Source organism: Lactuca virosa, chromosome 4 (assembly GCF_052849685.1).
Source record: "Lactuca virosa cultivar CGN04683 chromosome 4, Lactuca_virosa_CGN04683_v6, whole genome shotgun sequence".
NCBI classification, from domain to species: domain Eukaryota; kingdom Viridiplantae; phylum Streptophyta; class Magnoliopsida; order Asterales; family Asteraceae; genus Lactuca; species Lactuca virosa.
This window is the reverse complement of record NC_136429.1, coordinates 297,200,274-297,272,362: the sequence shown is the minus strand read 5'-3', so window position 1 is coordinate 297,272,362 and position 72,089 is coordinate 297,200,274. Positions and strand designations below refer to the sequence as shown.

Genomic DNA, 72,089 nt, shown 5'->3' with positions numbered 1-72,089 from the left:
ATTCAATTTAAGATATACGACTTTATTTGTTTTAATATGGCGTCGATAACTATGGAAACGAAATTATAAGATCCTATGATTATAGGCAAAAAAATAATTATGTTTTAGTTATTATTAATTAATTAAATTATACAATTACTAATATATCCTTATATATTGATTGGTCCATAATTGTTCTCGCATTCTCAACCTTTTTAGTATTCTCAATTGATCATTTCCCTATATATATATATATATATATATATATATATATATATATATATATATATATATATATATATATATATATATATATATATATATATATATATATATATATAAAAGGAAGGGTTCTTTGGAAAACAAAAAAACCCTAAAAAAAACCCTAAAAATCATAAAAATGCATAAAAAAAATACCTAGACATTACAAAACTTTTTTTTTGAATTTTTTTTTATCAAAAAATCGCAGCCTTTTTGACAATTTTGCTGAAAAAAAAATAAAAAATCAATTTTTTTTTTCAAAAAAATTTTCAACGATTTTATGTTACAAGCTGCGATTTTTTGATAAAAAAATTCAAAAAAAAGTTTTGTGATCTCTAAGTATTTTTTTTATGCATTTTTATGATTTTTGAGGGTTTTTTTAGAGTTTTTGTGTTTTCCATAGAACCTAAACCTATATATATATATATATATATATATATATATATATATATATATATATATAGGTCCTTCCATGCGATCACCACTGTTTGCAAAACACGAACACCCTACACTTACACGTCACTTGAGTGTTTTTCTCTCGACTTGATGGCAGCTCATGCACAAACAACCTATGAGAAACGATTTATACATTTCGAATTTATTCCAAGTAAAAGAGAGTTTCGAATTAGGTTATTTGTGTATATGCACAATGCAAGACTATTATATTTTACTCTATTAAGCACAAATACACAAATGTTATAACATCAACAAACCTATAGATAATCAAGAGTTCTGAAATTGAGCTTTTACCACTTCATACCATGTTTAGGCACTTACTAGCAATATATAACATTTATTCACAAAACTATCAACAATTTTATCTTGTTGCATGAATTTATAAAATATGATAACAAGACTTGTATTTGGTTGTATATATTAATAAGAAATCAACATCGCATAGCTTTGTTGCATAAATAAATCACCATCACCATCACCATTATTATTATTACTATCATTTTATTATTTTGGACTTTTAGCTTTGATTTTGTCATTAAATGTCAAGAAAGTATCATAGATGTTTGCAAATTGTTCTCCAATTTTGAAACAAAATCTTAGGCGTATTTGACACGCAAAGTTTGGAAGCTTCTGGTTTCTGGCTTTTGGCTTCTAGCTTATAAGAAAATGTTTGTAAAAAAAAAAAAAAAAAAAAAACTTTGTTCGATGACAGGAACGTTTAGCTTTTAGCCCAAACAAAACGCTCCAAAATCAAACGCTACCCGCTATCCGCTAACCGATAACTGATACTCGCTACTAGCTAATTTTGCCGAACACGCCTTAAACGTAAAAAGTGTTATAACCAAATCGATCAATCTTAGTTCAACTTTTGTCCAATTTTAGATATTTCTTCTTATATCGTGTTACAACTAAAATTACATTCTAAATAAGTTACAGATTATTTATGATTTTATATACACATTACATAATTTTAATAAATAATGAATCATAATAAACAATAATTAATTTAAACTAACCTATAGAGAATCTGGTTTTCGTTTATGCCGGTTAGACCATTTCATATAAAAATCAAACATAGCTTGATAATAAGATTTAGAACAATGGAAATAACTAAAGTATCCAACAATTAGTAAACTTTTTCATTAGAAGGGCCAAAAGTGCACAAATAAAAACATAGGGTAACAAATGTTGATATAGTAATAGTACAGGGACAATTAGTAAACCTTTTTATTTGAAGGGTCAAAAGTGCACAACTAAAAAGTCAAAGGGTAACAAACGTTGATATAGAAATAGTACAGGGACCATTTTCATTTTGTGGGTCACCTCTTGAATGGCACTGTAATACTGTTGTATTGTCTCCCTCGCATAAAACAGAGAAGATTTTGACTCTCGAATCTCGATTCAATTAAATCCGAATCATACGCCATTGCCATATAACGTAAGGTACGCACAAATATTCTCCAATTCTTTATCATCTTCACCGTCGATTCGATTTGGTACGTACAATTGCTTATCTATGCGTGATTGCTTCATTCGAGGTTGAACAAACTAAAGCTTTTTTGTCTGTGATTTGTTTAGTATACGATGTTAGATCTTATCTGCTTCTTCTTATGTCCAGTTACCTAATTTGTTTACAGAATTATTGTTTGTGTTCTTAGTCCGCTTTCCAATTTCTTCATTTTCCAACTCTAATGAATATCTGATTGTAAAAAACTTCGCTTCATTTTTATCAATCGCTATGTAGAAATTTCATCCCCCGTTGTTATTTTGTGGTTTCTTATAGTTTATTGTTGGACATTTGAGGTAGGCGATTGTACATGAACATGGGAGATAGATACGAGTACATAACAGCTTAGGGTTGATCTATAATTAGCTTTTGGATGATGCGAAAACCTTTTCATATAACTCAAGTTTATAGATCTAAACTAAACTACGTATTTCTTATCTGCTAGTAAATGTAGTGGAGGACCATATTCATTGTAGCTTTTAGACTGAAATTTCAATTGTGATATGTTCATCATGGAGTATCTATCAGTTATTGTCTTATTGCCCAATTTGTGTCGTATGTATGTTTTACTATTTACATATATGTAAATGGATATTTTTTTCTTCAAAATTTGGTATCTTTATATTTATCAGTATAGATTTGAGCATAGAGGGACATTGATGACAAAATTGTAAGCTTTCTTAGTATTTCTATAAGTTGAGATCTCTAATAATTGATAAACAAACATTAAGACTATTTTTGTATGTTGTAGTTTGTGGATGCAAAAAAGGAAGGTATCAAGGTACCTTATTACTAGATACCTTAGTACATGGTTGTATTAACTAGCCTCAACTAACTTTTGGTTGCAATTAATATGAAACTATAAAATTAGGGATATGCATCTGTGAAGGACCACAATTTTTATACAAGTCACAAGTGAAGATTTAGATAGCAAACTAGGAGTCTTTAACCTATTAGTTATTATAAATGGATAATTTTTGAAGTTTGATGACTATGCATATACATATATAGCATACTTTCTGTAGCTTTTACAACTTGCCTGATAAGAACACTTAACCTGTTATATAATCTTTAATTATTTTTCATCAACTGAGACTTTCTCTATCTTTTTTCTTTAACAGAATTAAAAAAGCTCCATCCTTTCACAATGTTGTTATCTTCCAAGATCACCATATAAACCAAGAGCTGCATCCACATAAACACAAAAATGGAATCTTCATCTTCACAAACAAATGGACTAAAACACTACCCTTTAACCCCTCTAAGACTCTTACGTGGTCTAGCATGTTTAATCATTTACCTTTCAACAGCCTTCATGTTTTTAGTCTATTTTACCCCTCCATTTGCAGCTTTCCTACGCCTTTTCAGCATACACTACAGCAGAAAAGCATCATCCTTTCTTTTTGGGCTTTGGTTAGCTTTATGGCCTTTTTTATTTGAAAAGATTAACAAAACAAAAGTGATATTTTCTGGAGAAAGAGTCCCAGAAAAAGAACGTGTTCTTGTTATTGCAAATCATAGAACAGAAGTTGATTGGATGTATCTTTGGGATCTTGCATTGAGAAAAGGGAGTCTTGGATGCATTCGATATGTGCTTAAAAGAAGCTTGATGAAGTTGCCTATTTTTGGTTGGGGGTTTCATGTTTTTGAGTTTATTTCAGTTGAAAGAAAGTGGGAAGTTGATGAAAGTATTATGCATAAAATGCTTTCGACTTTTACTGATCCTTTGGACCCGTTGTGGCTTGCGGTTTTTCCTGAAGGAACCGACTTTACGTAATTACTCTTTTACCCTTTTCTTTTATTTGCTTTTTGGGTTAATGTCGTAAATTCGTAATCAACTAAAAAAGTTGAGGGTTTATTTGGAAGCATTTAGAAGGTTGAGGATTTTTTTTTTGGAAAAAAAAACTACAAAGTTGAGGGTTTTTTTTTGTAAAAAATGAAAAACTACAATGTCTTTTTTAGGGAAAAATAAAATTTGAGGTTTAATCCGGAAAAAACACAAAATATAATGTCTTTTTTTGGATTAACTCTATTTTTTTCTTGAAAAAGACCTTGCATGTTTTTCATTTTTTCCGATTTGGCAATTTTAGTCATTTTTTTTCCAAAAAAAGTTGTAAAATGTGAGGGCTTATTCATGAAAAACTAAAAAAGTTGAGGATTTATTCAGAAAAAGTTAAAAGATTGAGGGTTTTTTTTAGAAAAAAAGACAGTTGAGGTCTTTTATAATATTTAATCCGGAAAAAACACAAAGTATAAAATCTTTTGTAAAATTAACCATTTTTATGCCACAAAAAAAAATTCCAAAAAATATTTGTTAAACCGCCATTTCTTTGTATATTGGTTATGTTACGAACATAAAAGGGAATTATGAAAATTATTTCTTGATAAATTTTTATGTTTTTTTTTTGTTAAATGCAGGGAACAAAAGTCAATAAATGGTCAACGTTTTGCTGTTGAAAATGGATTACCTGTACTCAAGAATGTATTGCTTCCTAAAACCAGAGGTTTTCATGCTTGTGTGGAAATTTTAAGGGGATCTCTAGATGCAGGTTACCCATCTTCATCTTTTTTTAGTCAATATTAAAATGAATAAAACCATTCAAAACTTTATGGAAACCAATTACTTTTTGGATATAAGAAAAAATATTGTTTTTTTTTTTTTTTTTTTTTTTTTTTTTTTTTTTTAATAACTCTAGAGTCAATTTCGGTTTTTGAATGATTTTATACCATTGGTTAATTTTATAAAAATGACCATATCGCCCTTATCTTACACAGTATACGATGTGACAATTGCATACAAGAACCGGTGCCCGACTTTCACAGACAACGTATTCGGAGTCGAGCCATCCGAAGTCCACCTCCACGTCCGTAGAATCCCTTTAGACCAAATCCCATCTTCAGAAACCGAATGCAACACTTGGCTTTTAAACACATTTCAACTCAAAGACCAATTACTTTCGGATTTCATATCCCAAGGTCATTTTCCTAATGAAGGAACCGAAGGAGAACTTTCTACACTAAAGTGCCTTATTAATTGCATAATAGTCTTAGCTATCACTTCAGTATTCACATATCTTGCGTTTTTTTCGTCTGTTTGGGTCAAGGTGTATATTGGTATGTCGTGTGCGTATCTTACGTATGCTACTGCTTATGGATTTCGTCCAACGCCGGTTTTTGAACGTTTTAGAAAAAAGAAATCCTCGTAGGGAAGAGGAGTTGCGATTTTATTTTATTCTGATTGGTAAAAAATAAATTTACGTGTACATTTCTTTTTTTGGTAATTGTAAATTTGGGGTTATTTTGAGTTTAAACTTATATTCTAATGAAGGTCTTGTTTTCTTTATGCAAGTTATGTTTGTGTTTGTGATTGTAAGTTATTTATAATTTGTTGTTATACTAACTAGATTATAGTCCGCGTTAAACACGGGAAACACATAAAAAAACATATAATTGTTTTACAGATATTGCATAATGATTATAAAAAAAATATATGGCTATTGGTATTATTGAAATGTGTAGAAAATACATTGAAAACGATAAATATCTATAATCATTGAAGGGCTTGTTTGTAGACAACATTTTTTGTTTTATTAGTTGAACGATCATCCTCGTCTCATATAGTTATGATATTGTTATATAATTATAAGCATTTTAATTAGACGTTCCTTCCATAATAATGTTACCTAATTTAAACATATATTGACAACCAATATAACGTTTTTTCCACTGCATTAAATATTGACAACTATTTCATTTATTCATTAAAGTCATATAATATAATTTATAGAATGTTAAATGTTATATGGATTTAATTTTAGTATATCATCAATGAAGATTCTTTTCTAAATCATGATTGGTTTATTTTAAATTGATTATGAATATAAGTGCTAGCTTTTATGTTTGTTCTTATTTATTTGGTGTTCGTAAGAACTTTGCATTAGTTTTGGCGCAACAATGAATAATTTTAGTATATCATCAATGTAATTTGATATATCTTTCGATTATATGAAATATCAAATAATGACATTTCATTACTATTGTGATAATTTAGTTTATATATTGTATTTTTACTAATCTTAACGGTCTTATTTTTTTCTAATAACCGTAACGCTTTTACTAATTGTACTTTTTACAAATCTCTTAGGCAGCGTTTGGCAGCCAGTACTGGACTGGACAGAACAGAACTAAAATTTTAAAAAGACGTTTGGCAAACATTGGACTGGAACAAAATGAAATTTTGACAAAGTCAAATGGGACTATTTGTTAAAAAATTAGTCCCACCCAATAGGGTGGATCACAATAGAACACGTCTTCCATTTTCAAGTATGACAAAAATGCCCTGACATATGTTATCTACTCCTTCATTCTGTCGTGCTTATCTAAAGCTTTGATGATGTATATAAACTCCCTACACACTTCCATTTATTATACCTTCTAGATTATGTCTTTCAGCAGTGGCGCAGCGCACAACTCCATCTATTCCTACATCTCTAATCTTCATCGTCTATTCTTTTTTTTTCTTTCTTTTTTCTTTTTGTTGCTTCTCAAATCGTTAATGTTTCTTACCCTAAACCCTATGTGTGTAATATGTTTAATAGTAGAAAAGTTAATGAATATCCCATAAAAGTAACTTCATCCCTGATAAGTTAATTCTTCAATTAGTTAATGTTTCTAAATTAGTTAATTCTTCAATTAGTTATTAGTAGAATCGTTTTTGCTTCAATTAGTTAATTCAATTAATTTAATGCTTCTAGTTATCTATTTCTTTTGTTGCTTCTCAATTACTTAATGCTTCTAGCAAACTTATTCATTCGATTTCCTGATTAATATTTCATGGACTATGTAACTGATGATTTTTGGTAATTGGCAAATTCCTTTGAATTTGGTATATGAATTTTAAATATTATTTTTTTGTTAATTTTGTTAAATGTAGTTTTTACTTTTATTTTGATAGAAGGGCAATATTGTCATTTTAATGTCTTGTTCTTGTTCTGTTCTAACTTTACTAAACAAAATCTAACAACTTGTTATGTTCTCTTCCAGTCCTACCAAACGCTATATAAATAAATTGCCTAGTTCTGTCCAGTCCTGTTCAGTCCAGTTCAGTACAGTCCTGTTCCATCCGGTCCATCTGCCAAACGCTACCTTAATATCTTATAATTTTTATCTTACTTTATAATTTTTCATAACTATGTTATTTTCAAGATTAACTGTCTTAATAGTTTTTTTTCAGTCTATTCAATTTTAAATTTCATTGTACAACATCATCGTTTGTATGTATTCTGAAATTTCACTTTAAAAATGCTTAATGTTTACACATTGATATTAATTTTTTTTAATAAACCCGTGTAATAATTATGGAATATATATCTCGTTTTAATTAACATTTACTTCCTTCATTAAATCAAATTCCTCATTAAACGGATATATTTTTGGAAAGTAATAATCATAATGGGGCAGCATTATCTAAGACGTAAATGTTTGATATACTTTTGGAGGAAAAAAATCAGGATCATTAAAAAATTTTATATATAGAAAATACAAATTTAAATTTGGTGAAATTATGGATGAAATTACTGGCGAAAATTATTTTGGAAGGAGTTGTATTTTGTAAGGTATAATAATATTACAAAATTCGAAGTATTTATATTTGTTGTGTAAATTTATAAATTTTATTGTTACTATATAAAGATAAAAAAAGTAGGTTGGTATGATATACAAAAACATAATAATTTCAATGATATTTTAAAATCATGCCAAAATTAACCTGATTCTTATAACATAAAAATTAAAAAAAAATCATAATCATCTCTAATATATAAAAGTAACATTTTCGTAATTAACTTCAGTTCCCAAGATAGTTAATTTCTATTTTGTTAAAGGTACGTAATATCTTTTCCTGTTTATTTGAAAATTTTCAGAAAAGTAGTTAACTGATTTCATGTAATTTATGACAAAGAAAATCGAAATATATGAATACATATATTTGATATAGGAACAAAAAAATAATCGAAAAAAATATAAAAAGCGAAAGAAGGTACTGACCTTCTAGTGCACAAGAGAGAATGTTTGAAGCAGAGAATGATGATGGAAGTTATAAGCAATAAGAATGATGTTGTGAGAGAAGATTTGAAGAAAAGAAACTATTGAAAATAAGTGTGAGCCGCGGATTCAATGATGAATCATATGTATGTGATAATTTGAATATGATTTTTTGGTATTAATGATTTCCTAATAAAAATAGATTTTATATTAATGGTTTATTAATATAAACGGATTTATATTAATGGTTGATATTAATGCCTTAATTGAAATTGTTTGTTAGTAATATGCTTTTAAAATTGACCATATTAAAATCTTCATAACCGGAAATTAAAGATTTAAAAAATGGAAAACTTTTATTGAAATTAAATATATTCCATTTCAAAGAATGTAAGTTATTGTTTGACGATTGGAAAGCATTTATTGGAATTAAATACATTCCATATGGGGAAGATGATGTCAGCAATTTGATCTAAGGGTGGAAAAAATAAAATTGAAATACAATCAAGGGTCCAGATTATTTAAGATGATGTCATAAGGTTTCTCTTTTAATAATATTTAGAGATTTGTAAATGGCTATATAAATATATTCTAGAAAATAATTAAAGTTATATATATATATATATATATATATATATATATATATATATATATATATATATATATATGACAAAAGAATTCATCAAGAACAAAAAAGAACGAACCAAAAACACACATGACACATGATCTAAAGTGGTTCCTAGTGTTGTAAAACTCGCTATGTTGGACGATTATTCAGCCGAGTACTCCTTACTCGGCCCCCTTACCGAGGCGAGTTACAGTATCCGAGTACTCACTGATTGGCCCCTTACTGAAGCGAACAGTGTTGTAAAACTTGGCCAACTCGATGATTAATATGTATAATATACTTAATGATTTATACACACACATGTGATTATTACTACATATATATCTTAAATATTCAGTAATTATTCATGAAGTGAGACCATTGTGTATTTTTCAGTTTTTGTGTATTCATATGTATCTAATTTTGTTATATATTTCAATTAACTTATGATTTTCAAATATATAATTTCCCTAAAAATATTTCTACGTGAATTACCGGTACTCACCGAGTACTTGCTACTCGGCAGTCGGCCGAACAGCGGTACAGAGTAGCAAGTTTTACAACCTTGGTGGTTCAACCTATAAGATTATGTACATCCATGGGAGAAATGATCATTTGTATATTGCACTAATCAAAATGGGATTACAAAATTTACTAATATACAAACAATGAGCCAAGAGCAAAATAGTTTTAAAATAGTCAAAATGAGAAATAGGCCAAAGAGAATAGACCTAGAAAAGACCAGAGGAACTGATTTATCTCATCAATGTGAAGCATGATAATAGTATGGTTGGGGAAGTCACTACCAAGTCTTCCGCTACCCCCATGCGGTCTATTGAAGCTGATGACAAGTCATGTTCACAAAAACAAAAACCTTCCAAAGTCTTATCTCCACTTATGTGCTATTTGATGTGAGATGAACAAGACTCCGATTATGCCACACTAACCCATGCTCAACTTTTTTCCGGGTTTACCAAATGATTATGATTCTAAAAAAAATTCATTCTACATGATCGAGCCCGTTTATTTTAATCATTTTGACGGAGCTAATTATTTTAATTAATTAGACCGATCCAATGTTTTATTTAACACTAGTTAAAAAAGCAATCAAGCCGACAAATAATACTGTAAATTATATGTCAATTAGTTGCGAATAATAAATTCAAATTTTATTAATTAATTACCAAGTTTCGTCCAGAAATCACTTTGGTCATTCATGATCATATATGATTCTAAGAAAGGGAGAAGGAAGATGTTCCGTTGTCGGATGAATTAAAAGCGATATAAAAACTAAAACCATCATGTGTTCGCTGATCTTTGATCTACCGAAAACTGCACAGAATGACTAATGTTCTTAAAGGTTTTTACGTCGTTCTAGGCTTTAAGCTTCAACGTAAAATCCGTGATTTAATGCATAATATTGTTGCAAATTCGCAGTGGGAGAGAAAGAAGAGTAGAGAGCTGATTTTTTGAGTTGTGGAATAAATGTGCTTAGCCCATCTCTTGTCATCCACTAAATTCATTGAAGGCCTAACAAGAGAAAAAATTTATAAACACACTTTTAGTTCCTCCTCCTATCAATATGGGATAAAGGAAATTTGTCAAGTTGCTTTAATTCCATTAAATTTCCAACAACCCCCATTAAGTTATAAAGTATCATTTCACTCAGATAGATGATGTTACTTGACTTTCATGCATATTAAACCCTCATTTTATCTGGACAAACAAGAGGAGACCGTTTTAATGGTATCCTTATAGATTTAAACGAAGAATCTTGTGAACTCTCTATTTTACCCCCACACATAACCTAACATATTTGCATTCTCACAGGGTGGGAATATTGTCATGCGCTATAAACCATTTTCATGACCATTTAGAAGATAAACCACTGATCTTTATTTGAGGTGATACCACCTCTAGATCATATATGCAAAGTTTTACAACATCTTTGTTCATTAGATGTATCCAAAACTTTGTTAAGATCCTTAACTCATCGTCAATGACGTACTATCCTACCTCACACGGATCTAGCATAATTGATAATACATTTTATCGTTAGTAACTTCGTTGTTACCCTTTAAACTTGAAATTTAAGAGCACTAATGTCAAGTTGGTTTCCATTAGTAAACAATCCTATTTTGGTTTTAGACCCATGACTCTCATGGTAGCTGTAACGAAATCTCTTTTCAGAGGTTTGTTTAGTAGATCTGCTAAGTTCCTACTAGTCTTGACATAGACAACTTTGATGGTACCACTTTCAATTAGTTGTCTCACAAAATTGTGTCACAAACCAACGTGTCCTGACTTCCCATCATACATCGCACTGTATACTTTAGACAATGTGGCCTCATTATCACAATACATGGGAATATATGGCATTACAATATCTGATAGATGGATATCCAAGAGTATATCTCTAATCCACTATGCCTCTTTTACTGATCCTACTAAGGCAATAAGCTTGACCTCCATTGTTGAGTGAATTATAATTGTTTGTTTCTTGCTCACATAAGAAACAATACCACCAGCTAGAGGATAATTCCAACCACTTGTGTATTTTAAATCATTGTATTGTCTATGCAGCTAGCATCATGATAACTTTCTAGTATTTTGGGAGATGACGAGTATATCAACGCAAGAGTACTTATCATTTTCACGCATCCTAATACTCTTTCTATTTCCTTCTAGTGCTCCATCCATGGGTTGACATTATACTTACTCGATTTACTCATAGTGAATGTAATGTCAGGTTGAGTACAATGTGTGGCATACATCATGCTACCGATTGCACTACATATTCTATTCAGCATTGCTTGAACAAATTTCACATTTAGTGTCACAGTTGAATCAAAAGGAGTGTTAAATTCCTTAACATTTAAATGTTGAAACTTCACTAGGATTTCCTCTATGTAATTATATTGACTAAGAGTAATCTAACTACATGTCATTTTCACCTTACCGATAATGGTATCCATTTCTCCTACATCTTTCATCTTAAAGGTCAAGGATAGTGTAACACCTGTTCCAGGTATTATTTAAATTATCTAATTTTTAGGGTTTTGTGCATGGACTCGGCGAGTTGGGGAGCTCCAACTCATCGAGTAAAGATCATTTATGTGGACGCGGGACTTAGAACCTACTCGGCGAGTGGGAAGGCCCTGACTCGATGAGTAGGTGCTGTAGAGGGAAACCCTAATTTTAGGGGTTTGTACCCTATTTAAAGAACTTATGACTCATTTGTAGCCTCTTTCATCGTTCTTACAGTCCAGAAAGAAACCCTAGCCGTATTTTGGTGCTTTCTTGAGTGTGTGTGAGCCTTGGAGAGTGGAACTTGTGCTTTTAAGAAGGAAACTTGGTGGTTGAGGAGATTGAAGAGAGGAGAAGGCTTTGGATCTGGCATCTACTTGTTGTTAGCATTCATTTAGAGGTAAAAAGTTGCTACCTTGATCTCTATTTGCTTAGATCTCATTTTATGGAAGAATATGACCACTTTTGGTGCAAAATGGGGGTCATACTCAGATTTGGACTTATCACAAGGATATGGTTCCAGATATGGACTTCTCTAGGTCCTCAATGACATAAAGTTTCTCACTTTATCCAACTTAGGCCCTTTCCATGCACTAAAACCTTGTAGGAAGCTTAGTTTTGATGTTTTAGCCTTGAGAGGCCTTTCATGCACGTAAAGTTTGCAACTTTACGTGGTATCTACACTAGGGGAGGTTGGATCTGAAGTTTGGGACCTTAGATCTCACTGGAAAGTACTGAACACGAAAAGGACTGGAGGAACTCGTCGAGTCCCTTAGTTGACTCGACGAGTCGGAGTAGGGTTTACCCGTTTTCGAGATTCTTGATGAGTACAGTGAAGGATTAGAGTTTTGGCATGCATGAACTTTTGGTCTTATAGACATTTGATGAACTCGATGCGTCACTTAGGTGACTCGGGATTCAGTGGAATGGACTCGGGAGGAACTCGACGAGTTACATAGGTAAATTGACGAGCTGACGAGTTATTTATTTAACTCGACAAGTTGCTGGATGCACTCGACGAGTTGAGGTCAACATGGACTTTTGAATTTGACCTTGACCAGGGGTTGACCAGGATTGACTTTGAGGATGATTATGGTATTTCGGGATTGTGACAAGTTAATCACATGATGATTATAAGCAGTTGAGTTGGAGCAGTGCGTGGGATATATCTAATCTTAGCTTGTCAGTTCAGGATCCGAGAGGTGAGTCTCCTCACCATACCAATAGGTCTAAGGCACCAAGGCCGACCCATTATTTGTTATGTGACATGCTAGTTGGTTATGAGATATGTGGTATGCTAGTTGTGATTGTAGTACTTTCATGAAAGACTTCGGGTGGTTCCCGAGGCACTTAGGTGTAAGACCTTGGAGGATTTCCATGACATCCTTAGTAAAGACCTCGGGGGGGTTCCCGAGGCACTTGGGTGTAAGACCGTGGAGGGTTTCCATGGCATCCCTGGGCTAAGACCATGTGGGGGTTCTCATGGCTCCCAGAGTAAGACCCTGGAGTGTGTTCAGGGCATCCTGATATGTTTGCATGTCTGGTTTGTATGGTAGTGGGCTAAGACCATGTGGGGGTTCCCATGGCACCCGGAGTAAGACCCTGGAGGGTTTCCAGGGCATCCCTATATGTTGTATGCATGGCTGTTGTGGTATATGTAGCTTTTATAACTAATACGATTATGTGTTTATGTGGATTGTGTGGGGTATGCTCTGGAGAACTCACTAAGCATTAGCTTACAGTTTGTGGATTTGTTTCAGGTACATCTGACCCTAAGGGAAAGGGCAAGTCTTGATGACGCGGTGTGCACTCTCTCTCAGGCGTTTTTTATGGGACACTCTGATGATTTGAAATAAACTTGTAATTGCTATGAATTTTGAAAAAAATTGTATTTGGGATTTCATGGTTTGTGGAAAGTAGTTTGGTTAATCAAAAATGAAAATTTTCTTTTGAAAATTAGGTCGTTACAAGTTGGTATCAGAGCCTTGGTTTGAGGGATTCGGGCACACTCTCGGGTGTGTCAGGACTCAAACTAAGGAAATGGTAAAATTGTTTTCAAAAAAATAAAAGTTCAAAAATTTTTAAGAATGGAAAAGAGGAGAGTGCAACGTGTGTGATCGGCCGAGCCAAGTAAGTAGTTCCCCAATATGTTCGCCATGTTATATATAGATATTTTAGTTATGATAATCGTATGGATCTTGCTATGTGTATGTTATTAAAATTATATACGGTTAGGAGCTTATAGCCTTACAATGATTGATTTGGCCTTATTTCCTGTTCCTTGTCTGGTTGTGGTCCTAGGGTAGAATCTATTATTCGAAAGTCTATTTGATCCTTTTCTGTGTTTAATTTGCATGCATAAAGGCAACTTGTTATGATTGGTCTGATTGATGTGGGTAGAGCAGATCTTAGGTATGCGGTAGTCTGTGGGATATTATTTGTTTTGGGATGAATTGGAGTTATCATGTAGAGCCTTGGGGAAGGTACATGTAGGTGTGGAAGGTAGTATTGGGCATGTACTACTAAAAGCACAGGACCTATACCCGAACCAATGTTAGACTTGGAATCTCTAAGGAGGATCGGTGTGGGAGGATCCCCTAATTATACATCCTGATAATTATGATCTATGACATTTCAGTTCAGCATGGTGGTGACACGATTGGGTACACGGGGATCAGGATCGGGATCTGGATCCGGGTCGGGCAGCGGTACTGAGCCCATTGATGAGAGGATGCGTGAGCTCATTGCAGTCGAGGTGACGAGGGGCATCCTTGACGCTACCCCAGTGATCTTTGGGACGATCAAAGAGGGTATGATGGAGATTATGGAGGATAGGCTCAGGTCATTCAGATCCGAGATTGATGCGGGCTAGGTCGGGGCTCGAACTCCCTCGTTCCGGGAGTTCAAGGCGTGTGGGGCGTCGGAGTTTTTCGGGGTCAGGGACCCCCATTGTTAGCTAATGTTGGGTGGAAGACATAGAGAACGCCCAGCGCACGAGTTCTTGCCTTGATGCGGCAAAGGTGGGTTTTTCTTCTTGTATGCTGAGAGATAGAGCCCGAGACTGGTGGGGAGAGGTGACTAGCCAGGTGGGGACAGCCGGCGTGGCTGAGATGACATGGGCCGAGTTTGTTAGGCGATTTGATTTAGAGTTTGCACCAGCTATTGAGGTGCAGCGGTTGGTGAGGGAGTTCCAGGAGCTCCAGCAGACCACCGAGACTGTGGCGGAGATCACCGCCAAGTTTCGGGAATGAGCATTGTTGATCCCACAGTATGCTACCGATGAGGACATGAGGCGGATGAGGTATCATTCCATGCTGAGGGATGATATCCGGGAGTTTGTGAGCTTTACAGGGTGCAAAACCCTGAATGAGATGGTAGAGAAGGCCCGTTAGCGGGAGATGAAGTTGGACTTCCGCACCAAGCGGAAGCCTGAGTAGGCACAGACCGCAGTAGGTCAGGCTAAAAAGCCTAAGACCTCGGATTCATCCAGTAGGGGCCAGCAGGGCCATGGCCGGTGTGCCAAGTGTGGGAGATCTCATGGAGGGGTTTGCCGGGGGACGGGCTCGATGTGTTATACGGGTGGTCAGTCGGGCCACGTTAGCAAGGATTTCCCCAAGAAGGGCTTGATTTGTTTTCACTGCAACCAGACCGACCATAAGCGGCCCGATTGTCCGAGGTTGCAGGGAGAGGGAGGAGCAGGGCTGTGGCCGGTTTGCTCACGTCTTGTTTGATTCGGGTGCTACCCGATCGTTTGTATCTCTTGTGCTTAGCAAGAAGTTTCGGGATGCGTCGGGAACCATGGAATCCCCACTTGAGGTGGAGATTATGGATGACCGCACTGTGAGTGCTGCGAGGGTGTATCGGGACTGTGTCCTGAATGTGCTTGGGGAGAGATTTTGTGTTGATCTAGTTCCGATACCATTGCGAGGGTTGAAGGTGATTGTCGGGATGGACTGGTTGGGGGCCAACGGGGCCATGATAGATTGCGAGCGCCAGTTGGTGAGGGTTCAAACCCCAAGTGGGGGAGAACTGGTTATTCATGGAGAGAGGGCCTCGCAGGGTCCAACCCTCTGTTCAGCTGCGAGAGATAGGAGATTTCTGCATCAGGGTTGTATGGGATTTCTGGCATATATCTCAGATACGAGGGTTAAGACCATGATGGATGTGGGCAGTGTGCCGGTTGTACAGGAGTTTCGAGATGTCTTTCCCGAGGAGTTACTGGGAGTGCCTCCGGAGAGGCAAGTGGAGTTTCGCATTGATTTGGTGTCGGGTGTCGCTCCGATAGCGAAGGCACCGTACCGACTAGCACCGCCTGAGATGCAGGAGCTATCTATGCAACTTCAGGAGCTGCTAGACCGAGGGTTCATCCGTTCGAGCAGTTCCCTGTGGGGAGCTCCGATCCTGTTCGTGAAAAAGAAGGGCGGGTCCCACATAATGTGCATTGATTATCGAGAGTTGAACAAACTAACGGTGAAAAACCGTTATCCGTTACCCAGGATCGATGATTTGTTCGATCAGTTGCAGGGTGCGTCTTGGTTTTCCAAGATTGATCTTCGGTCGGGGTACCATCAGATGAGGATTCGAGATGAGGATATACTAAAGACAGCTTTCATGACTCGGTATGGGAACTATGAGTTTGTGGTGATGCCATTCGGGCTCACCAATGCCCCAGCAGCGTTCATGGATCTGATGAACAGAGTGTGTAGACCGATGCTGGATCGGTCGGTGATCATTTTTACTGATGATATTTTGGTCTATTCAAAGACCAATGAACAACATGAGCAGCATCTGAGGGAGGTTTTTGAGACACTAAGGGTGGAGAGGCTTCATGCCAAGTTCTCCAAGTGTGATTTCTGGCTGCGAGAGGTACAGTTTTTGGGGTACGTCATCAACCAGGAGGGCATTTCGGTTGATCCAGCCAAGGTTGAGGCAGTGATGTGGTGGGAAGTACCGAAGAATACATCCGAGATCCGTATCTTCTTGGGTTTAGTGGGCTATTATCGGACATTCATCCATGATTTCTCCAAGATTGTTGTGCCTTTGACCCGCTTGACCAAGAAGAATGTGACATTTCGATGGGGCACAGATCAGCAGTTGGCTTTTGAGACCCTGAGACAGAGGTTATGCGAGGCTCTGATTCTAGTACTACGTGAGGGGTTAGATGATTTGGTAGTGTACTGTGATGCATCGATCTCAGGGTTAGGCGCGGTACTGATGCATAGAGGGCATGTGATTGCTTACGCCTCGAGGCAGTTGAAGCCTCACAAAGCAAACTACCCCACCCACGACTTGGAATTGGGGGCAGTGGTGTTTGCCCTCAAGATTTGGAGGCACTACTTGTATGGAGTACGGTGCACTATTTATACTGATCATAAGAGTTTGAAGTATTTGATGGATCAACAGAACCTTAACACGCGGCAGAGGAGGTGGTTGGACGTGCTGAAGGACTATGATTGTGAGATCTTGTACCATCCAGGGAAGGCCAACGTGGTGGCAGATGCTTTGAGCTGTAAGGCGGCAGGTTCCCCGCTTGGGAACATTTGTTTGAGGATGACGGTGATCTCTTCATTGTTGGATATGATCAAGGAGGCTCAGGTCGAGGGTGTGAAGAAGGAGAATTGGAAGATAGAGCGGATTCGGGGTCAGTATCCCTTGTTTGTCTGGGATAGTTGAGGTCTTCTGAAACAGTGTAGCCGGGTGTAGGTACCGGTGACTGGAGGAGTGAGACAGAAGATATTGGAGGAGGCACACAAGTCCAAGTTCTCTATACATCCGGGGGCTACGAAAATGTATAGAGATTTGAGACTGAGTTACTAGTGGCCCTACATGAAGCGGGAGATCGCCTGGTTTGTGGAGCGGTGCTTGACCTGCAGGAAGGTCAAGGCCGAACATCAGCGGCTGCATGGAAAGGTTCAACCGCTACCCATTCCCATGTGGAAGTGGGAAGAGATCACTATGGACTTCATCACGAAGTTACCGAGGACAGCGAGGGGTGTAGACGCCATATGGGTGATTTTGGACAGGTTGACGAAGAGTTCCCACTTTATTCCAATCTCTGAGAGTATATCCGCTAAGAAGTTGGCGGATATTTATATGCGAGAGGTGGTGGCTAGACACGGGGTGCCAGTGTCGGTAGTCTCTGACAGAGATGTTCGATTTACATCTAGATACTGAAAGAAGTACCACGAGGAACTGGGCACTCAGTTTCATTTTAGCACGACGTACCACTCCCAGACAGCCGGCCAGAGTGAGAGGACGATCCAGACACTCGAGGATATGCTTCGGGCATGCATGTTGGATTTTGGAGGTAGTTGGGATACATACCTCCCATTGACAGAGTTTTCATACAACAATAGTTACCATGCCAGTATCGATCGACCTCCGTTTGAGATGTTGTATGGTCGGAGATGTAGGACCCCAGTTTGTTGGGGTGAGGTGGGACACCGAGTCATTGGGAGCACTGAGGTAGTGCTCAAGACTACTAGGCTAATTCAGCAGGTGCACGACCGTTTGCGAGTCGCACAGAGCCGTCAGAAAAGTTATGCTGACCGACGGCGATCGGACCTTGAGTTCCTGGTCGGGGACTTTGTGTTACTAAAAGTGTCGCCATGGAAATGAGTCATCAGGTTTCAGAAAAGGGGCAAGCTAGGGCCCCAATATATTGGACCATTCAGGATTACGGTTCGGGTGGGCAAGGTGGCCTATCGCTTGGATCTGCCAGATGAGCTTAGCCAGATTCACAACACCTTCCATGTGTCACAGCTTCGGAAGTGTGTCACTAACGAGGCCGCGGTCGTTTCTCTGGACGACATTCAGGTGGACAAGAGCCTGAACTACAATGAGAGGCCTGTTGTGATTCTAGATAGGAAGACCAAGGTTCTTCGGCACAAGGAAATGAAGTTGGTAAAGGTGCAATGGCAGCACCAAAGGCGCTCCGAATGGACGTGGGAGCCGAAAGATGAGATGCGAGATCACTATCCGGACTTGTTCGCGTCAGCAGACTTCAAGGACGAAGTCTAGTTCAAGTGGGGGAGATTTGTAACACCTGTTCCAGTTATTATATAAATTATCTAATTTTTAGGGTTTTGTGCATGGACTCGGCGAGTTGGGGAGCTCCAACTCGTCGAGTAGAGATCATTTATGTGGACGCGGGACTTAGAACCTACTCGCGATTCGGAAGGCCCCGACTCGACGAGTAGGCGCTGTAGAGGGAAACCCTAATTTTAGGGGTTTTTACCCTATTTAAAGAACTTATCGCTCATTTGTAGCCTCTTTCATCGTTCTTACAGTCCAGAAAGAAACCCTAGCCGCATTTTGGTTCTTTCTTGAGTGTGTGTGAGCCTTGGAGAGTGGAACTTGTGCTTTTGAGAAGGAAACTTGGAGATTGAGGAGATTGAAGAGAGGAGAAGGCTTTGGATCCGGCATCTACTTGTTGTTCGCATTCATTTAGGGGTAAAAAGTTGCTACCTTGATCTCTATTTGCTTAGATCTCATTTTATGGAAGAATATGGTCACTTTTAGTGCAAAATGGGGTCATACTCGGATTTGGACTTATCACAAAGATATGGTTCCAGATCTGGACTTCTCTAGGTCCTCAATGACATAGAGTTTCTCACTTTATCCAACTTAGGCCCTTTCCATGCACTAAAACCTTGTAGGAAGCTTAGTTTTGATGTTGTAGCCTTGAGAGGCCTTACATGCACGTAAAGTTTGCAACTTTACGTGGTGTCTACACTAGGGGAGGTTGGATCTGAAGTTTGGGACCTTAGATCCCACTGGAAAGGACTGAACACGAAAAGGACTGGAGGAACTCGTCGAGTCCCTTAGTTGATTCGACGAGACGGAGTAGGGTTTACCCGTTTTCGAGATTCTGGATGAGTGCAGTCAAGGATTAGAGTTTTGGCATGCATGAAATTTTGCTCTTCTGGACATTTGATGAACTCGATGAGTCACTTAGGTGCCTCGGCAAGTTGACTCGAGATTCAGTGGAACGGACTCGGGAGGAACTTGACGAGTTACATAGGTAACTCGGCGAGTTGACGAGTTATTTAGTTAACTCGACGAGTTGCTGGATGCACTCGACGAGTTGAGGTCAACATGGACTGTTGACCTTGACTAGGATTGACTTTGAGGATGATTATGGTATTTCGGGATTGTGACAAGTTAATCACATGATGAGTATAATAAGCAGTTGAGTTGGAGCATTTTCTGGGATATATCTGATCTTAGCTTTTCAATTCAGCATTCGAGAGGTGAGTCTCCTCACCATACCAATGGGTCTAAGTGTTAGGTAAAATATGAAAGGTTGAAAACATGCGGCTTTCACATTTGAGTACTATTGTTACGACGACTCAACATTTGCGGCTTTCACATTTGAGTACTATTGTTACGACGACTCAACATTTGCGGCTTTCACATTTGAGTACTATTGTTACGACGACTCAATTTCATGTGCAAATTGCGGCTCTCTCACCTATATATATGCATGTATGTTTTGCATATTTTGTGTGCAAAAACTTGAGAGAACATCAAGTGTAGAGTGTCAAGCCAATTGTAATCTTGTGAGTTTTAATAAAATTCTCTAGTTGCAGCCCGTGGATGTAGGATTTGCACCGAATCCGAACCACGTAAAATCCTTGTGTTCTTCTTGCTTTATTTTCGTGAGTTTGTGTGTGTGTGATAGTGTGTTTCCGCTGCGTGTACCCGGTCCGGTTCCTAACAACTGGTATCAGAGCCAGATTAGCGAGGTTTGGAGGGTACAATCATTTTTTTATCACGCACGAGTGTACCTGATTTGTATCTTGTTTGTCGTAATGGCTGAAGACAAGGTTGTAATCGAAAAGTTCAACGGTTCTGATTTTAGCTGGTGGAAAATGCAACTAGAAGCATTGCTATGTCAGAAAGACTTGGACGTGGTACTCGGAGACAAACCGGAGAAAATGGAAAAAGCTGCTGAAGATGCGTGGAACTCAAAGGACAAGAAAGCCAAGGCGGTTATTACATTGTCGTTGACGAAGAGCGTTGCTTTCAACATCATGAATGAAACCACGGCACGTGGTATGATGGAGGCTCTGTCAAATATGTATGAGAAACCATCGGCGGCTAACAAGGTGTTCTTGATGAAGGAGCTGTTCACTACAAGGATGAATGAGGAAGGCTCAGTTACGGTTCACATTAACAATCTAAATTCAATTCTGTCCAGATTATCATCTGTGGGAATTAAATTTGATAACGAGACTCAAGCATCACTGCTACTAGCTTCTCTACCTGATAGCTGGTCCGGAACAGTTACTGCTGTTACGAGTTCCGTGGGGACCAGTGGTATGACTTTTGAAGGGGTTAGAGATTTGGTTCTAGGCGAGGATATCAGACGCAAGAATCAAGGTGGATCTTCCTCTTCTGATTTATTAAATGTCGGAAGAGGTAGAGGGAATAGCAGGAATAGTGGAAGCAGTGGGAGTCGGGGAAGAAGTTCATCTAGAACTAAGAAGAATGTGAAGTGCTGGAACTGCCAGGAGGTGGGACATATTAAGAGTCAATGTCCAAAGAAAGAATTGAACATTGCCGGTGCTGAGAGTGTGTCTGAGGATGATGCATTGATACTCAGTATGGAAAGTTCTGTGGACTCTTGGGTCATGGATTCAGGGGCTTCGTTTCACGCCATGGACAACGGGGAAACGATGGTGAATCTAAAAGAAGGAGATTTTGGAAAGGTACGTTTGGCAAATGACGAGATGCTTCAGGTAACGGGCATGGGAGATATTGATTTGGTTACTTCATTGGGAACTACATGGAGCCTGAAGGATGTCAGGGTGATTCCGGAGCTGAAGAAGAAATTGATTTCTGTTGGTCAGCTGGATAAACAAGGACTGGAAGTAAGGTTTGGTGGTGGTAAATGGAGGGTGATCAATGATAATCTAGTGATTGCTCATGGTATGAAGTGTGGGTCATTGTATATGGTTGAGGTATCTGCTGAGGGAAGTATGAGCGTCCCTGTTAAGCAAGACAAAATCTGGTTCGCTAAATCTACGGCTAAGAGAGTTCATTTTGCAAACATGAATTCTGGAGCCAAGGGGATGTTAGCTGAACGAGTCAGAAATTCTAAACCATTCAGGGGATTCTGTGACAGTGGGAGCACGGGGTGTGTTTCGGGTACAGTTACAAAGAGCCGTTGGGTTTTGAAGACTAAGACTGAAAAAGTCTCTCCTGTTGAAAGTTTGCAAAGTTGGGAGAGTGTTAGTGGTCCTCGGTGTATCTCTGGATCTGGTGGAGTGTCCAAACCGGTTGAGACAGAGGATGAGTCGGTGGTGGGATTAGCCACGACTGAGTTGGAGCTAGTGGGAGCTTCAACTGTCCCTTCTAGTACTTGAAGATGAGGGGCGGCTGCAATTAGAGAAATGGGACTAAGTTTAGCTTGTTCTTAGGAACTGGAGGCTTGGAAGACTTGGTTGTTTTAAGATTACTGGAGTTGGATGACAGAGACGGACCATGTTGTTCAAACTTTCAAGTGGGAGATTGTTAGGTAAAATATGAAAGGTTGAAAACATGCGGCTTTCACATTTGAGTACTATTGTTACGACGACTCAACATTTGCGGCTTTCACATTTGAGTACTATTGTTACGACGACTCAACATTTGCGGCTTTCACATTTGAGTACTATTGTTACGACGACTCAATTTCATGTGCAAATTGCGGCTCTCTCACCTATATATATGCATGTATGTTTTGCATATTTTGTGTGCAAAAACTTGAGAGAACATCAAGTGTAGAGTGTCAAGCCAATTGTAATCTTGTGAGTTTTAATAAAATTCTCTAGTTGCAGCCCGTGGATGTAGGATTTGCACCGAATCCGAACCACGTAAAATCCTTGTGTTCTTCTTGCTTTATTTTCGTGAGTTTGTGTGTGTGTGATAGTGTGTTTCCGCTGCGTGTACCCGGTCCGGTTCCTAACACTAAGGCACCAAGGCCAGCCCATTATTTGTTATGTGATATGCTAGTTGGTTATGAGATATGTGGTATGCTAGTTGTGATTGTAGAACTTGCATGAAAGACCTGAGGGGGTTCCCGAGGCACTTGGGTGTAAGACCTTAGAGGGTTTCCATGGAATCCTTATCAAAGACCTCAGGGAGTTCCTGAGGCACTTGGGTGTAAGACCGTGGAGGGTTTCCATGGCATCCTTGGGCTAAGACCATGTGGGGGTTCCCATGGCTCCCGGAGTAAGATCCTGGAGGGTTTTCAGGGAATCCTGATATGTTTGCATGTCTGGTTTGTATGGTAGTGGGCTAAGACCATGTGGGGGTTCCCATGGCACCCGGAGTAAGACCCTGGAGGGTTTCCAGGGTATCCCTATACGTTGTATGCATGGCTGTTGTGGTATATGTAGCTTTTATAGCTAATACGATTATGTGTTTATGTGGATTGTATGGGGTATGCTCTGGGGAACTCACTAAGCATTAGCTTATAGTTTGTGGATTTGTTTCAGGTACATTTGACCCTAAGGGCAAGGGCAAGGCTTGATGACGCGGCGTGCACTCTCTCTTAGGCGTTTTTTATGGGACACTCTGATGATTTTAAATAAAATTGTAATTGCTATGAATTTTGAAAATAATTGTATTTGGGATTTAATGGTTTGTGGAAAGTATTTTGGTTAATCAAAATAGAAAATTTTCTTTTGAAAATTGGGTCGTTATAGATAGGTATTTCTTTGTATCAATAATACCTTCCAAGTGAGTACCAATGATCAACATAAAGACAATAATGACTATGTATTCAGATGTACATTTGGAATAAGTACACCTACCAACACTATTGTGTTGAAGTCTGAAATCAGTCACAATGGTGTCAAATCTCTAATACCATTGTTTTGGATCTTGCTTCAAACCGTAAATGGATTTAACAAGTCTACACACTTTGTTTTCCTTTCTGATATAGAAAAACTTTCAGGTTGCTCCAAATAAATCTCCTCATTAAGATAACCATTTTGAAAGGCTTTCTTCACATCTATTTGATCAATGTACAATCATTCCAAGGTCGAGATTGCTATAATAGTTTTAATAGAACTAATCCTAGCAACTGGGGCATATGTGTCGAAGTAGTTGATAGCTTGTAATAGAGTCCATTTCATTATCTACAACTTCCTTCCATAAAGGAGCATCCCTAGACATAATGGCTTCATTAAAGCTCTGATCTCATCATCCAAGTTAATGGAGAAAATAAACTCTCTCTTCACTTTCTTTTAAGTTTCTCTAACCCAATAAGAGAATAAAAATCATTTCCTAGATTTTTCTCTTTTCTATCCCTTGTACTTCTCCGTGGTTCTTCTATAACTTGAGAAGGTCATACATTTTCTCGAGTAGTACTTGGAGCTATTATAAGATTTAAATTTTCACAATTTCAAGAAAACTTATTCACGAAAAATTCCACATCTACGGATGTTACAACAAAACTTGATTCATCATCCAATAATCGGTATGGCTTACTATTTGAGCATATTTGATTAATACATTCTTCACAGATCGGGCTCCTAATTTGGATCTCTTAGGATCAGATGTCCGATACTAAGAAACAAACATGAACACTCTAAGGTTGTCTTACATTCCATAACTCATAAGAGCTAGTAGGAATCACAAGTAGTGATCCTATTGTATTGGGGAGTTAAAGTAAAGTTCAAATATTTCTTCCATAACTCATAACAAGCCACCAATAGTGATTCCCCTATATATTGTTTGGTAAACCCTATTGGTTCAACATGTAATTGACCCTCTCGACTAGGATTCGAATCTTTCTTCAGCCAAACCATTATATTGGGGAGTAAAAGTAAAGTTCTTTCATGTTTGATACCATTATCTTCGAAGAATGAGTCAAATTCTCGATTTAATTATTCTCTGCATTTGTCCTAGTGAATAATTTTTATGTGTTACTCATTTTGATTTTCTACCTCGACACTTTATAGTTTAAATGCATCTAAAGCTTTCTCTTTTGGCCTTAATAAGAAGTATATAAATATCAGCTCAAATCATCATATAACATAATGAAATATCTCTTACCTCCTCATGTGATCATACCATTTAGTTCATAGATACCCAAATTGATTAGATCCAGTAATGATGTAACATGTGTAACACCTAGAAAAAGGCTTCTTAGGAAACTTGGATTTTATGTAGGTTTTAGATTTCTCAAAATCTTTATTGTTTAGCTTTGTCATACCTTTAGTTTGCATTTTTTTCAATACTATTAAAATTTGTATGTGCTAAGTATTTGTGCCATAATGAAATTAAACAAGCGAGATGTCATACCCCCGGCCACCAGTGGAAATGCCGAGGTGTGCGACGTAAATCATTGATCACAGTTATTGAACATACACTAAATAGTACAAAAAAACTTTTATTACTACCAAAATAGAAATTACATTGTCGATGACTATTGCTAAATCTCGACACATGCCAATTCGGCGTTTACCCGGGTATAATATAGTAACAGAAAGTCTTGTAACGTCTCAAAAATCACAAACAATTTAAACTTTTCAAACAATCCATTTACTAAAAATAAGTGTTTACAAAACCATTGTTTCCAAAACATTATTTAAAATCAGAGTCTCCAAAGATCCAATCAACATAAAATCAAGGATGTGTACAGTCACGCCTTCGCCTTGCCACGGTCCTCTAAAGTACCTGAAACAAAACTAAAACTGTAAGCCAACGCTTAGTGAGTTCCCCCAAAGTACCACCACATAAACATAACAAACAAACATGAACACAAAGCCGACAAATACAGATAATTATACGGATCTAACGGATCACAACAACATAACAACATACGGTAACCAGGATATCAATCCAATGGTCCGTCCTTGGTGCCATCGACCCGTAAGTAGAGTGAGGAAAACTCACCTCACAGTCTGACGAATAGCTGGCCAATACTTTGCTCACAAATACTGGCTTAATCCAAATCCTAAATGTCAAAACATTTCCATTCTAAATTAATAACATTTCCACTCACCTCACAGTCTGACGAATAGCTGGTCAATACTTTGCTCCCAAATACTGGCATAATCCAAATCCTAAATGTCAAAACATTTCCATTCTAAATTAATAACATTTCCCCAAAAATACCCTTGGTCAAAACTGGTCAAAATTAACAAGTCAACCGAGTCAACACAGTCGAGTCAACTCAGCCGAGCCGACTTAGGTTTCGTACACGGGGCGTACTCGAGCTTTGATCGCAGACGGGATGGTTGACCATGTATGCACAACGTACTCCAGGTTATGCACGGTGTACGCCCAGACTTCCCAAATCCTCAATAAGAGCTTAATGCATTAAGCTCTCACGTCCAACTTTCAGATCCAAGGCCAAAAATACCACTAAGAGTCATAAAGTTTCCAACTTTATGACTTTGCATGTCCATTAAGTGCTTAATACACAAAATCTCAACTTCTTAATGCCTTAAGACCTTCTATAGCATGCATGGAGGAAAACTAACCATCAAGACCACATTTTTATGACTTAAGACCCCTCATAAGGTTTGAAAGGATGACTTATTGGTCAAGAGCACGCCATGCTCAAGAATCACCATATTTGGGACCAAAAGTGCCATAAATGAAGAAATGGCTAGATCTACAAGATGGAGTGATCAAGTTATGAACTTTTTACCACCAAGAGGTTGCTAGCAAGTGGAACATCCCAGATCTAAGTTGCTTCCAAGCTTCAAGGTCCTTGCACCAACTTCTCCTTCTTTAAGAACACGAAAAAGGCACACAAATGAGCTCAAAACACTCTTCTCACCTAGGGTTTGCTAGAGGGTCGAATTCTCATATAGGGGCTGATAAGAAAGTGATAAATGAGGCTATAATGGTGTTTATATATGGACCAAACCCTAAAAATTAGGTTTTGAACTTCCTCCACGTTCGCCCTACATACAAGGTGTACGCCAAGTGTACTAGGGTCCGCCTTAGTACGCTCAGCGTACACAACGTACGCCCAACGTACTACCCCACTGCCTAAAATTACCAAAAAGCTACTATGGGCCATTTTGCACTCTTTCTTATACTTAGGGACTAAAATGCAATAATTATTCATACACAGGGTTAAAACTGAAAATACCTCAACATCGGGATGTTACAATTCTCCCCCACTTGAACTAGACTTCGTCCTCGAAGTTGGCAATCGCGAACAACTCGGGATAATGTTGTTGGATTAGGTGTCTAAGCCCATAACTATAATTGGTATAAACTTGAATTGATGGTATCACAGTCCTTTTGGGTTGCCTTCAAACCTGGCAATAAAATAGGATAGCTTTTCGAGAGAAAGAATGATTTATTAATTTATTATATGGTTAATAAATTAATTGAAAGTTGAGAAAGGTGCCCATGGACCTCATTGGATGAGGTGGATGAAAATCACTTGGGCAAGCCCAAGGAATTTCGTCCAAGCCCTTGCATAAGGAAGGGAGTGGGTTTCTTAGTCACTAAACAAAGGGATTAGGGTTTCCTCCTTAAACCCTAGCTTTGGCACCAAGCTACCTCAACTATATAAAGGCCTTCGTAGCCCCATATTTCATCCATGCCTTCCCTCTAAGATCCTTGGACGAAATCTTAGCTCTCTCCCTCTCTTTCTCTCTATAGTTTTCCTCTTGCTAGCTTGGGTGTGAACCAGCAGAGGCACGACATTTGTGGTGCTTTCTTCCAAATGATCAAAATGTAACTTTTTCTTTCTTTGTTTCTTATTTTTGAAAATACCTAGGTATCCTTAGGGTTCTTATTTGATGTTAAAATGTTGTATGTTCAATTAGAGAAAATATAGATCAAGAATTAGGGTTGCATGTACACATAGGTTTTTTGTTTGTTATGCTAAAAAACCATCAGTGGTATCAGAGCCTTGACTTGTTTTCTATTGCATGGATTACAATTGTTGAATTTGATCAATTAGGTTTATGGAAATTAAACCCTTTTGGACTTAGGGATTTTCGATTTTAGGGTTTCCTTAAGCCCTAAGTTTCAAAAATAAGGAAAGGATTTTAACCCTTTCCCTTGCCCTACAATTTTTGAAATTAGGGTTTCCTTAACCCTTAAGGTTTCGATAATGGCAAGGATTGAAATCCTTGCATTCCTCCCCAAGATAAGCAATTTTCGAAAATTAGGGTTTTGATAGGGATCTTCTTATTTTTGGTAATTATCTGTTTATTATTAATTAGATAATTATAAAATTTGCTTTATCCCTCCCATGATTTTTTGAAAATTAGGGGGAGAGGATTAGGATTAAATTATCTTGATTAATTTAATTGGATAAGCATCAATTGATTTAATAAATTAATTAAATATTTAATTAATGGATAATTATTAAATCATTTGGTTTAATTTTAAATTTAAATTAAATGCTTTAATTTTCGAAATGTAATAATTAAACCTAGTATTTTGAAATGTTTAAAATACACCTTATACTATATGTAAAATTAAATGTTTAATATTTACTATATGTATAGGTCTAAGTAATTCGAACCACTTGTATACCTCATTCGTGAAGCCGGTCTATAAGGAGAGTTTAAGGAAGCGGCCTATAAAATGACCGTCATTGGGTATCCACTCTTACCCACCGCTCCCTTGATTGGTGGAGGGTCGTTAGCCAAATGGGTTTGATAGGACAAAACAATCTTCATTAAAAGTATAATGCTATAATAAGTAACTAAATGTTTTATTGAATTCCCAATCTTAGTTACTTTAAGAAAAATGTGAATTTGATGCTAATCCATGAAATTGCACATTACACTTTATAAGTCGTTAGTGGAGAGCGTGTGGCTAACCGACACACTAATCTGGGACTAATAAAGAGTGGTAATGGGTGTCTCGAAAATTATCATTGATTAATGGAGCACGTGTGGTTAATCGGCACATTAAAATGCGATGATAAATGACATTGGGAGTACCAAGCTAATTTACATGGTTATTCACATCTCATTCATGATCTTCGGCACCGCAGTCACAAAAGTGAGAGCATAATCTAGATTAAACATGCCATTGATTACATTCAATGAATCTCAAAAGATCTAGGAGTTTCATGAGATTAAAATTGGTAAAAGCTTTACCTATACCTAAAATAGATTCGAATTTGATTACGGCATCCCTCTTCAAAGTTCGAATCGAAAATATGGATCTTAGCCTTAATTTAAATTTATGGGTTAATAATTAAGGATTAAAATCAAATAACTTGAATTCTCTTTTCTCCCTTTAATGATGTCAAGTCAGGACAATAACGGCCTTCTTCATCCTTTTGGAAATGGTTTTCCTCTACCTTCTGAAGATGATCTTCCACATTCTGATCAAGGTGAAAGTATGTTCCCTTCTTCGAGCAATGGTGAAAATGGATATCATGCTTCTCCAACTCTTCCTCCTCCTCCAGTGACTCTCCCCACGTCACGATTCCCTCGAGTCGAAAGATACGAAATTACTCAAGCCCTATTGGCATGTAAACATGGAGATGGAAATTATGTGTATATGCATGTTCTGAAAATGAAATCGTACATTGACAAATTGGATAGAATGGGTGTCATTTTCCCAAGGGAGCACGCCATTGATTTGGTTCTCCTTTCACTTCCTGAGTCATATAGTCAGTTCATTAAGAACTTTTATATGAGCGACCATGACGTGACCCTAATTGATCTGACAAATATGTTGACTGTTGCTGAATCAGAACTGCTTAAGAGCACAAGTGAAGCAAAAGTGTTTGAAGGATCTGATTCCAAAGTTTCCATGGACATTGACAATGGTAGTCTAGAAAAGATTTCTCTTCCCAATGGAAAGGGATCGGCCAAGGTTAAACTGTTTGATCGTATGGTATAGAGAAAGGCTTGTTTTGAGATAGTTCCATGTGCTAACCCTAAAAGGTCCATATGCTTCTATTTCCAATTGAAGGGACATTGGTTGCGAAGCTGCCCTGACTACCTGAAGGATCTCAATGAGGGTAAAGTCAAGTCGTGTGACGCCACTTCAGGTATATCCATTATCTAACTGCATTATTTTAAATAAGTTGATATTCATAGACTCTTAATAAATGATGTGATGATCACATTTTGATGGTATTGCAGGATGTAAGAGAAAGAAGGAAGCTTAATAAGTGTGAGATGAATCTGATCGTGAGAGATGGATTTCGGTCGCATGGTTTGATGATCAGATTTTGGAAGCCACTACTTAAGAGTTATGATAATTTAATAGATTACTTAGGAAATTTTAGAAACATTGTTTTCATTTATGCATTGTAAGGACAAGTTCCAATTTTTCGTTTATTATCAATAAAAGTGAATTTTTGATTTATCTAGTTAGTTTATTTTAAATATCCTTACAATGGCATTTATGAAAGTGTTGGTTACATTTCTATTATTAGGAATATTAATTGTGGATTTTGATTCTTACTATTTCACTTGTGCGAAATGTCATAATTGACTAAGTGATAAAGAATTATCATCACCCAAGTTCCAATTGGATAGAAACTTGGAGTCATACAATTTGAAGTGTGTGATGTATGAGAATCTTCATCTTTGAAAGATTATGACTAATTCATTGATCACATGTTTATGTGAGTCAAAGTAAAGGACTATTGGGTCTTGTATATATTGGTTAGGATTATTCAGATCCACCATGAAGGATGATAAGTCTATTCGTCATGATTTACTGATATTTCAGTAAATATGGTTGTGGTTATAATATTAAGCATAATTCTGACACTTTGAAAAATTTCAAAGAGTAGCAGAACGAATAAGAAGAATCTATTAGGCAGAAAGATAAAAGCTTCTCAAGTCTGAAAGGAAAGGAGAGTACTTTAGTATCGTGTTTTTTTATCATCTTAATGATTGTGGAACTATGTCACGATTGATCCTTGAAGAACATCTTAGTTTAATTGTTTGACTAAAAAGAAGAATCGGATATTGTTGAAATGGTTCAATCAAAAGATGAGTTACACATTGTTTCCAATCAAGTTCTAGAGCCATGCTCTAGTTACTACACGTCATATCTTGAAACTCATTTCATACTAAGTAGGTTTATAACACCTCATGAAATATGGAGTAATATTGTTTTCTTACTCTAGCACATTTGGAATTTGTAGTTGTGATGTTTCGGTTAAAACAAAGGATGAACTAAGACCAATTCCATGAAGTGTTTTCTTGTTGAGAATCCACACTAGCTTTTGAATATTTGTTTTTCAACGAATGTTCCTTGAGAGAAAAACTTATATGTCAAGAAGTTAGTGTGAGTCTTAATGATCTTGAAGAGTTTCAGGAGTCAATCAAGAATAAGCCTTTTAGTTATCACTGGCACACGACCTGAGGTTGATAACCTATCGTGTTAAGTTGACACATTCTTGTTTCTGTGCATCGTCCAGTTGAGTTGGCAATGCTTATGAGTTTTATGGTTATCATTTGACTGCAAAACGCGGAGCACGTTTGTCCGTGAAAGTAAATTGATCGATATGGGCGAGTTGCTTAACAACATGGAAGCACTGGTAGGCCCTTGTGCTACTTGATGGAAAGAAATTAAGAATAAGCAAAGTTCAGTCCATGAAGGATAAATTTGAATTTGGTTTTGTCATAAACCTTGTTTTATGATTGTAGGTTGGAATTGATAGATTCATATGGATGGGAACGTATACACCATAGAATCTAAGTGGCAAAAGGTTTCACTCTAATTCATAAAAAATGATTATGAGGAATCCCTTTCGCTAGTAGATTTTAAAGAACTGATAAATATCATTATGGATAGTGGTTGTGTTAAATGCGTTCTCGAGTTCATAATATGATTACGACACCCCTTTTCATAGTTCGAATTGTGAGAAATGGAAAGGAATTTTTTGAACTTTCAAGACATATAGCTATAAGTTCTGAAAGGGTTTGAGCACACATACACATGCTATATATAAGCTTGAGAAGTCTAATTGGAGACTTGTTGAAGCATTACGTATCAGAAATCTACACTTTAGTAAGAAAGTCAATAGTATTGATTTCTAGAAGTCCAGTTGATTTCTGGGTACATGTCAAAGCTAGTGGGATCATAATTGTTTTGCAAATGAGAGCATAAGTGTTATGATAGTTAGATTATAATGCTAAGTGTTTCAAGTTGGCAATACTATTTGTAGGAAACAAAGTTTGCAAATTGTTTCGCTATAGTAAGAATTAAGAGAGAGGGCACTCATACTTCGTTTCAAATCTAAAAGTTTAGATTGAAGGGTTTAAAAGGTTTAGTCTTGGATATATATGAATATCATTTTGACATGATTCAACATAGGAAATTTGATATATGGAAATATTATAGCAAGAGACTGATCAGATATCAGGTCTTTATGTAAGACATAATGAATCGAGTCCCATATGCTTCGAATATAGGATCGATTGCATATGCTATAATATTCACTCGTTCAGATTTTTCCAGATGCTTAGGGAATTGAGAGGGAAAAAGAAAGAGGACTTGATGTGACTAAAGTTGTTAAACAACTGTCAGGAACATTCTGAGGTTAACCAAAAGATCGGTTGCTTATAGACAGTTGGAAGTATAGTATTTGGACGGACCATATTGACATAATTTTGAGTGGAGGTGATTCTTGTTCAAAATTGATGGTCATATGGGAATATGGAAATGCATCCATAGTGAAAGTTTGATGATTAAATCTATATGTGAGTTAGAAACTTTGATGCAAGGAAGGTGTTCAAGGAGTGTGCCTTGAATTTGAAACTTCGTTACCATGGAATTGTTTTAGTAACAAAGCTCCAATGGAATATTTTGTAATATCGTTGGCTAAGTCTCTGTGACTTTGAAGCCTCGACATTGCAGAAGGATATTGCATGTAAGGTTGAACTCTAACACCTTTTAAGTAGTGACAAGAATTTGGAATTACGAAATAAGCATCATTGGAATAGTGTCCAGTCGATCTGGTCATAAAGGAAGGACCATAGAGAAACATAGTATGCATGTTTATAAACATGCCATGATTGATGTTCAGTTCAAGTGTTTAGTTGATTGCTTGAAACATTATACAATGAATAAAGTCTAATTAATATGGTGATTAAATAATAAGAGTTTTATTTATATTCAATAGTTTGATACTATAGTTAATTAGGTTATTATTGTGTTTCACTTCACATGTTTTACTTCCCGAATAATTGGATTATTCAAACATCCACGGTCGATCGTACTTTTGGAAGTAAGTAGGGAATAAAGACTGTCATGAATTGAATTGTAGATTGTCTATGGAGATTAGACATAGCAATGGTTTTGCTGCAATATTCATGAGTACTTGAAAAAAAATAGGGATTTTGAGTATTGGATAAACCCACGCTCAGAGATATACTTCATGGATTTTATCACGAGTAATTTTGAGACGATAATATCTTATATTCTTGAAACAGAGATATATGAGTTGTTGTTTACGATTCAGTTATGCATTGATAATATGTAAACGCATCAGTAACTTGATGTTATAAAACGTATTTTTGTGCATGATTTGATGAGTAAATAGTACAAGCATATAAGTCAAAGTTTATTCGCTCATTTTGACATAACGGGAAAAAGCGATATCTATGGGCCCCTTGATGATTTGATGTCGACATCTAAAGCGCTTGGCCAAGCCTGGACTAAATTGATGTGTTCAATTAATAGTCTGATTTCAGTCGTCATAAATCAGAAATCGGGAAACAAAATATTGGACAATGAGATTGATTATAATCCATGTCTCATGTCCTTACGGTATCTTGTAGAACGAAGGAATATTTGATATCTCAGGACACGTTACTGACTGGGTAAGAGTTCGACAACAACTTTTGCAAGCTACAATTTGTTGATCAGCTTGGAAGTTATACTAGCAGTTATAGTTATTAGACTTATCCAAGTGGGAGACTGTTGGATTAGGTGTCTAAGCCCATAACTATAATTGGTATAAACTTAAATTGATGGTAGCACAATCCTTTTGGGTTTCGCTCAAACCTGGCAATTGAATAGGATAGCTTTTAGAGAGAGAGAGAAATGATTTATTAATTTATTATATGGTTAATAAATTAATTAGAAATCATAATAAATGATTTATTAATATATTATGAGAATAATATATTAATTGGAAATCATATTATTTAATTAATAATTAATCAGAAATTAATTAGAATTAATTTTAAGATTATTGGATTAACTAAAAGTGTAGGGTCTGTTTGTTTATTTATTGAAAGTTGAGGAAAGGAGCCCATGAACCTCATTGGATGAGGTGGACGAAAATCACTTAGGCAAGCCCAAGAAATTTCGTCCAAGCCCTTGCATAAGGAAGGGAGTGGGCTGCTTAGTCACCAGGAAAAGGGATTAGGGTTTCCTCCTTAAACCCTAGCTTTGACACCAAGCTACCTCAGCTATATAAAGGCCTACCTAGCCCCATATTTCATCCATTACTTCCCTCTAACAGCCTTGGGCGAAATCTTGGCTCTCTCCCTCTCTCTCTATAGTTTTCCTCTTGCTAGCTTGGGTGTAAACCATCAGAGGCACGACATTTGTGGATCAAAAGGTAAGTTTTTCTTTCTTTTATCTAATTTTCGAAAATACCTAGGTATCCTTAGGGTTCTTATTTTATGTTCAAATGTTGTATTATCAATTAGAGAAAACATTGATCAAGAATTAGGGTTGCATGCACACGTAGGTTTTTTGTTTGTTATGCTCAAAACCCATCAAATGCTCCCGCATCTCCGCCTCCGGCTCCCACGTCCACTCGGAGCCTTTACGATGTTGCCACTGAACCTTTACCAAATGTATCTACTTGTTGCACATGATCTTCATCTTCCTTCCCACTATCGCTATCGGAATCTCAATATAATTTAGGCGTTCGTCGAACCGAATATCATCCAAGGGGACCACTGCCTCATCGTCCAACATGCACTTTTGCAACTGCGAAACATGGAAAGTGTTGTGGATCTGGCTGAGCTCACTCGACAAATCCAACCGGTAGGCTACCCTACCTACCCTGGCGATCACATGAAATGGTATAATATATCGGGGACCCTATTTCCCCCTCTTTATGAAGCTTATCACACCCTTCCAGGGGGAGACCTTTAGTAGTACCATATCGTCGACCTAAAATTCCAACTCTGATCGGTGCCGGTCTGCATAACTCTTCTGCCGACTCTGAGCTGTCTGCAATCTTTGTCTGATCTGCTGAATAAGCTCTGTGGTCTGAAGAACTACCTCAGTCATTCCCATGACTCTGTGACCAACCTCCCCCAAACAAATTGGGGTACGAAATCTCCAACCATACAGGAGCTCAAAAGGCGGGGCACCAATGCTGGAGTGATAGTTGTTGTTGTAGGAAAACTCCGCAAGAGGTAGATAGGAGTCTCAAATCCTACCAAAATCTATAATACAAGCCCACAACATATCCTCAAGTGTCTGTATGTTCCACTCACTCTGGTCGTCGGTCAGTGGATGATAAGCAGTGCTGAAATACAGCCTCGTGCCCAGTTCCTCGTGGAAATTCTGCCAGAATCGGGAGGTGAACCGAACATCTCGATCGGATATAATGGAGACCGAAACCCCATGACGAGTAGCAATCTCCCGAACATACACATCGTCTAACTTTTCGGCCGAAGATCTCTCCCGGATGGCCAAAAAGTGGGCACTCTTGGTCAATCGATCCACGATGACCCATATAGCATCAAAACCTTGGCAGTCTTCGGTAACTTGGTGATAAAATCCATGGTGATATGTTCCCATTTCCACATGGGAACCTCCAAAGGCTGTAACTTGCCATGTGGCCTCTGATGCCCGACCTTGATCATCCTATAGGTCAATCACCTCTCAACATACCAGGCTATCTCCCTCTTCATACACGACCACCAGTAACTTAACCTCAAATCCCGATACATCTTGGTGGCTCCCAGGAGTATAGAAAAACGAGACTTATGATCCTCCTACAACACTATCTTCCTGGTCCTACCAGAAAATGGAACCCAAACCCGACCACACCGGGTCAACAACCCCCAACTATCGATGACAAACCTGTCGATATCACCCCTGATCCTCTCCTGTTTCCAGTTCTCCATCTTGATCCCTCCTGCTGTGCCCCTCTGATCAAATCCAAAAGTACGGAATCAATAGATATCCTCATACATATCTCTCCAGCTGAAGATCCAGCCAACTTGCGGCTCAAGGCATCCACTACCACATTCTCTTTACCCGGATGGTAAATGATCTGGGTTTGGGTGCAGTTCTGATGCAGAGGGGTCGTGTTATTGCTTACGCTTCGAGGCAGCTGAAGCCTAATGAGGCAAACTATCCTACGCATGATTTGGAGTTGGGAGCGGTGGTATTTGCCCTCAAGATTTGGCGGCATTACCTTTATGGGGTCTGTTGTACTATTTACACGGACCACAAGAGCCTAAGGTATTTGATGGATCAGCCAAACCTAAACATGCGGCAGCGTAGGTGGTTGGATGTGGTGAAGGATTATGATTGTGAGATCCTTTACCATCCGGGGAAGGCCAATGTGGTGTCCGATGCTCTCAGCCGTAACGCGGTCGCGACGCCGATTAGGAATATCTGTTTGAGGATGACGGTGATTACCCCGCTCTTGGAGCAGATCCGAGAGGCTCAGGTTGAGGCTATGAAGGAAGAGCACCGAAAGAGTTCGCGCATTGTAGGTCGGGTGGTTTCCTTTGATTATGATAGTCGAGGGTTATTGACTCTCCATTGGAGGGTGTGGGTTCCTTACTAGGGTGGTGCGCGACAGGTTTTGATGGAAGAGGTGTACAAGTCGAGATTCTATATTCATCCCGGAGCAACAAAGATGTATAGTGATCTCCGTCCTGATTTTTGGTGGCCATGTATGAAGCAGGATGTAGCTTGGTATGTGGAGAGGTGCCTGACTTGCAGGACAGTCAAGGCCGAGCATCAGCGACCTCACAGCAAGATGGAGCCATTAGATATTCCCGTATGGAAATGGGAAGAGATTACGATGGATTTTATCACCAAATTGCCTCGGACGGAGCGCAGGGCGGATTCGATATGGGTCATCATGGATTGATTGACCAAGGCGCACATTTCATTCCGATTCAGGAGAGTATCTCTGCAGAGAAGTTGGCTGATATCTACATCAGGGAGGTTGTGGCACGACATGGGGTCCCGGTTTCAGTGGTTTTAGACAGGGATGTCTGGTTTACTTCCAGATTTTAGAAGAAATTCCACGAGGATTTGGGTACTCATCTGCACTTCAGCACGAATTTTCACCCGCAGATGGATGGTCAGAGTGAGCGGACCATTTAGACATTGGAGGATATACTGCGGGCATGCATTATGGATTCTGGCGGCAGTTAGACCTCCTTTTGATATGATCTATGGGAGGAAGTGTAGGACCCCGATATGTTGGGGTGAGTTCGGTCAACGGTTCATAGGGAGTACTGAGGTAGTAATCAAGACGACCGAGATGATTCAGCAGGTTCGTAGTAGACTTCAGACAACTCAGAGTGGGCAGAAGAGCTATGCCGAAAAAGATCCGATCATACATGGAGTTCTAGGTTAGGGATATGGTTCTCCTAAAGGTGTCACCTTGGAAAGATGTCATCCGATTCAAGAAGCAGGGAAAGTTGGACCCCATGTATATTGGTCCTTTCAGGGTTGTAGCCTGGGTGGGCAGGGTAGCGTATTGTTCGGATCTCCCAGAGGAACTCATTCATATTCACAATACTTTTCACGTCTCTCAGCTGCGGAAGTGTTTTATTCATGATTCTGCAGTGGTTCCATTGTAGGATATGCAGGTGGATGACCTCCAAAACTACATTGAGAGACTGGTAGTGATCCTCGAAAGGAAGATGAAAACCTTGAGGAACAAGGTTGTTGAGTTGGTGAAGATGCAGTGGCAGCATCGGAAAGGTTCGGAGTGGACTTGGGAGCCTGAGGAAGAGATGAGGGAGTAATACCCAGAGTTATTTCCGAAAGCGGACTTTGAGAAAAAAGCATGATTCAAGTGGGGGTGAATTGTAACGCCCGAGTCGCCAGGTATAAAGTTTAGCCATTATTTCAATTAAAATCAAAGACTAGTCTATGATTACTTTAGGCGTACACTAGGTACACACGGCTTACTCCTTTGCATACACACATCGGGGTGATCCCTACGTAGGATGGGCATACATAAGGTATACTCAAGACAGGGGAAAACCCTAATATTTACGGTTTTCACATTATTTAAACTCATTAAGTTCCTCAAGACCATCACCTTATCAGCCTCCCTTTCCTCTTAAGTCATATCTCGAAACCCTAATCGATCTTCCTTAAAGTTTGAGCTTGTGTGTGTGTTTTTGGTGTGTGTGGTGCTTAAAGAAGAAGAAGAAGAATGAAAGATCTAGTATGCTCAAGAGTCATATTAAAATGATATTTATAAATAACATATGTTCCTAAGGGTCACACTAACAACAACTTGATACAAATGATTATTTATTAAAAATTGATTTTAATAAATATTCATAAACTCTTATAATAAATTCGGAAAATATTTATTTCAAGGAAATAATTATTTTACAATACAAGTAACACATTATTCCATAATGTATGAATTAATAAGTCATGTACAACATTTTGGACTAGGTAAGCTTTTTGTCTTTTAGCAAAAGAAAAAGTTTATATCTTATAAACTTTGATTATAAAATATAAACCAAATCTTCTCTTTTTTACCAACATGGCCGGCCATGCACGGGGAAAGGAGAAACATGGATTTCTTATTTGTTTAATCAAAAGTATTCAAGGTATGGTGCATGCTTGGGGATAAGGTTGTCTAAAGTGCTAATGGTTAAGGACTCTTGGATTAAAATTCTACTTTAAAAGGATGGAGAGTGCTTTCATTTTGATCACTCCTTCCTTGTAGTTGCCAAGAGCTCCTCCCTCCCCTCTCCATATTCTCTCAAGTCTTGCACTTTGAAGATATTTGTTACTTGCATCCTCTCTTTAAGTCATAATCTTGTTTGATTTTAAAGCTTAAGAGTTGTAACCAGCATTACATCAAGTTGGAACATTGTTGGTGTCTCAAGGGTTCATCCTCACTCCATCAACTTCCAAGCCCCCCTAGAGGACTCAAAGCGCTTCAAAGGTTGTTACCAATTCTTCCTTCTATGGTTGTATTTTAAATCTTTCCTTTACTTGCAAGATGATCCTTGGTGGGTGATAAAGTGTTTATGTTATTTATAAAACTCAATTCTTCCGTTTGCCATTATTTGTAGTTTTTGAAACTAGTTTTTTAAATAAAACCCAACAAAGAAGAGTTGTGAAGAAGCATTGGATCAGGGAGAGTTTGTAGATCCAGAGGTTTCTCATTATTTCTATCTTATTGAAGGTAAAAAGCTTCTACCTTGATGACTCCATGTGTTAGTTTGTAGTTTAGGGCTTATTTCTTCATAAAATGATCCTTTAAGGTGTTCTTGAGAGTATGAGCTACTCAAGAAGGTTATAATGTTAGATTATAGTGTTTCTAACGTCCCTTGAGCATAAAAATGGAGTCTTGATGGATTAAGTTCAATCACGAAAGGATTGAAGGTGGTTTCATGAAGATAATGTGATTTAATCCAATATTTTCCCCATTAAGACATCCAAAAGCATAAAGTTGGCAACTTTATGGCTTAATGCACTTTAACAAGCCTAGATCTAAGATTGGACGTTGGGTCTTAACTAATTAAGACCTTGGAATGAATTTTTGGCCAGCTACAACGTACGTCGGCCACACCTTTGGGTACGCTACGCGTACGCGTCTGAGGTCCCGATAATGCAAGGGTTGCGTGTACATCGGGCGTACTGGTTGGTACGTTGAGTGTACTCATTAGGGGGGGGGGGGTCTTGGGCTTGTTTCGGGCCATGTGTGGGACTTAGGGACTTTGGGTCCATGTTGGGTCGTAAGATTTTGTTGTATTGGGCCTTTGGGGCATGGGCCTATTTTAGACATAGGTTATCTATTGGGCTTCTTGGCTAGTAGCATTTGGGCCTTGATGGGCTAGGCCTAATAAGGTAAGGAATAATTAACTTTCTCCCTTAAGGCCAGGACTTAGGGTTTGGACTTTCGGGCTGGATTATTGACCTAATTTCTAATTAGGGTTTCTTTACTTGTTATTTAGTGGGGATTTCCGGTTCAGCAACCCAATCATTTGTTTGACTGTCAGCAAAATGAGGTGAGTTTGCTCACTATATTGTAGGACACTAGGATATGTTATGTACTTGTAGTCTTTGTGACTCCTGTTGTATGTGTTATATGACTGTGTGCCTGTTTGCTATATGTATGTGGGGTGAAATAGACCCGGTATAACCTTGTGCTGACATATGAGTTGAAATTGACTCGGGGGTGAAACAGACTTGGGGGTGAAAAAGACCCAGTACGGCTTGGGCCGACGCATGAATTGAAATAGACTCGGGGGCGAAACAGGTCTACAGGTGAAATAACCCTGGTACGGCTTGGGCCGACGCATGAGTTGAAATAGACTCGAGGGTGAAATAGACCCGACACAGCCTTGAGCTGTCACATATGTATGGTATGCGGTATTTTGGGGAACTCTTTAAGCTTCGTGCTTACGGTTTTTAGTTTATGTTTCAGGTACTTCCGGATTGAAGGGGAATAGCTCGGGGTGATCGCATCACACACACCATATTGTTCTGCATTTTATTTGACTCTGATGTATTTGGATGATTATGACATACTCTGATTTCATTATGGTTTTATGAAAACGTTTTGGATGATGGTTTTATTATTATAAAATTTGAAATTTTTAGTATTAAATTTCAGGACGTTACACATATCCTTTGACGCAAAAGCAATACCAAAACGTCACATTCTAACTTAGGCATTGGAGAGCTATATCGGGGTCCAACCCTCGGTATGGCTGTCTGACCTAGTTTTTGTTGTTCTTACATAAAGTGAATTCCCGGACGCCTATAGGACAAAACCCTTTTGGGTAAAAGAGCTCATCATGCGCCTGTAGTTCGTCGTATCAACAAGGTTGATAAAGGTCAATGAAAGGGACTAAAGCCTTTAAGATCTTTCACTAAAGCCTTTAAGATGTCAACATGATCGGTAAAAGTTCTTTGGGAACCGAGACATGGGACATTTAGATCAAATTCTATTTTTTTTGCTAGAAGAACCATTATTTTTTTTTTGTTATATCATTTCATTCCACCGATGGATCATCGTCTACTTCCTCAATAATAACTTTAAGTGGGAGACATGAGGTACATTTTGAGGTTGGTGTTACCATGTTCAGTGATTACCTTACCTTAAACTGACTTGCATACCTTGCCAACGTTAGGACATCTTGATCATTTTCAATAGGTGATATTTTGAAATTCAAATGTGTTTTACGTATGCAAAATGGTCCTATATGGTTTCCTTTTTCACATCATCGTGTCAACCTCGTGAATAGAGAATTCGTCAACATGGACGTAGTCTACGAACGCCACATTACCATGAACATACTTTCTTCCATGTGATTTAGTGAAAATCCCTCCATAATTAACTCGCATTATAAAGATATTCCGTAACATCCTTATAAATACAAAAACAAAATTGTTAAGCTTTCCCTAAACTGAAAAAATAAAAATAAAAAATACAAAGCCCCTGATCGGGTTTGAACCGAGAGCTTATGCCTTACCATGTCATTACTCTACCACTGAGTTAAAAGAAAAAAGTTTGGTTCATGAAATTTCTAAACGGGTCAAATGAGTTTCAGCAACAAATGTAATAACATAGTACAACTTATTGTACTCTTTCTTCGAATCAAGTTCGTGGTTGGTTCTCAGATGTTCCAACTTATATGTTTAGACATGGTTCTTTTTTCGTTTAAATTGGTGTGGCATGATTTGATGTCGACGATTCAAATGCAGATCAAGAAAGGGTTTTCTTAGGGAGGGGGGTTCATGATAACTATAGGTTAGAGACGTATTCTGAAACCATAGTCATAAGACCATTGGCAACAAAACGGATTGTGCAGCTCATGTGAGGGCTTCATAATAGAGTTTAGTAGACGATAACATAGGTACGGATAAAAAATGAATGCTTTTTGAAACCCATATAGATGTTTGTCATCAATTTTTCAAAACTTGGAAACTAGACTACTATTTCTTTAAGTTACTTAAAATTTTCGTATTACAAATCAAACGTTATCAAAATGTTTATATACAAATATGGTTTTTTTGTTTTATGTTATAAAAATTAAGTTCTTTTATGACGAAAAAGAGAAAGGGAATCCCCTAAAACGCTGCCACACTATAAACTTCCACGAACCTAAATGCAAACCCACACTCTCCCACTATCTCTCTACACATATACACAATCTTTGCGTGCCTTCATCATCGTCTTCTTCTCTTTCTTCAATGGAGGTTAATATCCGAGGCGGATTCTCTCTTCTTCTTCTCGCTATCTTCCTTTCAGGTATATTCGTTCTCAAAAACAATTGTCGAATACATTTTTTTTTTCAACTTCTGCCGTTTAATTCGCATTGTTCTGAATGCAATGCAGCTGTTTGTTTGATCGTTAAACTTAATTTCCTTTCTATTGAACTTTCGCGAGCTATTAGCTGCTAATATCAATCGTTTCAACTTCGTATTTCTGCTAGTTTACACATTCTGATCATTGATCATATTGTCTACCGCTGCAGTCGCATCTTAATCTGAAATATCTTATAAAATCACTGATTTACGAATTTTTGTTGATGCGAACTAGTTCTTGCAACACAATCAGGCCTTTTAATATCGATCGTAGCTATTTGATTCATAGATTCGTTAATAATGCGCGCGAGTTACGATTTTACTTTGTTTGTATCTTCGGTGATCAATGTCGTGATCAAAATCGAGTGTGTTCTGAGATGTAACTAGATATGATTCGTGATTTGCAGGAGATGAGGTTTCAGCAGCCGTGTTTAGGTTACAAAACAACTGTAGCTATACAATCTGGCCGGGGACGCTCTCCGGCAATGACGGTGCTGCCTTAGGCGACGGCGGATTCTCATTATCACCTGGCGCCTCTGTCGAGTTCTCTGCTATGCCAGGCTGGTCGGGCCGGTTCTGGGCCCGAACCGGTTGCACTTTCGACGAATTCGGAAACGGTAACTGCCAAACCGGCGATTGCGGCAGTACTCTTAAGTGCAACGGCGGTGGTGCACCACCGGTTTCCTTAGCCGAATTCACCATCGGCGGCGGCGGCATCAGTAACAGCGACAAGGACTTTTACGACGTCAGTCTAGTGGACGGGTACAATGTGGGAATCGGCATAAGGCCAACAGGTGGCGCCGGCGACTGTCTCTACGCCGGTTGCATAGACGACCTGAACATCAAGTGTCCGGCCGAGCTGAGAGTAGTCGACAACAATGGCGTGGTGGTGGCTTGTAGGAGCGCGTGCGATGCCTTCAAAGGAGCTGAGTTCTGTTGCACTGGGGAGCATGCAACTCCGGCGACATGTGCTCCGACGCAGTTCTCGGAGATGTTCAAAGAGGCGTGCCCGAGTGCTTACAGCTATGCATATGATGATGCTTCCAGTACGTTCACTTGTTCCGGGTCGGATTATCTGGTAACATTCTGTCCAACAACTAGGTTTTGATATCAGAGATTAATTACCAAATTTTGATTTTAGAAACAAAATCATTGAGATTGATGATGACTTGAAAATCTTACTCTTTTTTGTGTCAGATTTTTAATCAGATGAATACTTGATTAGTTTATGTAGGATTTCAGTCTGCAATTGGTACTTATTGTTTTCTTTTCAATAATCTAATATGTGTGATATTGGTATTATACTATTATTATTATTAGTTGATTAATTAGGTTTGCCTTGATTTAAATTTTAAATTTGATCTCTCTTCTTAGAAAACACAAATTATCCACCGACCTATTGTACTTGCAATGTCTTGATTTTTAAAATTTTAGATAATTTTAATTTTAATAATAGAAAAAACTTCTGACATATTATAAAAAGTGTTGTTTCTTTTTTTGAATTAAGAAACTTAATATGTACATTACTTAACCCATAAACAATTGTTGCCTTTTTAATGGTATCATTTCATATTATTGAAACTGTATTTGTTGCATTTACCCAAGACTATAATTAGAAAATGCATAAAAAGTTAAAAACTCCTACCAGTTAACAATAACTAAGATCATATAATACAAAAGCAACTAGAGTTCAACAAAAACAACAATCTTTATAAAATTACGTAAATGTTAGGGTTATTTCTTTTTTATTTAATGGGTTTAAGGAGTTAAAGCTTATAAATGTAGACCATTATAATTTATATGTGAGTGTTTTTTTGTCATTGTTAAGACACAAACCGTTTACTTATTTTGCCTTTATTCTCGTGAAACTCCCCTCGCATTAAAACTAATGAACATTATTTGTTGAAATAATGTGTAAAGCATATTTGACATGTGAGTCTAAAAATGTGACATAACCTCGTAGATATCCTAGGCGTGTCCAAACTGGAAAAGGATACCTTATGCATGAAATTTTGAAACGATGTTAAAACTAGGGATGTTATTCGGGTCGAAACCGGACCAAAACATCCAAACCTGAATAATCCAAAAACCGAATAAGCCTAATTGGAGGAACCGAAACCCAGACCGATTAAACCTAATATGAGTTCGGTTCAGTTCAAGTATTAATCAGTATGGGTCGGTTATCACCTGAATAACCTGAATAACATTCACAATATGATTAACGACCTAATATAACTGAAAAGAACCAAATAAACCGTATTATGATTCCATACCCCGAATAATATTTACAATATAACTATAAACACTGTAATTTTTATTACTTTTGTAGCTTATGATTCCATAACAAAACTTTTAAAGAAACAAATTTGTTGATTAAAAATAATGAAAGTATACATAATTGTTTCAAATGTGCAAAAAAATGTCAGAATTTGTGTAGTAAGCATGCACAATAAGAAAAAACATATAATTGTAAGCTTACATGTAAATACGGATGTGTAGTAAGCATGCACAATAAGAACAAACATATAATTGTAAGCTTACATGTAAATACGGATTATATATTTTGTATGTTTTTGTTCCCAAATTAATGGACCAAATATATGATATACACTGAAAATGATTTCATTTTTTTTTAATTTATTGTAAACACGAATTAACTATTCTTGAGATATAAGAATGTAAAATTCAAACGTCCAAATCAAGCAAATCAAGCAGATAACGAACACGCTATGACAGTTAAAAGTTGCATAAATTTCTACAAACATGTTGAAATAGAAAACTTAGCTTCAATACCTCATGTTTAAGGACATGTATCTCATTGAATATATAACCCAAAAATAACATATAAACTATGTAAATAGTAGTTTAAATTGTGAAGTACAAGCTGGAAAAAAAATCAGACAAATCGGACAAATAACGAAGACGATATGACAGTTTAAAGTTTGCTAATTTCTTGCAAACATGCTGAAACAGAAAACTTAACTTCAATATCCCATGTTTAGGGGCATGTATCTCATTGAATATATAACCAAAAATAACATGTAAACTATGTAAATAGTAGTTTAAATTGTGAACTACAAGATAGAAAAAAAAATCAGGAAAATAACGAAGACGCTATGACAGTTCAAAGTTGCCTAAATATCTACAAGCATGCTGAAATTCCGGGTCGACTATTTAGAACCGAATAAGCTCATATTTGGGTAACCTAGACCGAAAAACCCGAGATTCAAATAAGCCTAATATAGATACTCGAAACCCATACTGGATTACTTAATCGGGCCTAATTCGGTTTGGTTCGGGTTTCGGCTTGGTTCGGTTCGAGTTTTTGGTCCAAACACTCATCCATAGTTGAAATATACATCATATAAGCTATTTATAATAACCATTTCAAAACAAAATTTTCAACTTTTAAAAAGTTTAATGTGAAGAATATAGTCTCCAAAAGTTAAGTTTTAACATAAGATATCAATTCGCGAAGCTATAACAATCAATTCAAAATCGTAAGATAAAATATTAGTCTTTACACATCTAGAAAAGGTCTTCTAAATGTCAAAGCTTCTTAAAAAATCATCCGCCCTCTAATATGTTAATCTGGATATCCGCTAAAATAAACTTGTTTGGGTTGGAAAGCATAGTTATCATTATCGGGATCAACCTTTTAAGGATATTGGATATACACAATAATTTGAATATAAAGACAATCAACTAAAAGGGTTTTCAAAACTCATAATATTAGTACATTTCAAAAATTTAGGGAAAAGCATTCAAAGTATTTTAATTGCTAAACATCATTAAATTTAAGATTTTCTATCCAAAAATTTTATGTAAAATGCAATGCATTCATGTGCTTATAATCCTAAAACTCAAGTTAATCTCAAAGTCTAAATTTCACAATGATGGATGTAAATTAGGGGTCATATATATGTTAGCACATATCATACTATACACTTTCAAAATCCATTAAAATCACCGTTCAAACTTGGTACTAGTGAGTCTTCACACAAGACCACACATGGGGTAGAAAATCCACATGTACATGTGAGGGGGTTTTAGATGTCATCACAAACTCTTTCAAAGTTCCAAATTTGGATACCTTATGAGTGTCACACCAAGTCTCAAGACATCATATATTAATACATATGATTATGTTTAAAGGCAATTCCAAAATATCCAAGTTTGTCCTTATTTTTTCAAAATGCTTTATAAAACTTCTGGATACACATGTATTATGTATAAAATTCATATAGTATATGCAGATAAAATTTCAAATAAAACGCACATGTATGAGGTATAAAATTAATATAGTATATTCACATAGAATTTCAAATAAAATGAATATTTTATGTATACAATATAGTAAGGGCCATCTATTCTTAGGTTGCAAATGTTTTCTATAACACTTCTAAAAATGTTTGAGTACTTCTTGTTCACATATGGTTCAAAGTTACTTATGTTATTAGTTACAAATTTCACCTCGAATACATATTTCAAGATTAAAAACTTCTCTTACTCATTGTGTTGTTAAGTTTCATTCCTTAAGTAATTATAAGTGTAATGGAGTTGAGTAGAGGCCATATAAAAAAACAAAACGAACAAACCGACATTTATATGTAGAACCAAAGCAATACACGGGCCGTGTTTTATTTTCCTTATAGAAAATATGACCTTGTTTTGCATAAGTACCCCCACATTGTGTTTTTTTCATCCAAAAATAGCATTGTACTTCGGGAATTTTCCTCCGGTACATGAACAACTTCCAAAGACTTTTATGGATTAAGGGTGATTTAATAATATGTTTCATTTTAACTTATTAACTAATTAATATCTAAAACTTAGTGATATCCAAATTTGAGAAATTGTTTAGAAGCTTTTAAGTTTGACCATCACTTCTTCCCAATTTGACAACAAGAACTAGATTTTACAATTAATTGCTACTACGATGCATAAGTACACTTTCTAATATGTTCTAACTTCTTTATCAATATTTAATTATTGATTAATCAAAAGATTTAAGATTAATTTGGTTTAATTATCTAAAAGCCCATTTCAGGTTGCTAAAATTTCTTTTAATTCAAATTATGAACCAATCATTGAGAACTCGACTTAGCTTACATTTTTTTGACCATTGTTAATGTTTCTAAGTTATATTTGATAACATAAGTTGCAAAGCTAATGAAATAATCCAAAATATATAAAATTAGATTTTAAAACTCCATTGAATGATTTTAAGCTCAAATTAAAGCTTGAATTTCATCATCTGGTTCATTTGAAGTTATTTACCCTATTATGTGAAGTCAATAACCAACTAATGATTCCAAATCATGAATTTTATATACCAATAAATTTTGAAATCCAATATATTAAATCGAAATCCTTATAACCTAGGGTTTGAAATTCTTCCTAAAGCATCCAAAACTCAAAATTAAATTCACTAGTGCTAGAGTTGCAGAGTAAGCTTTATTTCACAACTAAAACTACAATCCACATCACAAAACATCAATGGAATTGGATTTATGATGGATTCTCAAAGGGTGATGTTGAAATGAAGAAGATGAGTGAAGATTTGTTACCTTTTTCATGTTTCTTAGATGATTTAAGCACTACCTTCACAATGCTCCCAATTCCATCTCTACTACCAAAATCATCTCCTAACTCAAAATTGGTCATAAGAAGAGAGTGTGAGAGATAAGGGTTTAAGTTATGTGTTTACAAACTTGGTAGCACTGGTCCATCAAGTTTTAATTTCTCTTATTTGATCCCAAGTTGAACCTAAATTCTCAAAGAGAATTTATATTACTATAATAACCCTATTTCACTTTTATCTTACTATTTTACTCAAACTAGACTTAAAAAAAATCAAGTCCAAAGTCATACCTTGATTTTTTGAGTTATGCCAAACGTACTTTTATTTCTCACCCAACTTTGACTTAAGCTTCACCTATAATTAATTTAAATGAGTATTTACTATTCTTTATTTAATGACAATTCATTTTATTTATTTAATTTAATTTTTAGACTACCCCTACAAATCGAATGATAAAATTACCTCCCATTCGGACGATTCTTTCCTCGGAATCGTGGGTTCCACAAAATCGTGTGGGTATCGCTTATTCATTTCTTATTCCATTTCCTAAGTGATATTTGATCATGTTGGAAAATATTCCACCGACAGAATAAGTTAGTGACCACAATAAATAAATACATGTCCTTATAAGGTTACACACATAGTTCAATCCAAAAGCAAGAATAAATAATAAAAGATATAAGTTTGTTTATTATTAATAATTAATGTTTTAATTAGAAATTAAAAGAGATATGACTTTTTATGCAATGAAGGTTCAAGGTTTGAATTATGGTATTATTACCATAATTAAGCAAACCTTGCAGTGGTCGAACCTTTAAGGGCCAGGGAGGCCATGGCCCCCAGGTTTTTACCAGAATTACTATCAATATTATGTAATAAACATAGTATGGCCGGATGTAGAACAAGTTCTGATATGTTTTTTATATATCAAGAAGAGAGTTTTTTAAAGAAATGATATGCCGGTAAATATAAAAATATATGAACTTTAGATGTTAACAAAACCTAACTTAAATCGGACTCTCCATATAAAAAATTTGTAGTCTTTTGACCCAAAAAAAAGCCCTCAAATCGATTATATAAAACGCCCAATCAGTTTAAGAAAACAAATCTAAAAAAAATCAAAAACTTGAAAAACCTAATCATCTAACGCCGTCTCTAGTTATCATCTCACACAAGTCGCGACATCACGCAGAAACCTCTCCTAGTTCGCTAGAAAACCGTGACCCTCCGTCTCACCGATCAGTTTATAAGACCGAGTCCGAGACTCCGAATCTCCTAGTCTCACTGGTCGTCGTCTCTGAGTTCTTGAGTTTTGTCTTCTAAAAGGTATGCCCGATCCTTAATATAGATCTCTTTCTTTTTAGTTTTTATTGTGAACTGATAATGAAAAATGTGTGAGACCTTGTTTTTTCTCCGGTTGATGTGTTGTCTTTTCATATGCACTTGATTTTTATTCTGTCTTTCTTCTGCAGTAAATAATACAGACTCTTGACTCCATAAAGCATATGTTGCTTTATTTTAATTTTCATTTGTTGGATGATTTGTCATATATATATATATATATATATATATATATATATATATAAAATAGATTTTTATCAAATTTATTAACTGTTTAGATAATTATGTACTTTGTTTAATAAATCTTCATTCTTTATACAATAAGGACGTGTTCGGCAAAATTAGCTGTTAGCGGGTAGCTTGTAACTGGTAGCGGGTAGCTTATAGTTTGTAGCGTTTTGTTAAACGCTACATGAAATAGCATTTGAATTTTGAGCGTTTTGTTTACACTAAATACTAAAAGCTTGTAGTGTCGAACGAAGCTTTCTGTTCAAAACAGAGCATTTTGTCAAACGCTAAAAGCTAGAAATTCTCAAACACTCCTAAATGTTCTGTGCCGAACACGCCCTAAATATATATTTGTATATTTATTTATTCATCAATAAATATAGATTTGGGATGATAATTTTTTTATTTGTCTTTATTAAATATAATAAATTGTATTTGTAATATATTTTTTTTATAATTATGTAATTATATTGATTTTTTTTATAAAATTTTATATTTGTTAGGTTTTAAGCTATCATAGTGATATAGTTGTTGGAATTTAAGGTTACTGAAATACAATTCTAATAGATTTACTATCAATAACAGAAAATATAATAAATTTGTAATTTTGATACCAGATGATTTATTTAATGATAATATATTTTCTAATTAAATTTTTAATATTCTTAATTAAATCGTAAATGAAGACTACACGATAATACCAAAATCCCTAAATTTAATGTTCGTGTTCCGCCCCTGAAACCTTGGAGAGGAAGTAAAACCCTAAGGTTTAGGAAAGTGTATAAGGCATGAAAGCCATTATGAATCAAAAGATATTCAATCCTAATTTTGTTCTCCCCTCTATTCTCCACCCCTTTCTTTTGGTGGCACAAAAACCCTCTCATAATGGAGAGATCGGGTCTTTCTTGTTTTACCAAGGGAGAAGAGTATAAATTGTTGCTTTTAGTGTAACTATCATAAAGAAACCCTCCTTTGGGTATTTGGATTCATACTAACCTTCTATAGATTAGATTAGTTACAATTAAGTCATTTGATCAATAGCTTTAATCAAGATGCTATTGATAAATTGTTTATGTTGCTTATGGTATCAGTTTTAAATAATTGTAATATAATTGTAATAAGCATCATAATTCCACAGTGGTATCAGTTCTATATGTTCATGATTTTTTGCACTATAAATCGATTTTGTTAAAACTATATAATCTATGATATTGTGCACACAAGTGGGAAATTATATGTATAAAATATACACATTTTAATTTTAAAAAAGGTTTTTAAAATGGAAAAAATCAATATTGATTAAATTCAATGAATTTAAGTTTTAATTTTTAATTTTTAATTTGTTTTGCCAACGTTTTGATTTATTAGTATGTAATTTTGGATTGTTTTTTTATTAGTATGTAATTTTGGATTGTTTTTTATGGAATGGAAAACCACAAAAATGATTGTGTATAATGTGTTTATTTATTTATGTTGTTAGATTTAGTTTTATTAATATAAAAGTAAATAAACAAATATCGAAGATAAGTGTCAAAGTATATGGATTTGATCTTAATCATCACATTGTTTAAAAACATGTTTTATGGCATACCATATTTATGCATCATTATAAAATTGTTACAACAATGTTGATAGGTTTTAATAGGCTTTATGTCAAACTTTTTGCAGTGCTTTCTATTATCGCAAAAGGTTTTGATGGGTTTTCTTAAAAACATAGAATTTTGTTGATTATATTTTTCACAACACATTCTGCTATAGCGAAAGCTGTTGAAATAGCGTTTTTTATTTGTGTAAAAATGTTTTATTTTATTATATGGATCTTGTTTCAATTAGACATATGTTTGTGATGTTTTTCAGTTACGTAATACTCCGTATTTATTAGTGTGCAACCTGCATGTCGTTTATTTATTTTTCATAATTTTATTTTTCTTGTAATCGTAAAGTAGATTATATTTGATAGGGAATTGTATTTTAAAATAAAATTGTAATTATTGAAGACCAAAGACCAACAAACGGGAGTTATTGAGATTGACGTCTAAACGGCCACCCACTCAAGCATCTCGATGAAGATGGTAGTTTTAGTGGGAGTCTCATTGTGGTTTTTTGTCCCTACAATGACCATGTTTTTCAGGATGTTGGCTTACCGAAAAAATACATAAGATTTGGGCAATTTTTACCGTTAACTTGATTTTTTTTAATGTGTTGTCTATAATTTTCATGACTACAGAACTTAAAATTAAAATTAAAATTACAATAATTTTGTTAAAAGATTAACAAATGACTTACAAATAAAAGTTTGCAAAAAGAAAATTATAAAATTGGTTTTTTGAAGAATTTTAAAATTGGTTTAAAATATTTTTTTGCCAAAAGTAATTTTAAAATGTTTTAACTGAACTTGGGAAAGTTCATTAGCCAATCATGTCGGTTAGGATTTAGGGAAAATTGATGTTTTGATATTTTTTGAATAATTTTAAAAATGGTTTAAAATATTTTTTTGCCAAAAGAAATTTTAAAATGTTTTAACTGAACTTGAGAAAGTGCATTAGCCAATCAGATCGGTTAGGATTTAGGGAAAATGGTGTGATGTTCGTGATACGGACCAAAGATTCATGGGTCGGATATCATGTATTTCTTTATTGTCGATTTACTATCTTGACTTGTGATCCACAACATGCCTGTTACAAGAAGAGATGAGTGAATAAGGGATTAAATATACCAAATGAACAAAATGAATAACTATAAACACTGAAAGGTCTAAGAGTTAAATAGATATTGAAATTGGTAAGATGGTTACATACCTAAATAATTTATTTTCAAAATATTTTGGCACCTAGAAGTGAAATATGAATCTTATCCTCTCATAAAATAATTTTGGGTAATTTAGTTTATAAATTATGTTTATAAAATCTCTACTTTTATAGATGTTACCAAACCAAAAAAATTATGTTACATGTTTTGTATTGCATGATATCCTAAAAAGGATAAGCTTAACGAAATTAGCTAATGTTGCATTTTTAACAACTTAAGAGTTGTACTCAATTTTGCAAAGAAGTTGTATGTCACTGATGAACATATTCCTGAGTATCATGTAGTTTGGTTCATTATTGCTATTAAAGGGGAGCATGAAAAACATATCAACAAATCTAATGAGGTGGTTTGCCTCATATTAGTCATTATGATTCCTGAGTTTTGAAAGAGCTTGAAACATCTTGGCGCATATGCCATGCTCAACCAGCTTAAGGGCATATTCTAAGGGCGGATTAGGCAGGGGCGATTTGAGACCATGAAAGCCTAAAGGGGGTGCAAGTTAGAATATATAGGTAGTTTCAATACTCATGTCTAGAAAATTAAGGTTTACTTTGATGTATGGAGGTTAGGCTTTCCGCTTAGTCATGATTTGGCCACAAATATTATTCTCAACTTACTAACCGATGTATATGTTGATTTCATATTGAACTACATCATGAAGAAGAGAGATAAGTCTATCTTGGGATTACATAAGACTTCAAATATGACCAAGTCTGACATGGCCAAATCCAATTCCTTCAACAATGCTACTCTCGAAAGATGTGTCAAGAGAAGTAGATCTCTCCTAAGGGCAAGGGAAATTTTGAGACATCTTAGTCCATGAATCTTGAGGAAATGTTATGTTTCTACTATTAGGAAACGGAAGATAGCATGTGTGGTTGTCCAAGATATCTATCTAAAGAAGCTAGAGAAATTTAAAGGCAGTGGGTATCGTAGTTCAGGTATATCTTACAACTTTATAACACTTTTTATTCCGGTTCTTGAGTATTGGACACATGATGTGATACTCACATTAGTATAGAAATGTGCAAAAACTAAAGGGAAGAAGAAAGTATAAACACAAAGAGTTGGATCTGATCATAGACAACGAGAAAAGTGTTATCGTCAATAGGATATGAACTATAAATTAATTTTCTCTAGTATTCAATGTATAGTTTTGAATTAAATTGTTTCTATTTTCTTTATATGGAAAGACACATTATTATATGATTTATAGTGATGGTTTTGTCTTATTTTGAAAATGGCTCCAAGTTTTGTTTATAATATGTTATTTATCATATAACCAAACCTTTACATTGGCATTTATGAAACTAATATAAGCATATGTAGCAAAAAAATTTCAATGTTGATTCCACTACATTTAAAGATAGTTTGGATAAGAAGTATTTATGGCATTATCTTCTTGGCTATGTAAATTAAAAGTTCATCACCGAAACTCCAAGCGGATAGGATTTTGGAATCATTTGACTAAAAGTCTTATGATAAATGTGATTCTTTTTTATTAAGAAAGATGAAAAAAAGACACCATTCATAGGAAACTATGAGTGGTGAAAGGATCTATTAGACTAGTACACATTGATGTAGACCGTTCAGATCAACCACGATACATGGTCAAAGATATTTCATTACCTTCACTAATGATTTCAGCATGTATGGTTATGTTTAGTCTATGAAATCTTTGTGGTGTTTTAATATTCCAAAACAAAGTAGAGAATCAACCGAATAAAAGGATTAAGATTCATATATTGAATAAAAATGGAGAGTATCTTAGATAGAAATTCAGCAACTATCTAAGGAATTATGAGATTATCTCATAATCAACTCTGTTAGCGACGCCTCAACACAGCGATGTAAATAAGAGGAGAAGCCAAACATTACTAGATATGATTTGGTCTATGGTAAGATAAACTACACTTCATATCGAATTTCGATGTTATTCCTTCCAAACTGATAAAAGTCTTTAAACTTGTAACAATAATGAAATTTTGAAACATTCTTTGAAATGCACAATGGTAATCACTGTCATATTTAAAATTATGGATTATGAGGCCTACGTTCATTATGAACCTCCAAAAAATTTTAAACATGGATAAGAGATATAACATCCCAAAAACGGTGATACAATTTGTAACACCCAGAATCCAGAAGACCAAGAAAGGAAAAGAAAAGCTTCAAGGCAAGAAAGCAACTCGTCGAGTCCGGGAGATGATTCGACGAGTAGGAGCGGATTTTGGGTTGCGGGTTAAGTGACCTACTCGACGAGTTGGAGGACCAACTCGGCGAGTTGGTCTGGATTTGGGAAAACCCTAAATCCGGGTCTTGGTGCCCTATTTAAGCCTCTTATTCTCCTCCCATCAGCCTCATTCTTAGCCTCCAGATCCCAAAACCCTAATCCACGAAACCCTAGAGTCTTCATTGAGTGTGTGAGCTATTATTGAGTGAGTTGTGTGTTCTTGAAGCCTAGAAGAAGAAGAAGGAGCTTGAAGGTTCAAGTAGGAGGTTATAGATCCAGGGATTTCGTTCCATTCTCATCACTTTCTGGTAATCAAGCTTCTAACTTGCCTTGTAGTTTCTTAGATCTCATTGTGGTCACTTTTATGGGGTTTTTGGTCCAAGGAGCTTAACTTATGGGTCATGGATGTCCCAAGTTGGTTATACTTTTAGATCTGAGGTCTTTGACGGTTGTGAAGGCATAAAGGTGCAAACTTTATGTCATTCAAGTCCCATTCAAACCCTGAGGACGATATTATGGCCTTTTTAGCCCCAAAGGGTCATGCATGGAAGTAAAGTTTGAATCTTTACGTGTTTAATGGGTGTCTAGGGCCTAGATCTTGGTCCTTCTGTTTTGGTTTGGAGTAATAAGGGTTTTGGACAAGGATTTGTGTCTTAAGGAGCTAGGGTTTGAGCTAAACCCATTAAGAAGGACTAGTAATGGGTAAAGTTGGACACTTTACCCTTAAGAGGTCATTTCCAGCATATAGACGAAGTTTGGGAATTAGATGTGAAGTGTAGGGGTTTAATCCATTAAGATAGCCAAAGAGATTGAGGGACTCGGCGAGTCTAGGGAGGAACTCGACGAGTCGAAGTGAGTTGTCCCGTTTTCTGTTATGTTAGAACTCAACGAGTCTGAGGAATGAATCGACGAGTTGATGTGATAAGTCGCGACCATGAGTAATAAGGGAACACAGCGAGTCAGGGGCTGACTCGACGAGTTGGATCGCGAATTCAGGAATCTGAGTTTTAGAACTCGACGAGTTGATGGAGCAACTCGGCGAGTTGAGTCAACTCGAAGCGTTGACTTTGACCATTGACTTTGACTTTCACCAAGGTTGACCTAGTTTGACTTCTGAGGGTATTTTGGTCTAAGTGTTATTTTGGTACTGATAGCTCGGGGAGCCGAAGGAGTAGCCGTTCGAGGAATTTCCAGTTAACAGCCAGAAGAGCATCAGCAGGGCTTCAACAGTGCAAGGTGAGTCTCCTCACTGTGTGCATGGGTCTACGGCCACAATGCCGACCTATTATGTTTGCTTATAGTAGGAAGACCCGGGGGTTAACCCTAGGCATTTTATGATATGTGTTCCGATTTACGATCCGATGTCGGGGGAGGCCCGAGGAATGTTAGTATGCTAGAGGTCTTTGTGATTCTTGCATGTGTCGGTATTTGTACTTTCCGGACTAAGGTCCGATGTCGGGGCAAGCCCGAGGAATGCTTATATGGTAGTATGTTCCGGACTAGGGTCCGAGGAATGTTTATACGTTGCATGTTAGGTTATACCTGTTGTCTACGTGATACTTGTACGTGCCTGGTAGGGAGGTGAGTATGGGCGAGGTCTTGTATCTCATCACTAGCTGAGTATTGACGGGGTTCCATATCTCATCATTAGCAGAGCAGGGGCGGGGCCCGTGGTAGGAGAGAAGTGAGTGTGGGCGGGGGCCCGTATCTCACTTACAACATGAGGATGGATGGGGTTCCATGACTCAATAGTAGCAAGACATGGACGAGGCCCAAGTTAGGCGAGGCCTTAGAACAGGAATACATTAGAGTATGTTTCTTGTGTGCTAGTATGTTTATGTTATTGTATATGGATAGCGAGCGAGGCCCAGAGACAGGCGGGGCCTAAGTGAAACACATCTGTATACCGAGCGGGGCTCGATTCCAGGCGGAGCCTGATATCAAGCGTGGCACGATGCCAGAGTAAGTCTGATGTCGGGCAAGTCCTGATGTAGCGGGCAGGGGCCCAGTGTATGTGTCTGTATGTATGGTATTTGGTAGATTGGGGAACTCACTAAGCTTCGTGCTTACCATTTTCAGTTTTGGTTTCAGGTACTTCTGGTAGCGAAGGGAAGAGCTCGGGACGACTGCACTGCACACACCAAGAAGTTTTAGCCTGGGATGTTTTACTCTGTTAAAAAAGAACATGTTTTGAGATGATGCTCTGATTTGAAATAGCAACTTTTGTTTATGATTGAAATGAATTGATAATTTTGGGTTTATTAATGATTTAAAAAGAAATTTTAGGATCATATTTTTTTGGGCTGTTTCAAGTTGGTATCAGAGCCTTGGTTTGAGGGATTCAGACACACTCGAGCTCAAACTAAGGACATGGTATGGTCTATGGTAAGACAAACTACGATGTAACTAAGAGGAGAAGCCAAACATTACTAGATATGATTTTGTCTATAGTAAGACAAACTACACTTCATATCGAATTTCGATGTTATTCCTTCCAAACTGATAAAAGTCTTAAACTTGTAACAATAATGAAATTTTGAAACATTCTTTGAAATGCACAATGGTAATCACTGTCATATTTAAAATTATGGATTATGAGGCCTACGTTCATTATGAACCTCCAAAAAATTTTAAACAAGGATAAGAGATATAACATCCCAAAAACAGTGATACAATTTGTAACACCCAGAATCCAAAAGACCAAGAAAGGAAAAGAAAAGCTTCAAGGCAAGAAGGCAACTCGTCGAGTCTAGGGGATGAATCGTCGAGTAGGATCAGATTCTGGGTTGCAGGTTAAGTGACCTACTCGACGAGTTGGAGGACCAAATCGGCGAGTTGGTCTGGTTTTGGGAAAACCCTAAATCCGGGTCTTGGTGCCCTTTTTAAGCATCTTATTCTCCTCCCATCAGCCTCATTCTTAGCCTCCAGATACCAAAACCCTAATCCACGAAACCCTAGAGCCTTAATTGAGTGTGTGAGCTATTATTGAGTGAGTTGTGTGTTCTTGAAGCCTAGAAGAAGAAGGAGCTTGAAGATTCAAGTAGGAGGTTATAGATCCAAGGATTTCGTTCCATTCTCATCACTTTCTGGTAATCAAGCTTCTAACTTGCCTTGTAGTTTCTTAGATCTCATTGTGGTCACTTTTATGGGGTTTTTGGTCCAAGGAGCTTGACTTATGGGTTATGGATGTCCCAAGTTGGTTATACTTTTAGATCTGAGGTCTTTGAAGGTTGTGAATGCATAAAGGTGCAAACTTTATGCCATTGAAGTCCCATTCAAACCCTGAGGACGATATTATGGCCTTTTTAGCCCCAAAGGGTCATGCATGGAAGTAGAGTTTGAAGCTTTACGTGTTTAATGGGTGTCTAGGGCCTAGATCTTGGTCCTCCTGTTTTGGTTTGGAGTAATAAGGATTTTGGACAAGGATTTGTGTCTGAAGGAGCTAGGGTTTGAGCTAAACCCATTAAGAAGGACTAGTAATGGGTAAAGTTGGACACTTTACCCTTAAGAGGTCATTTCCAGCATGTAGACGAAGCTTGGGAATTAGATGTGAAGTGTAGGGGCTTAATCCATTAAGATAGCCCAAACAAACTGAGGGACTCGGCGAGTCCAGGGAGGAACTCGACGAGTCGAAGTGAGTTGTCCCGTTTTCTGTTATGTTAGAACTCGACGAGTCTGAGGAATGAATCAACAGTTGATGTGATAAGTCGCGACCATGAGTAGTCAGGGAACTTGACGAGTTGGATTGCGAACTCAGGAATCTGAGTTTTAGAACTCTACGAGTTGATAGAGCAACTCAGCGAGTTGAGTCAACTTGGAGCGTTGACTTTGACCATTGACTTTGACTTTGACCAAGGTTGACCTAGTTTGGCTTCTGAGGGTATTTTGGTCTAAGTGTTATTTTGGTACTAATAGCTCGGGGAGCCGAAGGAGTAGCCGTTCGGGTAATTTCCAGTTAGCAGCCAGAAGAGCATCAGCAGGGCTTCAACAGTGCAAGGTGAGTCTCCTCACTGTGTGCATGGGTCTACGGCCACAATGCCGACCTATTATGTTTGCTTATAGTAGGAAGACCCGGGGGTTAGCCCTAGGCATTTTATGATATGTGTTCCGGTTTACGATCCGATTTCGGGGGAGGCCCGAGGAATGTTAGTATGCTAGAGGTCTTTGTGATTCTTGCATGTGTCGGTAGGAGAGAAGGGTTGGGGCCCGTGGTAGGAGAGAAGTGAGTATGGGCAGGGGCCTGTATCTCACTTACAACAGGAGCATGGATGGGGTTCCATGACTCATCAGTAGCAGGACGTGGGCGAGGCCCATGTTAGGGAAGGCCTTAGAACAGGAATACATTGGAGTATGTTTCTTATGTGCTAGTTTGTTTACGTTATTGTATGTGGATAGTGGGCGAGGCCCAGAGACAGGAGGGGCCTAAGAGAAACAGATTTGTATACCGATCTGGGCTCGATGCCAGGCGAGGCCTGATGCCGGGCGGGGCCCGATGCCGGAGCAAGTCCGATGCGGGGCAAGTCCCGATGCAGCGGGCAGGGGCCCAGTGAATGTGCCTGTATGTATGGTATGTGGTATATTGGGGAACTCACTAAGTTTCGTGCTTACAGTTTTCAGTTTTGATTTCAGGTACTTCCGGTAGCGGAGGGAAGAGCTCGGGATGACTGCACTGCACACACCAAGAAGTTTTAGCTTGGGATTTTTTACTCTGTTAAAAAGGAACATGTTTTGAGATGATGCGCTAATTTGAAATAGCGACTTTTTTTTATGAATGAAATGAATTGATAATTATGGTTTTATTCATGATTTAAAAAGAAATTTTAGGATCGTATTATTTTTGGGCTGTTTCAAAATTTTTCGTTTTTAAAACCATAAACCCCATACATCAAATGTCTCAAAATCAACCAAAAAACATAATCTCATATAATCATAGTAAAAATAGTCATAAATATGGAATCATGAGGGAGATGTTGTACGATCCTATTGAGCCCTTCCCTTTCGTACTGGAAGTACCTGAAATATAAACCACAAAACCGTAAGCACAATGCTTAGTGAGTTTTCATCAAAATATCACATACCATACATATAATTACCATGGGCTACTCCCATGGTCTTTTCCCTGGAATGCCATGTGCTACCGCCATGGTCTTTTCCCTGGAATGTCATGGGCTACCCACAGGGTCTTACAACCAAGTGTCATGGGCTATCCCCATGGTATTTCCTTGAAATTCCATGGGCTACCCTCATGGTCTAACATCCAAGTACCATGGGATATTTTAACATCCCATAATGAGGTATAACTTCTCAGACCTTAACCTTTTTATTATATGTAAAGATTTGTTCTTATTATGTAAAAGGTGACATTTAAGTACACATGGGTACACGTAGCGTACTCATGCACTTAGCATTGTCGCGGAGGCCACCTAGTACGTTGGGCGTACCAAAGGGTATGTTGGGCATACTAGGCTCAGTGAGAAACCCTAATATTTTCTTGTGTCCCTATTTAAGGAACATGATGGCCTCATTTCTAGCCACCATTATCAGCCTCCACCTCCCCTAAACCCTAATCTCTTTCCTATAGCTTGTGTGGGTGTTTGTGACTCTTTTGGGTGTCCTTGTGAAGCTTTTGGTGAAGAAGAAGCCTTAAAGGAAAGATAGTTGGTGCTTCTAGCTCTTGGATCTGAGTTCTTCTTCAATTGGTGCACCTTCTAGAGGTATCAAGTTTAAAACTTGTTCATTGTTTGTTCTAGTTCTTATTTTGGGTCCTTTTTAGGGTTTTATGTCCCAAGTATGGAACTTTGTGAGTTTGATGAACTCCAGAGCTATTCTTCTATCCTTTTAGGTGTATTAGGGTGTATTGATCCATAAAAATGGGTGCTTGGACGTCTAGATCTCTCCATGCATGAGTGGTATGGTCTTTTGTATTGAGAAACTTAGAGTTTTTAGGTTTGGGTCTTGACTAGCCTTGCAAAGTCTTAAAGTCAACAACTTTATGAATTAAGAGGCCTTATTTAGCTAAGATCTATAGTTGGAATACTTGTCTTAGCGGATTAAGACCAAGAGAAGTGGGAAATGGGAGTCCGAGGAGTACGTCGTGCGTACTCCCAGCTACGCGCAACGTAGAGTTGAAAATCCCCGTCGCATGCTTAGCCAGCAGTATGCCCAACATAGGGAGTTGTACGCCCATCGTACGCGCTGGGTGTTGACTTTCGTTGACTTTTGGGTTTTGGGTCAATCTGTGGACTTTTGACCTAGGAGGGGCAAAATGGTCTTTTTACCCTTCTGAGATTTAGTTGAGAGGATCGGTTTAGCATTACAAGGTTATTAATATTATTTATTAATTAAAGTTATATGTGGCATATTTTAGGCGGAGTCTAGACCGACAGTTCAGGTAAGAGATTTATTTGCTTTTCTACGTGAGGTGAGTCTTCTCACTATACTTACCATGTGGTAATTTATGTGTGGCTGGAGGGTCTTATTCATGTTATTGACCGGAGGGTCTTAATTGTTATATATGTGCATTCTATCTTTGTGACTTATGCTGTTATATTATTCTGTGTATATATATTGAGTTATGACCGGAGGGTCCATACCAAGACGTGAGACCGGAGGGTCTTCACTGAGACACATGACCGGAGGGTCCTTATTGAGATATAGCCGTGAGAGGCTAATTATTTGTGTGTGTGGTATTTTATGGAACTCACTAAGTTTCATGCTTACAGTGTTGATTTAAATGTGTTTCGGGTACATCTCAGGATCGCGGGAATGCGTCGGCATGATTGTACACACTCGTCTGTTAATGTGGATTCTGGGATACTTTGACTTTGTTTTATAATGTTATGTATTTCACAATTATATTTGACATGGGTTGGTGCTAAAACTATGTTTTTGGGAAACTTAAAAATGAAATTTTTTTTTTGAAAATTTGAGCTGTTACAGCTACCCCCATGGTCTTTCATGCAATTGCCATGGGCTACCCCCATGGTCTTTCATACAAATGTCACGGGCTACCCCCGAGGTCTTCCATGCAAGTATCATAAATATAACTAGCATACAATACAATCCAGTGGGTCGGCATTGTTGTCTTCGACCCATACGTACAATGAGAAGACTCACCTATCGGACAATGATCAACTGCTACCGCTCCTACTTCTGAGAGTATAGATGCTATACACCACATATACTATCATACAAGGTACACCCTTAGCTTACCTTCCAAAACTAGGGGTTTGCCAAAAGTCAACTCACATCAAAAAGTCAACGGTAAAAGTTGACTTTCCACGTTGTGGCCATCCTTAGCCATGTCGTGGCCATCAAACAACAAAACAGACGCGATTTACCCCAGTCACCACGCTGTGGCAACCTAGGACCACGCCGAGGGCACTACGTTCAAAACATCTTAATGGGTTAAGCCGAATCCCCCGACTCCAAAGGTTCCAAAGCTCATATTTGGTCATTTTTATGCTCTAAATGGATAAAGTTTCCAAATTTATCCCTTAAGACTCTCTAAGAGGTTTAGATCTCAATTCTTAGGTATACAAAGGCAAAAACATGGCATGGGCTCAACCAATAAGCACTTAATCCTTTAAGTCCTTAACCCATTCACTCTAGAAGAGCTTATAACACTAAAAGCTGCTTAAAGGTTGGTGAGTTTTATACATGCATGTCCAATGCATGTCTTGGACTCATATTATGTCAAACATGAGTATTACGACCCAAAATTACATGCATGGTTCATTCAATTAACCATACTTCAGATCTAAACCACGACTTACTCCAAATGATCTAGAGATTCATAAAGTTGCAAACTTTATGAGATCATATCACCCTAACTAACTAGAAAATGAAGATTAAGGGACAAAACTCATGATCTAGCAACCTATCATGATAAAAATCGAGTCTTGGACACTTACAAATGTCCAAAAGAGTGCTAGAACGAAGGATGGGGGATTTCTTGCTAAATCTTAGCTCACTTATTCTTTTTTCTTCCTTTAAGGACTTCAAAGAACACCAAAAAGGGATTCAATAAAGGAGAAATAAAATTAGGGTTTCTTTGATATTAAGGAGGTTGAGGGTGAGCAAACTCTAGCCTCCTCATTCCTTTAAATAGGGAGCAAACCCGGAAAATAGGGTTTGCCATCTGCCAGGTAACATGTCGTGGCCATATATTACCATGCCGTGGAGGCTTAAATGAAGTACGCAATCCATCTTGACTTGTCACGTCGTGGTGGTGCCTCCATAACGCAGTGGTAAATCCTAAAATGCCAAAAATGAAAACATAAAGCATCTCGGGATCTGGGCATTACAACTCTCCCCCAATTGAGTCAGAATTCATCCTCGAAGTTCGTCACCACAAATAACTCGGGGGTAATTCTCTCTCATCTCATCCTCTGGCTTCCACGTCCATTCAGAACCCTTATGGTGCTACCACTACACCTTTATCATGTTCACCACCTTGTTGTGCAAATTTGTCTTTCTATCAAGAGTTGCAACCGGTCTCTCTATGTAGTTTAGGCGCTCATCGACCTGAATGTCATCCATAGGAATCACCACAAAATCATCGGCTAAACATTTCTGTAATTGAGAGACCTGGAAATTGTTGTGGATCTGATTGTGCTCATTAGGCTAATCCAGTCGGTATGCAACCTTGTTCACTCGGGCCTTAATCCTGAAGGGACCGATAAACCGGGGGCCTAGATTTCCCCGCTTTCGAAACCAGATGACACTCTTCCAAGGTGACAATTTCAGAAGCACAAAATCCCTCACCTGGAACTCAAGATCTGATCGTCGTCAGTCATCATAACTCTTCTGTTAACTTTGGGCGATTTGCAACCTATCGCGCACCTGCTATATCAACTCAGTGATCTTAAGTACTACCTCAGTACTCCCCATGACCCTATGTCTGACTTCGCCCCAATAAACTAGGGTCCTACACTTCCTTCCATGCAACATCTTGAAAGGTGGTCAATCAATACTAGCATGATAGCTATTGTTATAGGAGAACTCGGCCATTGGAAGATAAGTATCCTAACTCCCGCCAAAATATAGCACATATGTCATGAGCATATATTGAAGCATCTAAATCGTCCGCTCACTCTGACCATCAGTGTGGTTGTGGTATGTCGTACTATAATGCAGCTAAGTACCTATCTCCTCATGAAACTTTCTCCAAAACTTGGAGGGGAAGCAAACATCTCGATCTGAAACCACCAAAACTGGAACCCCGTGCCGAACCACCACCTCCCGAATATAAATGTCAGTTGGCTTCTCAACAGATCTACTCGCAGCGATCGGTATGAAATGAGCACTCTTGGTCAGTCTATCAATAATGATCTAGATAGAATCCATCCCCCTTTCCGTTCTCGGCAAATTCGTGATTAAATCCATGGTGATATCTTCCCATTTCTACATGATAATGGGCAATGATTGTATCTTACCATGGGGTCTCTGATGTTCGGCCTTGACTTTACGGCAATTCAAGCATTGTTCCACAAACCATGCTATCTCCATCTTCATATAGGGCCACCAATAGCTCAACTTCAAATCCCTATACATCTTCGTGGCCCCTGGGTGGATTGAAAAAATCGACTTGTGAGCCTCTTCTAGCCCTATCTTCCGAACCCCACCAGTAGTTGGGACCCAAACCTTACCACACTGGATCAACAAGCCTCGACTATCTCTAATGAACAATAGAATCTGCCCCTGATTCGCTCTGCCTTCCAATTTTCCTTTTTCAATCCTTCCACATGAGCCTTCTTGATCATATCTAAAAGAAGAGAAACAATAACCATCCTCATACATATATCTCCAATAGGTGTTGTAACATCCCAAAAATAAAGTCTAAAATTTTCGTTTTAAAATCATTTAAGAAAATCATAATTCATCAAACATCACAATAAAGATCATAAGTCCTTTATCTCAAATCATCATAACAAAATACTGTATCAAAATCATGTGTTAAAATATCAGAGTGAAAACATCCCAGGTTAAACAAATGGTGTGTGCACTGCAATCATCCCTAGCTCCTCTTCTGAAAACCAAAGTACCTGAAACCAAAACTGAAAACTGTAAGCACGAAGCTTAGTGAGTCTCCCCAAACTACCACATACCATACACATAATCACATAGTACCATACATTGGGTCTTGCCCGCTACATCGGTCTCCGTCCGGCATCGGACCGAAATCCGGTATACATATAAACATATCAGCAATGCATATAACATAAACATAACTTGGGCCAAGCCCACTACATCGGGCCCTGCCCGACATCGGAACGCATCCGGCATCGGGCCCCGCCCGGCATCGGACCGACATCCGGTATGCATATAACATATCAACAAGCATATATCATAAACACATAACATAAACAAATAAACATTCCTCGGGCTTGCCCCTGCATTGGACCGAAGTCCGTAACACATAACATATAACATATCAGCTAAACATTCCTCGGGCTTTCCCAGACATCGGACCGAAATCCGGAACATATAACAAACACATGCAAGAATCACGAAGACATCAAGCATACATACATTCCTCGGGCTTACCCCGGCATCGGACCGAAGTCCAGAAATATATAATCTACATCGGGATAGCCCCGACATCGTACCTAAGTCTGGCATACACTAACATACATAAACAGGTCGGCATTGGTGCCTTAGACCCGTTCCTACTGGAGGAAAACTAACCTCGCGCTGCTGAAGTCCCGCAGATAAAACTCTAGCTGCTGAATAACAGATTCCCGAACTGTCAATATCAAAATAACACCCAATTAATAATTGGGTTTTCAGCACATAACCATGAGTCCATGCTTGGGGTAAAAGACTACTTTACCCCCATCTTAGCTTGATTCAATCTCAAGGCCCAATCCAAAGGCCCAAAATTCAAGCTATGAACCAAAGCCCAACATATGGCCCAATTAATTGGGCCCAAACCTTTACATGGTCTTACCCTAAGGCCCAACTATTTATTTTTGGTCTAACACTTCGCATCCAATGGTCAAATATCTCATAATCATCAAGGCCCAGCTATGGCCCATCTATGGCCCAAATTTTCAAATTGGGCCCAAGCCTGTCCAATGGGCCTTATCCTAAAGCTCAATTCAAATATTCTAGTCCATGTATTTGTTCTTGGATGGCCCATCCAGAGTCGAATCACTAAAACCGACAGGAAGGCCCAACTCCAGGCCCAACCAAGTTTAGGGTTTCTCACATGAAATGACGATTACGGTTAAGTGTTTCTTACTTAACCCATTAAGGACTTAATCCATTAAGTCCATCTCTCTACTAGATAAGTCATACGGTGTGATCGGGTGTAATTCCTACTTCAACTCCAATGGCCCAAAACACGGGTCCCGATAAGTCCAAATCGACAAACCCAAAATTAGGGTTTTGTAAACCCTAATTAGGGTTTCTAACCCAATCACGTTCTAATTAATCCATTTGTTAAATTTTTTATTAATTAATTATTAATTAAGTTGGGCACCACCCACTACCACCTTGGGTAGTGGTGGTCAATGGCGGCTCACAACGGTGGCCACCACCTCTCGGTGGTGGTGACGGGTTTTTCTTTATTATTCCTATCAAAATACAATATTACAACAAATGAACCAAATGAACACACACATACACACAAAAATCACATACACACAGCCACCTTTGTGTCGGCAGGCGGTGGTTGGAGGTGGCAGCCACCACCTCATGGTGGTGGTGGTGGCTTTTCCGACCGAATAAACACCCAAACAGTACTTCACTGAATAAACACACACAAACACTATTTTACCGGAACAGTAACACAGCCACCCACCTGGTGGCCTATGGTGGCGGCGATAGCGCGAGATGGCGGGCAGCAGCGGCAATTTGTGATGACAGCCACCACTTCACGGTGGTGGCGAGTTTTCTTGAGTCCTTGCCAAGAAACACACCTCTACACGAACATATACTCGTCAAGAGCTCAACACTGAAGTGCATCCCAATCTCAGCCACTCTCATGGTGGCGCAAGGCAGTCGGCGAAGGACGCCAGCCGCAACAGCCGCCCGGAGTGACGACTATGGCGACCGCGCAGCAGCAGAAGAAGACGGGAAGACCACTACAGTTCGACCGGTCAGTGGGAGAAGCGGCGTTCGTCGGTCTTTGCGTTTCACAGCTTCATTGGCGGCTTGGAGGAACGTGACGCTGGATACTCCGGTGGTTTGTGACCTCAACAACGGGGTAGCGGGCGACAAAAGGTGGCGATCGACTCCTAGTGATGCAACGGCGGCTGAGGGAGCTCTCACATGGTGGTGGCGGCTATAGAAGTGCATTAGGTTTAGGGTTTGGAAATGTAACAGGAAGATAAAGAGGATACCGGGTTTAAGTCCCGCCCCCATACAAACTTTTGCATATTAAACAATTCTAGTCCCTCCCCATAGGATCCTTTTCAACTTTAGTCCAACATTTACCCTTTAGCCCCTGATTCCATAAATTCATTTCATTTAAGTCCAAAACTTACCAAACAGCCCTTCCTCTACAAATTATTTTCAACTGAAGTCCATATATTACCATTCAGTCCCTTAGCCTCCAAAATTTCTTCAAATTAAGTCCCAATAATTTACCAAGCAGTCCCTTCCTTCATAAATATTTACAAACCACTCCGGAACTTACACTTTTAACCCCCAACTTCAAAAATTGTAACAATTAACTCTTCGAGACCAACACCTTGCTACATTATTGTGAGAACAAAGATGATCTGATTTGCAGGGACAAGGTTTGAAAACTCAAACCTTGAATGAATGCTTAAGATGAATGTCTTCTTACTAAGGAATGTTCCAGTCAAGTCTGGCAAGACCAGTCAAGTCTGAGTTAATGCAATCAACAAAGTGTTCAAGATATAAATGAATAGAGAAGATAATGATCAAGGTAAAGATAATAAATGAAAAACAAGAAGAATGTTTGAGAGAATAACTTGAAAGGTGAAGTAGCTAGAATATTGCTATATTTGAGTGAATGATCCGTCATTTGAATTGTCATTGAAAACTCCTATAAATAGGAGAACATGAAACATCGTACAAACTGACTTACATACATAAGATTGGATAATAGAGTTACACCTGACACTCTGATTATCTAAGTTGACAAAATAGATTTAGTCCTATGAAATGTAACATCAAGCTAAATGACAAATACAATAAATGCAAATGGACAAAACACTGATTCAGACAAGTTAACATTCCGTACATAACATCCATTCCAGAATGCCTTCATTTGGTTCGGAACATACACATCAATCTTCTCTTCCAGAGCAAAGCTTCAAGTCCGGACACCATACTTATTCCTTAACATCAACCATTTCGGAACTCTGACTGAATTCGGATCTTCAAAGGAGTTTGAGATTGCTAGAGGTTCACTTTCATGTTCCAACAATCTCTCCCTAAGTGAACTTAGCAATCAAGTCAGATCAATTCGCTTCTTCCTTGATGAACGTATAGGCTCTAAACAACCAATCCCTGACATCGACATACCACTGCAACTGACTCACAAACTTTGCATTGACATGTTCAGGAGCTTCGGACCTGGATGCTCGACTGATAAACTTCTTGAGAGGTCTTGTAGGAACTAAGGGTTTGTTAAGGAATCTGAAGAAGTACATTTTGTTTGTCTTCTTTGTCTTGTACACAAACACTAGAACTGGATCATCAATAGGTCCTTCAGCTTCTGGCAGCACATATTCGATCTTGGCAACAAAATCTTCAGTTCCGAACTAGTGAGCTAGCTCATAGTCGCATCGACAAAATTCCGCGACATAGTCCTTGAGAAAGCCTAAGGCTTAGTGGTAAGCACCCATGCTGATATCATCTTTTTGGAGAGTCCGGAGATGAGCAGCAATGGTCAGAACATCGTTGGGATTGATTACAGGAAAGTCAGCATCAGTGATGGTGCGGTATTCTGGTTTGTTCCGGATGATGTGATATCGGAACAAAGGGCAGCAGAGTTCATATTTCGTCAAGATCTTTCTTCCGAACGCATAGATCTTTGTTATCCTCTTTCATGTCCACACTTCCTTTTGAGGTTGTGCGTTCTTGGAGTAGAATGTTTTTAATCTTTCACGCTTTGTCCGAATGATCATCTCCAGATTGTCATTGGGGTGGAGAGGAGCAAATTTGATATAGAACTTGTTGTATGGAGAGAGAGAGGCAGATCAAGTTGTTCTGAATCATTTGTTGGAATATCATAGTACATGAAAGGTACTATATCTGAATCACGAAGAATTCCTTCACGACATAGAGGAGAGATACCGTGCATCGGATCATGATTATCTTTGAGAGATTGGATCCGGATGCTATCCTCTAGGGCTTTGTTGATTTCCTCCTGAGACCATCCAGATTTTTGCTTTGGTGGAGGTCTGGAGTGAAAAGCTTGAAATCCTTCCGTGATGGGCTTCTTGCCTTTTTCTTTGTTCAGAACCGAGATAACATGCAACATGTTCTCGTCAATGGTGAACTTTGGAGGAGAGGATTGAAGAGGTTCTTCCGGAATGTCATCTGGAGTCCAGAGGGGAGAACCTTCGTCAATCGGAGCAATTTTTGGAGCCGAAATTGGTGGCAGCATGGATGAAGTGGCCCAGAAGGCGTCAACCGTTAACTTGGTCTTGGCTTTGGCCATTTGAATACTTCTTTAAAACACATCCGGCAAAGTGGATGGCCATGAGACTGCAGACCAGATTCTCTGCTCTTCCTACATAAGCACCTTGGCATGAAATTTCTTTGGAGCTAGGATTCCAACTACAACATTTTTGACATATTCCAATTCCTTTCATCACTATCATCATCATCATCATCATTTCCTAGAAGTCCGGAAAGAACTTGGACTTCATCATCGGACTTTCCATCTTCATCTCAGAGCTTATATTCTGAGGCAGTCTTCCAGGGCTGACTTGGACCTTCTCCCCCTCTTGCAACGGTGGACCTAGCAACCGGAGCAAGCATAAGTGATGCCTTCATTTCTAAAAAAAATCAAACACTTTTTGAAAGCTGGTGTTGATTTGAAGGGTGAGGGTGTCATAAGCGTCAGCAGTGGGGGCTTGAGCTTTGAGATGGTTGAACAAGTTGGAGAGAATAGAAATCATCTCATCGAACTTGTTATTCGGAACATACACAATGTTCCAACAGGCTTGGAGAAGTTTGAGGAGGACTTGCTGCATAATCAGGTTCATTTCATCCTTCTTCCGGATCTCTTTCTCCAATCTCTGAATTTGCTTCTCATGACGGGCATGAGTTTTCTTGATCAAATCATTGGTGGCAGCAACCAGGTCATCGTGAACTTTCAGCATCTTTGTAATGTTATCTAAATAATGATTAATAGAGGCATCATACTTGCTTTCAACCTCTTCGATGGTATGTTTGAGCCGAAGAGAGATGAGTTGGTCAAGTTGAGCTTCTCGTTCAGCAACGGTGGGTCCGAAATTATTGGCTTCGGACAGAGATTGAAGGATGGCATCTAGCTTTGAATCTAGTCTGGAGACTTTCTCATCAATCTTGGATTTAAGCCCTGCTATGGAGGCTTCAAGGGTGTTGACCTTCTTCATAGTATCTGACACATTGGTTTGGATGTCAAGAAGAGCAAACGGATCAATGTGGTCTCCTACTGAGGATCCGTTGTCTGAGTTGGAATGCTGAGGCTTGTTCTTGTGAGATTCAGGATTGATTGGAGTAACCGAAGGACTAGGTTTGTTGGGAGTTGCATCATCATGAAGTTTCTTAGTGTATTCAGATTCATTGTCATGAGTGGAGGAGGAGGATCCAAAATCAAAAGCAGACTTGGATGAGGATGGATTGGAGTGAAAACGAACAGAAGAAAGCATATTTGTATCAGCAACATTAGCACCATCGTCGGTCACCAGCACTTCTTCGGAAAGTTCATCATCCGAAGCGGAATGAATGGAAGTATGAGGTGGAATCTTGGGAGTTTGTCCGGAAGTGAACTCGAGATCAATCACATCATTTGAGGGAGCAACATAAGGTAGATTGCTCTAAATGGCTCTATTTCGCATTGAAATGAGGGTAGCTTCAACTTGAGATCTTGTAAGTTCCGGATGCCTCGAATGTGCCCTGTTGACAAAATCTTCCCACAAAGGATCATTAACACATGGTCGTCCTGTACCCATACCGGGTATCATACCAGTTGAGGCACCTGAGGTTGGAGGGACAACTCCAGCATCGGAATGCTTGGGGTCCGGAACAGGGGTTCCAGAGTGTGTGCATGTAGAAAAAGATGGGATATCAAATGTGACTCGTGGGTTTGTTCCAGGGGCAAGGAACTTTGTTCAACACCTTCAACACCTTTTTGAGAAGGTGAGGGTGGATTATGAGCAGACTCCCCGTGAGTGTGTGCTTGTTTTTTTGAAACATCGAGGAGTACCTCGGATGAGTGGTTGGTGGGGTGTTCGGAAGGCCAGAGTCAGCATGAATGTCATGAGCTCCTTCCTTTTGAGAGGAGGAACTAACTTTGATTCTCTTTTTAGGCTTTGACTTAGAAGGAGAAGTCTTTCTTTTGGCAGACTTTTTGACCTTTCCTCTCGACACAGCGGGATTGGCCTCTTCCGGAATAGGCTCAACGGAGACAGGGGCAGGTTGTGTTGGGCCGAACACAACCGAAGTCTCCAGGTGGTGTTTCAAATGAATTGATCCGGAAGGTATTAAGGCCAACATATGGTCCGGAAGGCGTCTTATAGGTCCAAAGGAAGATTGGTCCAGAATGCGGTAATGCTTAACAGTTTTAAAGGAAACATATACCTCTTGCGGAATGGTAGAAACTGGGATTGGTTCGGACCTTTCTCTGTAAAGCTCTTGGATCGTCATGGCCCAAAATCTAGGGCTTGAAATTTCATTACTCTACCTCTTGATGGCGAATTTCCAAAAATCATGCCAAAGCACCTCGGATGACAAAGTGCATATAGCCAATCTTTGCTATATATCACATATAGCCAATCTTTGCTTAAGGTGTTTGTACCACCGTGCTTTCCGGACAACCCTCGGATGACAAAGTGCATCAACATGATCTAGAGACCTGAAACCGCTGACTTCTTGAATTCCTTAGCTTTGTACTCCTGATCGTAGCCGATGTGGTTCAAGAATTGTTGAAATTCTTCAGTGGTGGGTTCTTGAACCTTAAAACCCTTGGAGTTTTCTTTGACGCCTATAGCCCTAAGAAATGTCGATTTGTGGATAGGCACGATTCTGTCACCGGTGATTTTTGTTTCGAGAACCCCATCTTGGATCTTGATCCTTGTAAATGCAGTGTGTAGAAGATTGAGTGGAAGAGGTGGTTCTGGGATTTTAGAGAGAGAAATGGAGATTGGATGATTTGCATGAACTTGATCATCACTCTTATGGGTTCATCGAAATCCATGGGGTTTAGCGAGAAAAGCTGAGTAGTATCTCTTAGGAATGGTTCATTCAACATTGAAGATGTCGACCCTTTGGATGATTTCTTTTTCCCAACAGCTTTCTTGATTGTAGGAGCAGTTTGATCAACTTTTAGAGGCGATGAAGGAGACGTCATTGTTGTAGGTGTGATGAG

At 37.9% G+C, this 72,089-nt stretch overlaps 2 protein-coding genes and 1 long non-coding RNA gene across 5 annotated transcripts; all 3 read left to right on the top strand.

The window, feature by feature from the left end:
* Positions 1-2,020: 2,020 nt before the first annotated feature.
* On the top strand, positions 2,021-5,551 carry LOC145108413 (putative 1-acyl-sn-glycerol-3-phosphate acyltransferase 5). 3 transcript variants are annotated; one of them, XM_079045436.1, is made up of 4 exons: positions 2,021-2,139; positions 3,325-3,976; positions 4,622-4,752; positions 4,979-5,551. In XM_079045436.1, the coding sequence occupies exons 2-4, from the start codon at positions 3,411-3,413 to the stop codon at positions 5,407-5,409; spliced, it is 1,128 nt and encodes a 375-aa protein (XP_078901562.1). In that variant the 5' UTR covers positions 2,021-2,139; positions 3,325-3,410; the 3' UTR covers positions 5,410-5,551. The 3 variants fall into 3 exon arrangements, with proteins under 3 accessions (XP_078901562.1, XP_078901564.1, XP_078901563.1); XM_079045438.1 differs by having other exon boundaries at positions 2,064-2,134; XM_079045437.1 differs by having other exon boundaries at positions 2,125-2,192.
* A 36,613-nt stretch (positions 5,552-42,164) lies between these two features.
* LOC145168875 (pathogenesis-related thaumatin-like protein 3.5) lies at positions 42,165-43,496 on the top strand. Its single transcript, XM_079087542.1, has 2 exons — positions 42,165-42,282; positions 42,746-43,496. Exons 1-2 carry the CDS (start codon positions 42,225-42,227, stop codon positions 43,444-43,446), a joined length of 759 nt encoding a protein of 252 aa, XP_078943668.1. The 5' UTR covers positions 42,165-42,224; the 3' UTR covers positions 43,447-43,496.
* Positions 43,497-48,962: 5,466 nt separating this feature from the next.
* LOC145108412 (uncharacterized) lies at positions 48,963-56,823 on the top strand. The gene is made up of 2 exons (XR_013708257.1): positions 48,963-49,248; positions 56,624-56,823. It is a non-coding gene; the product is annotated as an uncharacterized LOC145108412 (long non-coding RNA).
* The last annotated feature ends 15,266 nt before the right edge of the window (positions 56,824-72,089 follow it).

Coding starts and splice junctions, on each gene's coding strand:
- LOC145108413 (XM_079045436.1), top strand. CDS start 3,411: ATGGAATCTTCATCTTCACAAACAAATGGACTAAAACACTACCCTTTA. Junction 3,977..4,621: donor CCTGAAGGAACCGACTTTAC/GTAATTACTCTT, acceptor TGTTAAATGCAG/GGAACAAAAGTCAATAAATG. Junction 4,753..4,978: donor AAGGGGATCTCTAGATGCAG/GTTACCCATCTT, acceptor TATCTTACACAG/TATACGATGTGACAATTGCA.
- LOC145168875 (XM_079087542.1), top strand. CDS start 42,225: ATGGAGGTTAATATCCGAGGCGGATTCTCTCTTCTTCTTCTCGCTATC. Junction 42,283..42,745: donor TCTCGCTATCTTCCTTTCAG/GTATATTCGTTC, acceptor CGTGATTTGCAG/GAGATGAGGTTTCAGCAGCC.